The 66,771-nt window shown below is 40.2% G+C and overlaps 1 protein-coding gene across 4 annotated transcripts; it reads left to right on the top strand.

The window, feature by feature from the left end:
* Window positions 1-6,630: 6,630 nt before the first annotated feature.
* LOC143040591 (uncharacterized) lies at window positions 6,631-63,875 on the top strand. 4 transcript variants are annotated; one of them, XM_076211686.1, is made up of 13 exons: window positions 6,637-6,772; window positions 9,130-9,223; window positions 15,168-15,233; window positions 15,966-16,133; window positions 21,642-21,776; window positions 22,509-22,653; window positions 28,547-28,732; window positions 30,543-30,760; window positions 32,014-32,067; window positions 34,337-34,397; window positions 41,100-41,213; window positions 46,148-46,288; window positions 51,819-63,875. In XM_076211686.1, coding segments are annotated over exons 2-13 (1,401 nt in total). In that variant the 5' UTR covers window positions 6,637-6,772; window positions 9,130-9,221; the 3' UTR covers window positions 51,930-63,875. The 4 variants fall into 4 exon arrangements, with proteins under 4 accessions (XP_076067799.1, XP_076067800.1, XP_076067803.1 ...); XM_076211684.1 differs by lacking the exon at window positions 9,130-9,223 and having other exon boundaries at window positions 6,631-6,772; XM_076211685.1 differs by lacking the exons at window positions 9,130-9,223; window positions 32,014-32,067 and having other exon boundaries at window positions 6,631-6,772.
* Window positions 63,876-66,771: the final 2,896 nt, after the last annotated feature.

Here is a 66,771-nt window from a genome sequence, read left to right as displayed (position 1 = left end):
GCTTTCAATGGGGGATTTAGTGTTTGCCTCTACCGATAAAATCCCCACAAAGTCCTTTTTACTGTCGTGTTAACAAGGGTAACAGTTTGTGTCCTTTTTTAGTAATCTTATGACGAGCCCCTAAATCATGTCGCGTGTTCAGGGATTAACTATTTCCTCGACATTTTTTCACTGACATTTATTGATATCAAAACGGTGGTTATGTGTAATTATAATAAAAGTAATTGAATAACGTGAAAAATATAAATAATGAAAATCGCAAACTAATCCTGGTAGCAGAATATGACATGTTTGTAAATTCAAACAAATAACAACACGACAGTTTATGTTTTCGCCAACCATGTCGCTGAAACTTATGTTCCCAAATATACAATAAAGGATTTTACGTCAAAGTAAAAATAAGGTAAGAAAAAAAATTATTTCAATATAAATGTATAACCACTCTCCCCCACCTCACAAACGGAGATAAGACATATATTAATATATAATATCTACTTATTCATCTCCTTGTATATTCTTTTTCTCCATACGCCTGGTGTAGCGTGACATGACAGGAAACAGCAATGCAAGACCGGCTAGCCAGAGTACAGTTAGGAAAATACGTCCTATGACGTTGTCTGAACCTGTATTGATATCGACAGAATTCTAACCAACACTATAATTTGAAAATGCCTGTCGATGGTTGCCATGGTTACAGAAGAGACCCCATCTTTGTTGATGTATCACGGATAACTGTACGACAGTTTTTTTTCTCGCGTACTTTGTTACCAGATACTGCCAAGACCAGAAGGTGGTGGGATTTCCTGTACAGACGGAAGTCACGAATCGTGACTGTATCAAAGAAAACGGGAAGTGTTCTCACGCACACATGCACAATTACCCCATTCGTTCGTGAGAGGGTGATTCACCAGTCTTAGATCACGTGCTGGATTCGTGATCTACAACTATTACCCTCATATATGGCTCGACCTACACACACACACACACACACACACACACACACACACACACACACACACACACACACACACACACACACACACACACACACACACACACACACACACACACACACACACACACACACACACACACACACACACACACACACACACACGGCTTGGCTTGGTGGCGGATTGGTAAAGCCAGAGAACCGGGGTTCGATTCCCCGGTCGGGCGGAGATAAGTTGGGTTTGTCTCCTTTCACGTGTAGCCCCTGTTCACCTAGCAGCGAGTAGGTACGGGACGTTAGTCAAGGAGTTGTGACCTTGCTGTCCCGGTGTGTGGTGTGTGAGTGGTCTCAGACCTACCCAGAGATCGGCTAATAAGGAGCTCTGAGCTCACTGCCGTAGGGTGGTGTCTGGCTGTCTCGACAGAGACTGCAGCAGATCCGAGGTGAATACACACACACACACACACCAACTCTTGGCGCAATAGGTAGAGTTCCCGGCTGCCAATCCGGAGATCCGGTGTTCGAATTCCGCCCAGGGCTGAAATAATTTCAGTATCGCTGCGCTGTGAGTCGTTACTCCAACTCTCGTGGGCAGGGAGTTGGGGATTGTGTGTGTGTGTAAGGTCACAGCATTACCCATAGATCGGTCATACATGAGCTCTGAGCTCTCATTCGGGATGGTAATAGCTGTCGATCACGAGTCCAGTATGTGATCCAAGATGGTGAAACACACACACACACACACATACACACACACATACACATACACACACACACACACGCAACCCCTTGCCAACCAGAGTTGGAGTGCCGGTTGGCATTGCAGCGATGCTGAAATTTTCAGCCCTGGGCGGGACTGGAACTCGGATCGTTGAATTAGCGGTCGAGAGCAATACCACTGCAACATGTGTATGTGTGATTCACCATGGTCTTGGATCATGTGTTGGGCTCGTGATCGACAGGTATTTTCGAAAGACCTCTGAGCTCATATATGACCGATCTATAGGTGATGTTGGGACCTTACACGCACACACATCCCCAACTCCCCGCTCACGAGAGTTGGGGTAACGACTCGCAGCGCAGTGATACTGAAATTATTTCAGCCCTGAGCGGAATTCGAACCCGGACCACCGTAGTGGCGGCCGGAAACTCTACCGCCGCGCCATCGAGTCGTGTGTGTGTGTGTGTGTGTGTGTGTGTGTGTATTCACTTGGTCTTTGGGTCACGTGTTGGACTCGTGATCGACAGCTATTTCCCTCCTGGAAGAGAGCTCAGAGCTCGTATGACCGATCTATGGGTAATGCTATGACCTTACACTCACACATTTCAGTATCGCTGCGCAGTGATACTGAAATAGTTTCAGCCCTGGGCAGGATTCAAACCAGGTACCGCCGGTACCGCCATACTGACAGTCTGGAACTCTACCAACCGCGCTGCCGAGTGTGTGTGTGTGTGTGTGTGTGTGTGTGTGTGTGTGTGTGTGTGTGTGTGTGTGTGTGTGTGTGTGTGTGTGTGTGTGTGTGTGTGTGTGTGTGTGTGTGTGTGTGTGTGTGTGTGTGCGTGCGCGCGTGCAACCAGACAAGAAGGGGAAAAAATCACGAGTCTACTTCAACGAGAGCCCTTGCACATAGGGAAAAGGTGACATCCACTACAGTGGCAACTGAGCGTCTCCAGCCGTATGCTCCCCAGACTTCCCAGACTTCACCCCAACGCGCTTCCGTCCATCGGAAGCCTCTTCCAAGTTGTCGACTTCTTTTTCTCAGACGCTAATGACGTCATGTCGCTTGACTTCCGGCCGCCATGTTTGTGACGTCATCAGAAGGTTGCGTTCATATGGATTAAGTCGACTTGCGACAGACGAAAAAAAATCAGTAGAGATCAATAAAAGCATAAAATATTTATTTATTCCTCGAACGATGTGGGGAAGAGGAATGGGGGATCTTCTCGGCTGAATAAAATCGCCTGACGGCACTCAGAAAGACATATGTGAATATAATTTGTCCCAGATTTTGTGTGAATTGTGTTTTGAGTAATGTTTACTTTTAGTAGTGAAAGGATTGAGAGAGGGAACAGGAGAGAGAGAGAGAGAGAGAGAGAGAGAGAGAGATTTAAACATTCAATATGGCGTCAGGCGATTTTATTCAGCTTAAAAGTGGACCTTGGACTACTGGGGACCTCGGTCATTTGAGACCTCGTTCAAATGGCGGTCCACTTCCCACTCTGCTCTCATTCTGAGTAAATTATTTTGCAAATCACGCAACCCTGGTCAGAATTGGCATTACTTACACACACACACACACACACACACACACACACACACACACACACACGCACGCACGCACGCACACACACACACACACACACACACAAAGAAGGGGACAAAGAAGGGAAAGAGGAGACTTACTATCTATAGCAGTGGTTCTTAACCTTTTTTGGCAGCGACCCAAAATTTTGCACAAATCAAGCATCGTGACCCAAGCCTACATAGATATTGTCGGTTTTACATTGAAATTTCAAAACACTTCAAATAAATTTTCTGCTTTGGAGTTTTTATCTAATCATAGTCTGCTTAGAATCCTAAAACTAGGCATCATGTATCTTAATTATTACAGTATATAATTATAATATATTTGTAGTGGGAAAATGATTATTTTCTGCAAACCCTTAGCGACCCAATAAAATGGTCTGGCGACCCAAATTTGGGTCGCGACCCAGGGGTTAAGAACCACTGATCTATAGAATAATGAAAGGAATGGAAATCTTATATAAGAAAGACTTATTGAAATGGGACAATGGAAAAACGAGACACGAAAAGAAACCAAAAAAAGATAATTACAGAAAAGATATGATAAAAAACAGATTCCCACACAGAGTGATAGATACTTGGAACAAATTAGACAAAGAAACAGTGTGTGCAAACACTATTCAAGATTCTAAGAAAAAACTTGATGCTGAGAGATACAAAGACGGGTCACCACGAGCATAGCTCCCTTCCCATATAATACAACTAGGTAAATATATATATATATATATATATATATATATATATATATGTGTGTGTGTGTGTGTGTGTGTGTGTGTGTGTGTGTGTGTGTGTGTGTGTGTGTGTGTGTGTGTGTGTGTGTGTGTGTGTGTGTGTGTGAGAGAGAGAGAGAGAGAGAGAGAGATTTACCATGGTCTTGGATCACGTGTTGGGCTCATGATCGACAGCTATTACCTTCTCGAAAGAGAGCTCAAAGTTCATATATGACCGATCTATGGGTAATACTGTGACCTTACACCTTATCTTATTTATTTGTCTATGTTTATTCATTTATATATTATTTATTTATTTATTATTTATTATTTTACTTGTGTATTAATTCATTTACTTATTCATTTATTCGTTCATCTGTTCATTTATCTGCATAATTATGTCATTACCGCACGATAGACCACGCAAGTGGCACTAACGACCCAGCACGTCTCTGCCAGGCGGCACCACCGTGGCTGGAAACCGGGTCACGCCCCCCCTCCCCGGACAAAGCCCCCCCCCCTCATGCGTCACTAGAACCCGATGGACAAAACACCCCCCTCCCCCCCTTGAAGGCCAAGATCGTTTTGCTTTGTTGGTTTACAACTACCGCACGATGAAAAGAAAGTTAACAAAAAAGGAGGAAGATTGGGGGAGGAATAGAGAGAATAAGGAAAGAAAAAATTGCGATAGGGAAACAGTGAGAATAGAGAGATAGAAAGGAAGACGAAACGCAGTAAAGAAAGTAGAAGGAAAACAGAAACATGTAGGATACAAAGACAAAAATATAAATAATTAAAAGAGAGAAAGAAAGAAAGAAAAAAAAGAAAGAACATTGGTTGAGAATAAAGGCGTCCACTTCTGTTTTGTAACCAAAGTGCTGAAACATTATCATATAAATTGCTCAAGTGAACGTGCACTGTACCTTGTGAATTTGGGTTACACCCACCTTGCCCCCCCCCTACCCCCCCCATCGCCACAAACCATCCTTTTTTATTATAAAAGCGCTGGTAAAATACAGTCCATAACAACAACAATAACCTATACGGTTATTTTAATCCCACCATCTCAATTCCTTTAATCGTGTATGTCGCTAGAATATTTCATTCATCTCCGCCACGAAAATGAAGTTGTTAGTTAAGAGGCTTCTCTGTTTTTGGAACTCCTTAACTCGCCACCAACACGTGCAAAGTTTTACCTTGAGTACAATATATCCCGGGCCCGCCCCTAGCATGCATGGCTGCCTGGCCAGCGAGCTCAAGCGAAGAATTCGTATCCGTCTAAAAAAAAAAAGGGCGTAAAACGCTCTCCCACCGAACTGAAACTGTATCATAATGTCACTTACACACTATAATATATGTTTTGTATATAGCTATCATAGAAAAATCTACAACTTTTTAAGGTTACAATTATTTCCTGTCTGTCAGCTCCTAAAATGGTTTTCCAAATGATACATGCAGGTTTTAGTCTCTAGTGCGAGGAGGATAGATGATAAGACCAACATCCGGGTATCACCACACCTTTGGCTTTTATTTTTTCAATCGCACTACCGTAATTCTCATCTCATTGTATTACATGCAGTTAACAATTTAAGCTCCTCACCATAACTCTCAAATAAGAATATTTTTGGTGTTTCTTAAACTGGATATACCATAGCATTGCATGTACTAATCTTTAGATCTGGGAACTAAAAGCGAAGCACGCTCGTTATACACTATAAACCTATGTTTACAATACCAAATGGCATCGCACGAAAAATACATGCACGAGATATAATAATTTTACACTATAAATATATTGACAGACTCTGTGAACCAACTTAATAGGCATCTATACAAAGTTCTAATTAACTTCTCTGAGATCTCGCACTTTAGAAGACATTAAATTGTTCTATATACATTATTGTCATGTAAAGGACTGCTTCCCTGTGTTATGTTATGATAGTCTTTATCAAGATTATTTATGATATTACGGTTATTTATATTCCTACACCAGTGTTGACACTTAGGCAACTTATAAGTCATTGATGTTGTTTATAGAAATCACCTATTTTAGTCGTTTCCCATTAATTTCAGGCATTAATTTAAATCATGAATGTATTTCTTATGATTGACGCTTTGAAATAATGACATAATTACACTATAGAAGCCTATTCCAACTATCCAGTAGAGCGCAGCTTCCTCACCAAACTTTGGACTAAACAAGATAGTAAAGAAATCGGTATTCGGACAGGTGCACGTACACGTAAAGAGAGGTCTTAGGCTGTGTGCAAATATATCATGAATTATTTCTTTATGATTACTTTAATACACTGTACATCACTTGTACTTAATATTTCGAACATGATTAATGATGCTGAAATCCTCTCTTCTTGAAGTCTAACTAAATTAGTAAATCAAGTTCAAAAACCATCTTCAAGTAAGCTGGAACTAGACGGATTGTCAAACAGCCATAGCAAGGAATTCACGGAAACGCAGAAATGGTAACAGTAAAGTAAGGTCATTTCATGTAATAAATTTATCCTTCTTTTTCATTCGGAATCTTTAGAATGTATTGATTATTGATAACTGGAACTATTCTTTTGTATATTTATTTGGCAACTACTGAGAAATAAGCCAGAAGAAATAAAAACTAAAATGTCGTTTGGCAACTGAGGCCCATTCTCCCGTCAGTATTTGTTTTGGTCCAGCAAAGGCGAGGCGAGGAACAAGAACAAGCAGGTTAAAAATGGTAACATTAACGGAAGATATGGTTATTGCACGGTCCAAAGGTTCGGACCTGCATAATATACGGAAGTTAAACTGCTGGTACGTATAAAATAGATTATTATTTAGTAGTTGCAGTTCACTGAACATATCTTTTTAGCGCAGGTGCAAAAGACCCTTTTTCACCTTTGACCTCACTAATATACCACTTACGAAGGTTGTTGACGCATTTCATGTATTGTTTCTGAAGTGCTATTTTATTTAGAAAACCGTAATAATTACATGTAATGGCTGCGATACGTAGTTTCATAAATAATGAAGAATCATGTATTGACTATTTCTGTCACTGAATGAAATATTTATTCGTTGAACTTGAAAATGTAATGAATACGTCAGATGATTGCAACAGCACATACTTCGATTTCATACCGTTTACTATGATGTACATATGCATTTGTTAAAAATACTTTAATTCTTCCTCAAAGGTTGAAGGAGCTCCACCCCTTTACTAATCTTGGCATCCTTCCATCAATTTCTTGCCATATGATATATTTTATTTATTTTGTATGGATTATTGATACTAATTGTGCAATTTATATAAAGAATAAGATCACAATAAGATAAAATGTTATTTTGATGCCTCAGGGGTGATTATATATTATACAGGGTTTGCAGAGAAATAATTTTACTGGAAGCTAGGAGGGTTGTATGTTGTGAATGGGGTAATTTCTTTAATTGTAGAGTGAACTGACACTACTTATTATATAGACAAACAAATATTTCACTGTGTATATAAATGAAAATGTTAATGTTTGTCATTAGTATGAGACTGGTGTTAATTGTATTAATTATCAAACACTATCAATTGAACTATCGAAACAGAATGCTTAAATGGCTTAATTAAAATGAGAGAAATGTATATGACATATTTTGATATTGATTTCAATAGTTGTTTTGTACCAGAACATGTGAGTTGTCAATAGGTAATGAAAAATGGAAACTAGATATTTTCCTAAACATCTTACCTAAATCATCATTGGGCAAACAGCATTATATTAAACTAACAGGATTTCTGTATGTAGTAGTGTGTGGTATTTATGTTGTGCAATACTAGTAAATTCTTAAAACTTATGTGATTACTTAAATTAGTAATAATAAAGATTGACATTGTCATAGTGATGATCCTACCAATTGGACATCGGAAGTAATCCTCTTCCCACCAACTGTCTTCAGAATCTGTCAACAACCTCACATGTATAGGTGCAGCCCTGAGAGGCTGACACTCAGTCTCTAGAGTCTAGACTATATCCAGGCTTTGTGTCAACTTTTACTTCTTTTTTTTTTTTTTTTTTCTTTCTCCATACAAGAACTTATATCTAACTTCTTTTCTCTTCCTCCTTCCGGTTCTGGTGCATGGCTAAAGGCCATAAACCTTATAAATCAATGAATCGGTCTTCCTCCTTCCCTACCATAGCTTCCTCCCCTTCCTCCTCTGATTTATTTTACACATTATTTTCTTCACATATTTCTTCTCATTTTACTCCTGCTTCTCTTCTTCATCCTCATCCTCCTCCTCTGTCACATGTTCCTCCAACAAAAACAAGTCAAGGATATTTTCCCATTTAGTTATATGGGAAGGCCATTGCTATACTCCATTGAAGGAGTGATTGTGCCAACAGCACTGTATGGGGCAGAAACATGGAACATAAGAGAGGAAGAGAGAAGGAGTTGGAATGTGTTTGAGATGAGGTGTCCGTGAAGTATGATGGGGGTTACTAGGCTAGATAGAGTGAGAAATGAGGTGAGGAGAAGAACGGGGGTGGAAAGGGAGTTGGGAGATAGGGTTGATGAAAGAATATTAGGATGGTTTGGACACATGGAAAGAATGAGTGAAGAAAGACTAGTAAAAGAGGTATGGAAGGCAGATGTGGAGGGAGTGAACATGCGGGGACGTCCTAGGATGAAATGGATGGATGGGGTGAAGGGGGCTTTGGGGAAGAGGGGAATGTCTGTTGAGGAAGGACAGGAGAGGACAGAAGACAGGAGTGAATGGAGAATGGTTGTATATGGATGATGATGTGATGCATGAGGTGGAATGGGGGGTGAAGTAGTATGTGTGAGCAAGATTTGACGCAGCCTGAAGGGATTTCTCCCCGTCTTCTCCTTTTATGCATGGGGGGACGGAGAGGGGGGGTTGCCAATTTAATGAAGCAGCCTTGCTGTGGATGTGCTGTGTCTTGCGACACTGCTTCTGACCCAGGGCAGTGGACAAGGTGCAGGGATGACCCGTCATCCAGGAGGTGCTAAGATAAGAGAGAGGGTGGAGGAGTGTGGAGTGTATTCAGGGATGGAATGGATGGGAATGATTTTATGCCTTTTCCTTTTTGGCTACCTCCCTTGTAAGGGGGAAAGTGCCTTGGTATATGTATGTATTGCTATACTTTTTTAATTTCTTCCAGTCACAGTTCTGTCTTGCCCCATCTTTTACATCATAAGAATCCCAGCTAGTGAAGTACAATTGGAGTACAACATAACTCCAGCACTCGGTAGAATGTAAAAGATGTATTTTATAGTATTAATGCTCTTTGATTTAAAAATTATTTTTCCAAAGGTTCATTTATTATTAATATTAACATTGTCATAACTTTCTATAAATACTTGAGGCTCAAGATAAGGTTGGGATTTGAAACCTCATTTCAGAGGGAAGAAATAGTAAAGGTTTTTTGAATGCTTTCTCACAATTTATCTATTTTCCATCAATGACCTGTCAAAGCTGTGTTTATTACATTTCCGAATATAATCCAGAAATTATCCATAGGGTCAACCCTCTTGTATTGGGTCGGTTTGGACACATGGAAAGAATGAGTGAAGAAAGATTAGCAAAAGAGGAGTGGAAGGCAGAGGTGGATGGAATGAACTTGAGAGGATGACCAAGATGAGATGGATGGATTGGGTGAAAGGGGTTTTGAGGAAGAGGAGAATGACTTTTGAATCAAGGAAGGGAGAAGGTAAAGATAGGGTTGAGTGAAGAATGGTTGTGTATAGATGATACTTTGATGCAGCGTGAAGAGATTTCCCCCGTTTTCTCTATTTTCCGCATGAGGGGACGGGGGTCACTGATTAAGTGAAGTGGCCTTACTGTGGATATACAGTACTGTGTCTTGCTGGATTGCTTATGACCTGGGCAGTGAGCAGGAGACATGGACGACCCTTCATCCACAAGGAGCTAAGATGGGAAGATAACAAGGGTTGTGGATGGGAGTGGGTGCATGCCTTTGACTTGGCTACCTCCCGTATAAGGGGGAAGGGAGCCCTTGGTATATAGATAGATAAACCCAGTCGCATCCATCAGGAGGTGCAGCTACGCGGTTGCCGACACTCGTTTTCCAGAATGAGCTCAAAATCTCTCCAACTTCAGCTGTATTTCTTAAACCCTTAGACCCATGGAGAGCTGACAACTGGCAAGTGCTTTGTTGCTTTGTCCTGCTGCTTTCACCCAGTGACATAGAAATAGTCCCACACCAAGACAACATTGAGGAAAATCCATGATAACAATTATTGACAAGGGCAGTATGAAATGCAAAGGTGAGCTTTTTGAGTTTATTCCTTTGTTTTGAATCTGAGTCCTTCTTCAGAGAGATTACAACTGCATAACCAATCTCTTCTGTAATCTCTCTGAAGAAGTGCAGCCCAAAATGTCAAGGAGTAAACACGAAAAGTTCACTACTGTGTTTTGTTCTACTCCTACCAATACAGACAAGTAAATTTCTTCCTTTAGAGATCTGTGGGAGGATGTGAGTACTGATGCCAGTCACTCTAGTGCAGTAGGACCTTCATTTAATGAAACTCAATGCAACAGTTATTATCAAGTCTTCCATAATTTCCCATGTGAGTAAATTTATTAAGTGTGTGTGGATATATATACACATACACACACACAAGGGTAAATAAAAAAGTTCATGGAATTTTTACAATAAATGTATTTAACTGAAGTGAGCAAATACAAAGCACTTGTTTTTCAACATATTACCATCCTGCATATACACTTCTTAGGACAATGTTTTCACCTTTTTAAGCCATCTCTGAAGAACTTGGCTGTCCTCTTTAAAGCATTTTTAGCTTCTTCCAAGTTTTCAAAGCAGGCTTTGGAAAGAGGAAGAACTCTTATGGGGCAATATCTGGACAGTAAGGTGGTTATGGTAACACTTCCCATCGAATCTCTTGTATCACATCCTTCGCAGCTCTCGCATAACATGCTGGTGCATTGTCATAGTAAAAGAGGATTCGACCATACACATTTCCTCGCTGTTTTTTAACCAGTGCAGCCCTCAATTTCTGTAAAACTCCTGCATAGTAAGGTCCATTAACAGTTCTTTTTCTGTCAAGGAAGTCTATAAGTATCACTTCTTCTGAATCTCAGAACATGGTGGCCATCATTTTCTGAACTGAACTTTCAGATTTGAACTTGATTGGTCCAGATGATCCAAGTGGAACCCATTGTTTGGACTGCAGTTTAGTTTCAGGATCCTACTGGTAGATCCAGGTCTCGTTGCTTGTAATGATTTGACTTGTAAAGAGCTCTTCATCAGCCTCAATTTTGCTCAGAATCGCCATTGAAGTATCAGTTTGAAGAATAAGCTGGTTTGGGTGCAACATTTTTGAGACCCATCATGCAGAAAACTTAGTGAGTCCTAGATAATCAAGCAAAATTGAATTTGCTGAACCATATGATATTTCCAGGGACAAAGTGATTTGATTAAATATTGGTCTACTATCCTTTTCAATTGGATTTCTAACAGCATCAATCATTTTATAATTTTTTGATGTTCGTAGTCTCTCTGTTCAAAGATAGTCTTCCAGGTCTTCCCTGCCTTCTCGGAATTGCTGAATCCACTTGTAGCTAGTTGTTTTCTTTGGAGCATCATCACCATAAAGTCTCTGTAAAGCCTCGATAATCTGCATTCCCTTCCATTCATGTTTCACCAAGAATATGTTCACTCTTCTCTCAAAATTGCCCATTTTCATGGTTCAAGAAAGCAATTTTGTTTAATAGAATCTTCACTCTGTAGTAGTCACTGCATAACAAATTACAAGTAACTGACAGCGAGCTAAGGCTTCAGTGATGTGTACCACTACTTGGGTTCGAGCAGTGGCCATATTCTGTGAACTTTTTGATCTCCCCTCATATATATCTTGTGATATCTTCTGATTTGTATTTAGTGTATTGGAAGTACGACTGATGTGGTGTAAGCAAAATCAGCAACTTCATATGCTTCATAGTCCTTCCTCCCTCCCCCCTAGTCCTTAGAAAACATGATGAAAATCTTAGTCCTCATCACTATCTTTTCAGTATATTATGATATAAATGAGGACCAAGAACTGGAGTGAGAAGTCATGACATGATAAACTGTGATAGTGTTTATGCATACCATTGTGTATATGATGAAAGGTTTTCATATAGATAATGGCAAACATTCAACTGAATTTATGTAGAATAAGGAAGTGGTTTTAAAATGGCAGTGCTGTGCATATGTTTAAGAAATTATATTTAGAATAACTGATGCAAAACAACATGTGTACATGTTGGCATGTACGAATATCTTCAACAGTGATACCACAATAAATCTAGATTTTCTCTTGTAAGTAAATTGATCATTTTCAAGCCTATTTTAGGATTTGTCTCTTATATATTTGTTTAGATGATTATCATGTGGAATTGATAGCAAAGATTTGACAGATGAGCTATGAAAATATTGTAAAATATATTTATTTCATCCTCCCTAAATAGGGTTCCCTGTTCCAACCTTATCTAAACTTTGATTATGCCTAAGAAAAAGTATTGTATCATTTATTATATTGTAATTAATCTTAAGAAATAACAATGAGGCCATGAGAAATAGATCTGGGGATGAATACAAGAAGACTGTAAGAGGGAAGTGATTGTGCACACATCACTGTATGGGGCAGAGAACTGGAAGGATTAAGAAGTATGGTAGAGGTAACAAGGTTGGACATACTGAGAAACCTGGAGGTGAGGCGGAGAGCAGGGTTGAAAGGAGCCGACAAATAGGGTCGATCAAAGACTACTTGGAACGATTTGGGTATATGGAAAAAATGAGTGAAGGAAAACCAACAAAAAGAATGGAAGGCAGAGTTGAATAGAGGGAACTTGAGCACAAGACAAAGAATGAGATGGATGGTATGAAGGGCATTGAATACTAAAGGAATGTGAAGCAGGGAAGGGAGAGGACAAAAAATTTATGTAAGAGGAGAGTGGATGGCAACATATGAGGAAATTACAAGGCATGAAAGTGTTTCTTCTTGTCTACTCTTGTTTGTTTCATGAGGGGAAGAAAATCACCATGTAATTAAATGGTAAGCGTGAACCAGTTCCAGCTATCAGGGCCTGCTGTGGATGGGTTTTTCTTGCTGCAATGCTTCTGACCTAATAAGTGAGCAGGGGACAGGGATGACTCCTCGTGTATGAGGAGCTAAGATGGAAGGGACACTAGAAGAGTGTTTAGATGGGTGAAGGGTGGGTGTATGCTTTGACTCGACTACCCATCCCTTGTAAGGGTAAGAAGGTCTTTTGGTATTTGTACTTGTGTAAGTGTATGAGCAGCAATACTATATATATATATATATATATTTATCAATCCATGTTTGCCTCAAACTTTATTGTTCGTTTCATCATTTCCAAGTATGTGTGTTGCTATTAACCATTTGCAGCTGTCTTCAGTGTGTACCATACAGCATGTACTGATATTAGATTACATTTGCCATTTTTGACACCATTTTTTTTTTTTTTTTTTTTTTTTTTTTTTTTTTTTATGCATTTATTTTTTTGTCAAGGTTTGTAAGTTTTATATTATCTTTTAATGTTATTCTCATTTGCAGTATAGTTCCATCAGCACACGTGTTTATGTTGCTGGTCAATCAGTTTGTTTATATAATAATCTACAATGAGTGTGATGGGTACTGGCATTGATCCTTGTGTGATTCCTAAAGTAATTTTTCACCACTTTGATGATTGTTCTTTTGTTGTTTTTATCTTAATTTCTTCCAAGAAATCCAAGTGTTTACCTCCAGCTCTTTCATAACACTGAGTTTCTGTTTTGAATAAATTACATGGCTACCCCCCCCCCCCCCCGTGTAAGGTGGAAAAAGCCTTTGGTTTATGTATGTACCTGGTAATCAGTTATTGCATTGATTTTTACTAAGTGGTAAAGCTGCAGCTACTCAGTGGTCCATTGGTCCTCGGAACCTCCCACAGATCTCTCTGGGAAGAAACTTAGGACTGCTTTCTCTGTTGTATCAGTGTGGAACTATTTTTATGTCATCGGCTCAGAGTGGTAGGGAGAGGAGAGGAATTGTCAGATGTCAGCTCTTCATGTGTGAATAAATGTAAGATGATGATGATATGGTTTAATGTCCCAAACTCCTCCGTATCGGAAGGCTAGGATGGTGCCCCTTTACAGAGGACTTTGTAGCTTGGAATTTAATGAACTATGCCCTTGGTTCAACTTTGCCGATGGTGGGGTTCGAATCGCCATCCCCTCAACCATCGGCGCAAGTAACAACACCCTAACTCGGGCCTAATCCAGAGACGGAGTACCAGCTCCTCAGGGCTGCACCTTCAGATGAAAGTAAGGGGGTTGACGGGTTTTAAAAATGGGCAGCTTCACTGCCCTTGTAACAGGACCACCACATGCCATGTTATTGGTCCCTTCCATTTTAACCTCTTCCATACAAGTCAAATAATCTTGTATTAGACTGCCTGATGTATGATGATGCATCACAATATGCGCATTATGAAATATAAAGTTACAGCTGTTATTCTTGTTCTCTTTAACCCAGAATATTTATACATACATATACTGAAGGCTTTTTCCCCCTTACACGGGAGGTAGCCAAAAAGAAAAAGGCATAGAAACCACTCCCACCCATTCCATTCCCTACATATTCCACTCCCCTCCACCCTCCTCCCTCCCTCTTATCTTGGCACCTCCTGGATGACGGGTCAGCCCTGCATACTGTCCACTGCCCTGGGTCCAAAGCAGTGTCGCAAGACACAGCACATCTACAGCAAGGCCGCTTCATAAATTCGGCGACCCTCCCTCTCCGTCCCCTCATGCAGAAAAGGAGAAGACTGGGAGAAATCCCTTTGGGCTGCGTCAAATTTTTTCTCGTACATACTTCCTCACCTCCCATCCCCCACCCACTCCCCCTCATGCATCACAGCATCATCCATACACAACCCTTCTCCATTCACCCATCTTCTGTCCTCTCCCGTCCTTCCTCCAGAATATTTGTAACCATAGAAAACACAAACCTATTCACAGAATACAGGGGCCACTCAGCTATGCCAACAAAATAAAAATAATCAGGATGCCAATGCTGACATTCTTGTATACCCTCTCACACCTCATGAAGCCTATGTAGGTGTCATTATATTGTAAGGGTTAAAAGTCTCGTAACATCACACTTTCCTTTGCAGGGGCAGTGAACTTGCAGATGTGTCAGTAGTTCGGAAGTTACCCAACGTGGAAGTTTTGTCATTAAGGTAAGGATGGTGACTTTTTCAGGTGTAAATAGTAATCTGTCTTGCTCTAGTATTCACCTGCAGGAGACCTGTGGATCTCATGCAGCCAGCCGCAACCACTAGCTCCGTCCTTAAGTGATTTCATGAAAAGATTTTATGTTGCTGTGTGGAAGGGATGAGTGTAGGGCAGTATAGAATAAGGTGCCTTGTGTCTTCTCTCTGATGGTTACATCTGGGTCAATTTTGATAATGACAGATAATTTGAAATGTTTTCTCATGACGCACAACATGGCCTACCAAGTACAACATATACACTCCACAATAGACTGCCAAATTTTGTACTTCATATTTCTACAGAAATCAACCCAGCAGAGAAATTGTTTCAAAGAAATCATTTGGGTCACCACCCAGCACTAAAACAATAATAACACTGAATTAGCCTGACATCACACACCAGTTACCCAAGATGCAAACACCACACAGAAGACACAGAACACCTTGTTCTACACTGCCCAATGCTTATTCCTTCCAGACAGAAACCCAAAACCTCTTCAAGTGCCAGAACTGAACTAGTAGCTGTGACCAGTTTTCTGAAAGCTATAGGTCTTCTACAAGAGAGAATCTAGGCAACAGATTGGTTTTATTGATTGATATGTTTGTCCAAAACTGGTATTATCATATTCCAAAAACAGAAATTAACCAGTACAATTGTCCATTCAACCCATGAAATACTAACATAATATTCCATTTCAGTGTGAACCGAATTGCAACACTGGCAGACTTCCAGGCCTGCCACAACCTCCAGGAATTATACATTCGTAAGAACAACATTACTGACATCAATGAGGTTCTGTACTTGCGTGAGTTACCCAAGTTGCGCAGTCTCTGGCTTGCTGACAACCCATGTGCTGAGTTTGAACAGTAAGTATCTGCCTTTTTTTTATATGATCAAATTACAAAAGAATGAAAATTGGATATCTTTGGAGGATGGTGTCAGGATTGAGAGTAAAAGTAGATCAAGGATTTTGTGGGTAGATGGTCTCAATGAAACTGAGAGTTTGTGGTCAGGAAGTTGAACACAAATGTGTATATGTGACAGAGTTAGAGTAAAGCAACCTGTACCAAAAGAGGGGCACATTGGAAATGAACTGGTAGTATTGCTGGGACAGTGGTAATGTACAATCTTCATGTGGAGTAAAGAGAAAGAATAAAAGTTGTGAAGATGTTCCTGTCCCATACTTAACCATCTTGCTTTGAAAGTAATAGCAGTGTGAGTTAAGAAAGAAGTTATAATAATAGTAATGATAAAAATAATAAGGTTAAGTGACACAAAAACGAGCAGGACACATTGAAGGGATCGCATGGTTGCAAAAGAGATGCGAAAGAAGGATGCAAGAGTACATATTTACATTAAGCTCCTTCCTATTGGTCTCCCTCCTACTACTTCAGCTACCACTCAGTCCCTAAAATCTTAGCGAGTATGTTATATCATTGACTGTGTTATATATAGGTGGAGCAATGGAGAAGGATGTGTTCTGTTTCATCCGTGTGTTGACATTAGGTGGTGTTGGGGGTGAGGTTTATTTTCTCCTTATTTTCTTTTAGTGTTGGGTGGTGTGATAGTAGGCATACTAATAAGACTCATTAGTGTTGTACAATGTTTCATCTAGATTTATATCATAAGGTTTGTAGCTGGGTACTTATGTGTATACTTTTTATTTTCTTCATTGTTTCTGTAACACTTACAAGGATGAACAGTGATGAATGTGGTGGCAAGGTAGAGAGCAAGGATGGAAAGAGAGCAGTCTGATAGGGTGCACAATTCTGTGTGAAAGCCCTTGACTCTTCTTGCCCTTATCATTGCATCACCCAAACACAACAAAAAAAAACTATATCACCAGCATGTTACCTGAACATCTATAACTTGTACCATACAATACATCCATACAAAAAATACATTCTGATCACAAATGAGCTCCATCTTACAAGTAAGGTAGCCCCCATAGAAAAATCCCTCCCAAGATAGACAAGAACCACAAAAGCATGGCTGTGTTCAGGTCACCATCCAGCACTAAGACCATACAAACACATAATAGGCCTGGCCACAAAAACAAACTGCCCCAGATGCAACCATCTTGCAGAAGACACTGATCACCTCATTTTACACTGCTCCACCTTAGCCATACCCTAACAATTCAATATTTCTTCCTTGAGTAACTTATGGTACAATCCAGTGGCTGTTGCCAGTGACCTTGGAGCAGCTGTGAGTTTCCTGCAAAAGAAACCTGGATCAATGGATTCATTGATCATGACATTCACATAAACTTGTATAAGGGGGTATATAAGGATGAAAAGGAGGTTGTACTGTATTATGAGTGCTGGTACTGTTGTAAGGATTGATTTTTTTATGTAATAAGGGGGAAAAAGCCTTGGTATATGTATGTATGTAATAAAGTTTTGTATATTAGGTTTTGAGACCTTAAAATATACATACATACATACATACATATACCAAGGCTTTTTCCCCCTTACAAGGGAGGTAGCCAAAAAGGAAAAGGCATAAAATCATTTTCACCCATTCCATCCCTGAATACACTCCACACCCCTCCACCCTCCCTCTTATCTTAGCACCTCTTGGATGACGGATCATCCCTGCACCTTGTCCACTGCCCTGGGTCAGAAGCAGTGTCATAAGACACAGCACATCCACAGCAAGGCCGCTTCATTAAATCGGCGATCCCCCCCTCTCTGTCCCCCCATTGCATGAAAGGAGAAGATCAGGAGAAATCCCTTCGGGCTGCGTCAACTTTTGCTCACACATACTACCTCACCCCCCATCCCCCCGCCCATTCCACCTCATGCAATCACAACATCATCCATATACAACCATTCTCCATTCACCCCTGTCTTCTGTCCTCTCCCGTCCTTCCTCAACACACATTCCCCTCTTCCCCAAAGCCCCCTTCACCCCATCCATCCACCTCATCCTAGGACGTCCCCTTATGTTCACTCCCTCCACATCTGCCTTCCATACCTCTTTTACTAGTCTTTCTTCACTCATTCTTTCCATGTGTCCAAACCATCCTAATACTCTTTCATCAACCCTATCTCCCAACTCCCTTTCCACCCCTGTTCTCCTCCTCACCTCCTCATTTCTCACTCTATCTAGCCTAGTAACCCCCATCATACTTCTCAGACACCTCATCTCAAACACATTCCAACTCCTTCTCTCTTCCTCTCTTATGTTCCATGTTTCTGCCCCATACAGTGCTGTTGGCACAATCACTCCTTCATACAGTCTCCTCTTAGCATCCATTCCCAAATGTCTATTCCTCATCACACTCTTTAATCCACCAAGGGATGTACTCGCTTCTCTCAACCTACATTCTACCTCCACTTTCACTCCACCTTTTCTTGCCACATTTGCACCCAAGTATCTAAAACTATCCACTTCCTCCAGTTGCTCTCCCTTAATGCTCACTTCCAGTCTACTGTCACTTTCACCCCTTGTACATCTCATCACCTTACTTTTACCCACATTTATCTTTAGCTTTTTTCTATCACATACTCTCCCAAACTCTGCCACCAACTTCCTCAATCCCTCCTCCGATCCTGCCACAAGCGCAGTGTCGTCCGCAAACAACAGCTGGCTCACCTCCCACTTTTCTCCATTATCTTTAACCATCTCCAATCCCTGACCCACTACCCTTGCATTTACCTCTCGCACCACCCCGTCCATGTATAAGTTGAACAGCCAGGGCGACATAACGCATCCTTGATGAAGTCCTACCTTTACCTCGAACCACTCACTCTCTCCCTTTCTAATCCTGACACAAGCTCTACTATCATAAAAACTCTTGACAGCTCCTAGAAGCTTTCCTCCTATCCCGTATATCTGCATAACCTCCCACAGTGCCTTTCTGTCTACCCTATCATAAGCCTTTTCCAGATCCATAAAAGCCCAAAAAACATCCTTCCCCTTTCCTATAGCTTTCTCACATATCTGTCTTACCACAAAGATCTGATCTACACAACCTCTACCTGTCCTAAATCCACACTGTTCCTCACCAATTACTCCTGTTCCTCTCCTAATCCTCTCAATCAAGATCCTCCCATAAGCCTTCCCAACTACACTTAACATGCTAATCCCTCTGAAACTACTACATTCACACTTGTCCCCTTTTCCCTTGTAAAGAGGAACTACACAGGCACTCCTCCAGTCCTCCGGCACTCTACCCTCTCTCCAGCAAACATTAAATAACTTCACCAGCCAGTCCACCATCACTGTACCTCCCTTTTTCAGACATTCTGCATGGCATCCATCCAGACCAGGTGCCTTACCTGCTTTCATCATCTTAACAACTGCCTTCACCTCATCCTTCCTTATTTCTCCTCCATTCTCCTCACTCATCACTCTCATTTTCTTCGCATTTCCCACTGCAGCTATCTTTCCCTCCCTATCCTCCTTCACATTTAGCAACTCCCTAAAATATTCTGCCCATCTTCCCCTTACTGCCTTCTCTTCCATTATCATCTCTCCATCTGCACCTTTTACCTTTTCTTCTACTTGATTCACCTCCTCTTCCTCTCTTAATTTCTTTCCAAAACATCTTTTTATTACTTTCAAAATTTTCTGTCAAACTCTTACCCATTTCACATCTGCTCTCTTCTTTGCCTCCTTTACCTTTTGCTTTACTTCTCTTTTCTTTTCTTTGTACCTCTCATATGACTCCCTCGTCCTATTTTGTAACCAATCTGTGAAAGCTCGCTTCTTCTCTTCTACAACCTTCTTTGTTTCCTCATCCCACCATTCACTACCCTTTCTTCTATTTCCTCCTGTCCTTCTTGTTCCACACACCATCCTTGCACACTTTATGACTCCCTCCTTGAACCATCCCCATTCCTCCTCCACACCTAGCTCTACTCTATCCTTTACTCCCTCCCACTCCTCCTTCAGCTTCTTTTTGTACTCCTCCTCCTTTTCCTTTTCATTCAAAGAGTTCACTCTAAGAACCTCCCTACCTTTTGTCCCTTTCCTCTTTCTCCATCTATCCTCCACTCTCAACTTACCTTCCACCAAAAAATGATCTGATATTCCCCCACCCTCTCCCCTTAGCACATGTACATCCTTAACTCTTCCTATCATAATCCTATTTACCACTACATAATCCATTAGCGCTCTATCTACCACCCTTCCCTCCACCACCCTCTCTCATGTGTACTTATGCTTGACTTTCTTCCGAAACACTGTATTTGCTATCATCAACTCTCTTTCTAGACACATTTCCACCATCAACTCTCCACTACGATTCTTTCCTGGAACTCCACATTTCCCAACCACTCCATCGATTGGACCATTTCCTACCCTAGCATTAAGGTCTCCCAGTACTATTACATTGACATTTCTTCCTAAATCCTCTATGCACTCATTTAAATCTATCCAAAAGGCCTCCCTTTCTTCTACACTCTTCTCACTGCCAGGCCCATATGCACTTACAAAGACCCACATCTCCTTTCCCAGTTTCACCTTCATCCACATTATCCTTGAGGAAGCCTCCTTCCACTCCACTACACGTTTACCTATCTCTTCACTTACTAGAATAGCCACCCCTTCCCTCCCTCGCCCTCTCTTCACTCCTGATAACCTCCCACTTACACTCCCAAACTTACACTCACCCTTCCCTTTCAACTTAGTTTCACTCAAAGCCAACACATCCATCTTTCTTCTCACAAACATACTACCTATCTCTTCCCTTTTACTCTCATCTGTACCACATCCACGCACATTAAAAGACCCAAACCTTAGGGTGCTGGTCCGAAAACTCCCAGACCCTCTTATGCCTTTACTTTTTCGTTTAGGAATGTCCCCTGTGGGGCTACAAGGAGAAGGATGCCTAGTCCCAATCCCCGTCATATTTGGCATTCAGCTACCAGCCCCATGGCCTGCACCTCCTCCGTCCAGTGACAAGCAAAAACCAGACTGGTCAGACTGCAGTAATGCCACCACCCAGCATTGAAACGGTATCAATGCAGAATAGGCCCGGCTATGGTCATAGAGTCAAATTACTCTAGATGCATTCACCACACGGAAAACACAGAGCACTTTATTCTACACTTCCCTACTATTACCTTACTCAGATAATAATAGTGTATCTTCCTTGAATGATTTGTTGGCCAATGTGAAGGCTATTGCCAGTTGCCTGGGAGCTATGGGATTTCCTTAAAAGAAACTAAGGATAGGATATTAACTGATTGATTAGCTAAGATGGGAGGGAGGGTGGAGGGGAGTGGATTGTATTTAGGGATGGAATGGGTGGGAATGATTTTATGCCTTTTTCTTTTTGGCTACCTCCCTTGTAAGGGGGAAAAAGCCTTGGTATATGTATGTATGATTAGCATTTAGACAGCATGAGATTTCTTGCTTTACAGGTATCGCTATACAGTGTTACGTGCTCTACCACACCTTCAGAAGCTTGATAATGTCGCCATTGAGCCAGAAGAGGTACAAAGGGCAATGGTGTGTGGAATGGCTCTTCCGTTCTCAAACTCTCCGTCAAAGTTCAGGTATGTTGTTTTTAGTACCTTAAGGTTATGATATTCCATTCTCTTTGTAAAACACTATGAGATCCATAATTGCCTAGCCTTGCTTAAAAACTTTTTAGTAACTGCCGAGAGTTATTTATTTTATTTTAATTTATTTATTTATTTACTTGTTTATTTTTTAGATAGGCATAACTCTTTATTAGGAAAAAGAGATTTACCACAGTTAGATAAATTTTTCAACTGGATGGGAGTTTCTCAACTGAGTGGTATTGCCTGACACTAGATAAAATGAGTGACTAAAGTTATAAGGTGCAATGAAAGGATTAATCAAAATAGGCTCAAGATAGTTTATGATCCTTCTCTTGCAGAGGATATTTCCCTCAGCTGAATAAAATTGCTACAGTAGATAGAGTAAACGACACTGCTTCTGACCCAGGGCAGTGGACAAGGTGCAGGGATGACCCGTCATCTAGGAGGTGCTAAGATGGGAGGGAGGGTGGAGGGGTGTGGAGTGTTTTCAGGGATGGAATGGGTGGGGATGATTTTATGCCTTTTCCTTTTTGGCTACCTCCCTAGTGAGGGGGGAAAAGCCTTGGTATATGTATGTATGTATGTTTTTTTTTTTTTTTTTTTTTTAAGATGCATCAAAAAGATAAAAAAATTAAATTAGATAAATGACTGGCACTTGTTCAGTTTTACTTTTGTCTTGTACACCTCCAAAGCAGCTCTTATGCAAGTCGTTCCTTCTCGCAGAGAAGAGACGGAGATGCCAAGGTCCAACAGTGCAGGTGACTCCCTCCGTAGTTCAGGGGGCGGCAGCAGTATCTCGGACTCCACTCCCTCCTCTCCTGAAAGAAGATATTCTCATACTACATCCCCACTCCGTTTGAGCCACCAGGTTTGTTTGTACCCAGTTTCTAATTTTTCCTCAGTTTTATGCCATGCATGAATGCACATAGGTTTATATTTGCTTAGTCTGTGTTAGATAGAAATGAGTGGATCTTTGCATGGATCGGTGTAGCACTGGAGGGATGTGTATACACATTTTCTTTTGGTTTTTATGCTCATTTGTGTTTGCACATGTTTAAGCTGGAGGATGTTTTTAAAAGTTCAGGTTTACATATATGTAGACATTATAGAGACTACTGCATGTGTATAAACACAGGAGGCTACCTGATTTAAGTGTGATAATATTCACATTAATCACCTAATCATACGAGCACTGAGTAGATATGAAAGTGTTCGGTGATGGTCATCTGATGGTAGTGATCCTGTGAGATGGACATCAGAGAAAATTATCTCTCAGCCACCCATTTTTAAAATCCATCAACATATTCCAACTTTTATCTGGAAGTGCAACCCAGTGGGGGCTGTCTTTCTCCAAAATCAGGCCTAAATTTAACTGTTTTTCCTAATACCTTTTGTCATGGAAACAGGTCCACATAAGTACAGTCTAGGTTTCCATTCAATAAAACCTGGAGCAACAGTTATTATTGATAGTAATCCCTTGAACACAAGAGCTTGACTAAATCTGAATCGAGTCGTGTGGTATTTGTCAGATGAGATACAGAGAGCATTGAAAGTGATGAAAGCTGGTAAGGTATCTGGGACTGTTGGGTGTCACATGGATTGTCTGAATTGATAAGTTTCCTCAAGTTTCATTAAATGAAAAACGCGTAACCCCACAGTGGCTGGCATCAGTCCTCAGGCCCTCCCAAGGATCTTTCTGGGAAGAAACTTTGGGGTGATGGCTGTGTTGTCTTAGTATGGGACTATTTCTTTGTCACCAACTTAAAGTGGTAGGATGAGGGAAGCGGTTGCCAATTATTAATTTCCATATGTGAAAAATTGTCTGACAAAGGGAGAAATTGTTATAATGGATTGGCTAGTGAGGTTATTTAATATGTGCCTGAGGGAGAGGAATATGCTGGAGGAGTGCTTGTATAATTCCACGTTGCAAGAGAAAGTGGATAAATGTGAATGTAGTACTTTTAAAGGGACCAGTCTTTTGGTTGTAGTTAGAAAGACATGGGAAGGTGTTGAGAGGATTAGCAAGGAAACAGAGTAATTAGGGAAGAAGTGTGAAAGGAAAGGTAGATGATCTGTGGATTAAATTTTTGTAGCAAGATAGACGGGGATAATGCTTTATCCAAAAGGAGCTATGGGTGGGGGGATGAGGGGTGGGGTAGTATGTGTGAGAAAAATTTGATACAGCCTGAAGGGATTTCTCCTCATCTTCTCCTTTTCTGCGGGGGGGGGGGGCAGAGAGGGGGGGTCACAGATTTAATGAAGCGGCCTTGCTGTGGATATGCTGTATCTTGCAACACTGCCTCTGACCCAGGGCAGTGGACAAGGTGGAGGACCCGTCATCCAGGAGGTGCCAAGATAAGAGGGAGAGTGGAGTGTGTTTAGGGATGAAATGGGTGGGAATGGTTTTTATGCCTTTTTCTTTTTGGCTACCTCCCTTGTAAGGGGGAAAAAGCCCTGGTATATGTATGTAAAAGGAGCTAAGATGAGAGGGAAATGAGGGTGATGGATGGAAGTGAAATGGGTAGGAGTGGATGCATGCCTTTGACCTTGCTACCTCCTTCCTGATAAGGGGGAAAAGCCCTTGGTATATAGAGGAGTCAGGAAAAGAGGGAGGGAGGGGTGGTGAATGGGAGTGGAGTATGTGGGGATGGAATGGGTGGGAGTAGATTTGTGCCTTTGACTTTGGCTACCTCCCTTGTAAGGGGGAAAAAGCTGTTGGTATATGTATGTATATAGATAGCAAGATAGATATCCAGGAAGTTTCTGTCGAATGTTAGAGGTCTTTTGGTCTGTAATGGATCAGGAAAAGGCTTTTGACAGAATCGAGAGGAAGGAATAGTGGGAGGTGCTGCAGATGTATGGGATTGGGGGAAAGTTGTTAAGGGCAGTCAGAAGTCTTTATATATGTAGAGTTTGTGTTAGGGTTGGAAACGGTGTGTGGTTTGGAGTGAAGGTGCAGCTGCACCGGGGATGTGTAATGTCACCATGGTTTTTCATTCTGCACCTAAAAACATAAGAAAGAAGGAGACTGCAATAGACCTTAAGGCCTACACTAGGCAGCTCCGTAAGAGGAAGATAGGGTGATGGGCAGTTATTGAGATTGTAGAAAAGTGGGAAATGAGCCAGTTGTTGTTTGCAGATGATACTGTGCTTTTAGCTGGGTCAGAGGAGGGACTGGGGTGACTAGTGGTGGAGTTTTGTGACGGTGTGTAGAAGAAAGTGGAAAGTAAATGTAGGTAGAAGGTGATGAGCTGTGCAAGGGGAGAGGGTGGCAGTGAGTTGAAGGTAAATTGTACCGAAGAGAGGTTAGAGAAAGTGAAGAGTATTTAGTCATATGTAGCAGGGAATGGAGGAGTTGGAGTGGAGTTTAACCATAAAGGCAGAGCATGCTGGCAGGAGACCTTTTGGTCCATAACTAGGTCAGATGCAAAAATATATATATATAGATAAAATAACTACAGAGAAAGGAAAAGAATTTCTTAGAAGAATGAAAAGTTTCATAAGAAATAGGTATCTAGGGGAAACATTTAAGAAGAACAATAGTGCTTACAAGGATGAATAGAGCAAGAAATGAGGAGTTGAGACAGATAATCAGGGTGGAAAGAGAGCTGGCAGATAGTGTTGATCTGAGAATACTGGGATGGTATAGGCCAGTGGTCCCTAACCTTTTGTAGATTGAGGGCTACATCTGTTATTATAAACACAGTGGAGGGACCTTCCCCCAGAGGGAAGTGTGTGTGTGTGTGTGTGTGTGTGTATATATATATATATATATATATATATATATATATATATATATATATATATATATAAATTCTTTTTGGCTACCTCCCTTGTAAGGGGGGAAAAAGCCTTTGGTATATGTATGTATATAGAAATGTTAAAATGAAGGATGTTTCACAGTTTTCTGGTTGACCCTTGCGGGCGCATAATAGGGTACCAAGGGCACCATGGCGCCCGCAAGCTACACTGGTATAGACATATGGTAAGAATGAGTGTGGAAGGCAGAGTTGGGTGGAGCAAACTAGAGGAAAGACTGAGAATGGGATGGATAGAAGGGGTGAAGGAAACTAGGTAAAAGGGAATGTCTATTGAACAGGGAAGGAAAAGGGTTAAGAGATACATGTGAGTGGAGAGTGCTTCTGACTTGATAATAGATTGATGGGGCCCAGAAGGGATTTTTCTTTGTCGTCTGCATGAGGGGACGGAGAGGGGTGGTCGCTGATTTAATGAAGCGGCCTTGCTGTGGATATGCTGTGTCTTGCAACACTACCTCTGACCCAGGGCAGTGGACAAGATGCAGGGATGACCTGTCATCCAGGAGGTGCCAAGATAAGAGGGAGGGTGGAGGGGAGTAGAGTGTATTCAGGGATGGAATGGGTGGGAATGATTTTATGCCTTTTTCTTTTTAGCTACCTCCCTTGTAAGGGGGAAAAGCCTTTGGTATATGTATGTCTCAGTTGTTGTTGTTGTTGTTGTTGTTGTTGTTGTTGTCGTTCCCTAGAATGTCTGTTCGAGCAGTCCCATCTCCCCAAGGAATGCCACTGCTGAAACTGGGTTTTCCCACAAATCCTTTATAGAGTGTATGTTGTGTTGTTTGCATGCATGATTGTGTATAATGCAGTCTTCCATTATGTGTTGTATAGTATGGGGTGAAGTGTTACATCCTGGGCAGCTGTTCACAATGCGGTCATCCAGCCTCTTCTGGTAGCTTAGAAGTGCTGGGTGGTGGCCGCACCGCAGTCTGGCCAGGTGGACTCTGTCCTTTTGTGGGAGAGAGGATTCAGAAGGGTGGATATCAGGGGGTCTGGCAAGCAGCAGTGTGTTGTCTTTCAGTGTGTTAATGGAGCGGTGAGCGATATGATTATGAATATGTTTCCGGAGGCTGGTATTTGGTGGTTGTGGAGGAAGAGAAGAGAGTATCTGTGCATGATAAAGGTCTTTGGGTGTTGTTTTAATGTTTCTTGGTGTGTGTGGGTGTTCTGCTATGTAGTGTAGCGGGTGTGATGTGTTTGTGGTGGCTGTGGCAAGTGTTTGTGTGCCTCTCATGTCGAGGTGGTCCTCGACTTTGAGGATTTTCGTTTCATGGTGTAAATGGTCTGTAGGTGTTGTATTTGTGCAGCCTGTAATTGTTTTTAGGGCTTTGTTTTGTATGATTTGAAGGGTGTTGTGGTGTGTCTCACTGAGATTAGGAGCCCATGCAGGACTCGCATAATTCATCACTGAGCGTATGCATTGTTTGTATATTGTTATATTAGTTTCTTTGTTTTGTCCAAATGTTGTTCCAGTGATTGACTTAAGTGCGTTAAGTCTAGGTGTGCATTTGTTTTTTATGTTTGTGATGTGTTGTTTGAAAGACATGGATGTATTGTTGTATGTCTCAGTTGTACTCATTAGTGGATGAGGGGAGGGCCATTATCTAAAGAAGCAATAATCAGATTAGGCTGGCAGGCTCTGCTGTGTTTTGTTGCATCACTTCTGGAAAATGGCAAGAATTGGCATTTCATACACAAGGAGCTATGATGAAAGGGAGGACAAATGGGTGTGGGATGGTTGAAGGTGGGTGCATACCTTGACTGGCCACCTCCCTTATAAGGGGAAAATTGCATTTTAGTGTGTGTATGTGTGTCCTTGTAGTGATGGGTTAATTGAGTTAGCCTTGAGCATGAGGTGTTTTTTTTTTTAAGGGTGGGGGTGGGCAAATACTAAGGTTCCATCAGTCAGGAAAAAGGCATACCAGTGCATAACACTATATTGAAACCAAATTAGCCAGTTTCATACAGGGTCCTCTCATAGTTATTTCTAGAAAGGAACTTATGACTATTATTTGTGTTAGTGTGGGTCTGTTTCCATGTTACTGACTAGCAGGAGGAGGGGAACATTTTCCAGTTGCAAGCTATCCTTGTATGAAAAAGAAAACCGGGAAAAGTAGTCAGTTGATAAGAGGACGTCTGGGGCCTGGTCCTGAAACCCACTTCCAGTTGTATCTCCTGATGGAAGTGAGTGTGTTGATGGGTTTTGAACCAAAGAGGCTGAGAGATGAACTTCTCTGATGTCTGTTTCACAGGATTGCTATGGGCAGGTACCCATCGTTAATCTCTTCCGCCAGCATGCTGTTCACTAATCTGACCAAACATATCCTCGTTTAATTGGGGGGAAAAGATCCAGACGGAACACTGTTGGTGGCTGTAGACAATAAAGTGGCACAGTCCCAAGACACCTACTGTCCTGAACATAGAAACTAATGTCCACAAGTGGACTGTTTCTAACTCCTACAGGGTTGTCAGGGTTGTGGGTTTCCAATGGAAGCTCAGGAGAGCAACTAATGGATGGACATGGGTCGGCCTTTCCGCCTTGTGTTGGGTCGCCATTCAGAACTATTGTAATTCAATATTGTTTTGGCTTCAGACACAAGCATATGCCCCCAGATGCTCACATATCACTGAAGACACAGTGCTAAGTCATTCTTCACTGCCGTCACGTACATTCAGTACAGAGAAGAGGATAATATTTTTCCGAGGGATCAGTGGGAGAGCACGAGGAATTGGACGGCTACCTTCAGCTAGTGGCCAGAATAATTATGGTTCTCTTCCACCCTTTGGTAAAGGATGGTGAAATTAAGAACAAGCTTGCACAGTCTATAGAGGCTCATTAGTGTGTGTGTGTCACCCAAAGTGTTAATTCCATGTGGGAGGACTTGGTCGTAGTACCAGAGCAAAGAACGTTTACAATGCACACATAAAGGTCTGTGTACTTAACAGGATATGTCTGAATACTCTCGATCTTCTAATGATGGGTATGTGTACGAGGATGAACGACCAATAAGCCAGCAGCAGCAGAGGCGAAACTCCAGCTCGCAGCAGAATCGTCAACAAGTGCAGCAGCAACCAGAATCGGACTACAACGACAGACGAATCTCGCAGACATCAGCGTACTCCAACTCACAGGTTTGTCAACAGTTCTTTCTCTTTTTCTCTTTTCCTCTCTCCTTTATTTTATCTCTTTCTCTTTTCTCTCACCCTTTTCTCCCTCTCTCACCCTTTTCTCTCTTCTCTTTTCTTTCTCTTCTCTTTCTCTCCCCCTCCCTGCCTCTTTCCATCTTTCCCTCCCTCCCTCTCTCCCTTCCTCTCTCCCTCTCTCTTGCTCTCTTCCTTCCCCTCTTCTCTTATATGATTCCTATCCAATGGGAATTATAATTGAGTGTTTTGGATCTTAATTTTTTTCTACAGTGGTGTTCTTCTCAAGACCCCTATTCATTATTATTATTATTATTATTATTATTATTATTATTATTATTATTATATATTTTATTTTTTCCATTTTTTTTTTTTTTCTTTCCTTTTTCTTTCTTTCTCCTTAGTATGACAAAACCATTTTTGCTTTGATCAGTCAGTCTGTTGTACTGCGAGTTTTACAGACTGGAGACCTGCAGCCCCACGGTAGCTGGCTGTGGCCCATAGGCCTTCTTACAGATCTCTTGGAAGAAACCTGGGACTAATGTTTGCAGTGTATTAATGCTAAAAGTAGATGGAGGGCTCACCATTTGTCAGCAGTTCTTGTGTTTAAAGGTGGAAGAAATAGAGAAAAGTAACTAGAGATCTTGGGCCTAGTCTGAAGACGAAGTGTCAGCACTTTGGGGCTGCACCTCTAATGAAAGTATGAAAGTTGAGAGAGTTTGAAGATGGGAGGCAGGAAGAAGACTTTGATGTCCTCCTCATAGGACCACCACATGCATGTCATTATACTTCTTCCATTATCTGGTGACTCGTAGGATGTGGCCGGCAAAACCAGCAGCATTGCCACATCTAAACCTTCTCCAAAGAAAACGGGGGAGAGACAGTTTTCTTTATATTTGCATGTGTGACCAGTATAATTAAAGTGACTGATAAAGGATGAGTGACCCGTGCACCTGTGACTCAGCGACCCAACCCTCCCAGCCCCATGGAAATTCCTAGGTTGGGAGCCGGGGCAACGTCACCTGACCTGAAATGCCACATCATTTAAAGTCTCTTCTTTTCTTTACATATATAATAATTACTCATATCACCTACCATTTAATGAAAAAATCAATATACATTTAGAATATTCCACATTAACATACTCAGTGTAGTGGATAGCTTCTGGTATATGCTGAATGTTTTGATTCAGTATGTGACAACACGGCAGACAACACCTTGTAGGTCACGAGATAATGGAAATAGTATAGTCTTCCAATTTCTGCTTAGAGATAGACTACCATCACAGCATGGGTTGTTTGTTAACTATACCTGCTCACCATATTTGAGTGAAGTGTGTTTTTGTGTAGGCTTCACATTTCCCAAGGGAACAAGATCACAACCACTGCAGGGTCTTTGCAATGGCCTCGCCATTTGAGAAAAACCGTCATGGACATACTCGCTTCATTTTTGTTATGAAGTTTTGGAAATCCCTGACGTTGACATGTTGAGCATTGGTGCATACTTTTAAGTTTTAACAAATGGATTTTAATGTGTAACTAGTGGGTGTGCTTTGATTCAGCCACCCCCCTTTATAAGGGAAAGGACATTTGGTATGTATGGATACAAATGGATATGGCATTATTCACCGTATTGGATGATTATACTGAGGTGAAACAAGACTAGATGTGTTATGATTCTAAAACCGGAAGTGTTTTATTTGGGCAGACCTCGACATTGCTACTTTGGTGAAGGAATGGTATACTTTCAACTTTGCCAAAGAAATAGATTGATATGTGGTGCACATTAATACACATTACAGAGCCCCTCTCGTCGTGTTAGCCGAGTATCCCAGGCAGAACAACAACAGCAACAGCAGCAGCAACAACAGCAGCAGCAGCAGCAGCAGCAGCAGCAGCAGCAGCAACATCATCATCATCACAATAGCTATGATGGGGACTACACAAGTCGCAGCTACAACAACCGTGACTATGAGTACGATAGTCGCAATGCCAACTACCTGGACGATGTGCAATCCAGGTATCCACCATCTGTCGGCTCTCATCCACTCTCCACCACCTCACCCTCATCCACCTCCAACATATCCTCTCCTTCCAACATGGCTTCACCTATCACCACATCTCCCACGAACAGTAAAGCTACTACTAACACCTTGGTAACTGCGGACACTAACGAAAACAACAACTGCCCATTGCAGTGAGTAGACGTGAACTAATAAGGACTGTGCATGGAAGGGTTGCTCTGGTCCTAGTGTATTGCATGAATTAAATTTTGATCCGATTTCTCACTACTGCAGGCTACTCCCCTGTGAATTCAGGAGAAATTTCAGTTCTTAAAACCCTTAAACTTTGGATTTTGTGCCATTACCTTTCTGTGTACAATCAGTTTACAAAGTTTTCCCATAGGAATTGGCAGAACAAAATGCAAATTATATTGTAGTCTTGCCTAATTAGTAAGAATCAAAGATTGAGATCATAAAGTTACTGGGAAACTTTCTTCACATGTCAGTGGGGGTTACTGAATACTGAAAGAAAGGAAGATTTAAAAAAAAAAAAAATCTTGTATCGACACATATTGTTCCATAGCCATTGGACTTGTAGTTTTTTCTTTCTAAATTGATGGGAACCAATGATGGCTTGTAGCGGTATGAAATTGGGATACTGCAGGCATAATACAGTATAAACAAGCACAATAATTCAGGGAGCTACAGCCATTGTATCTGCAGAGAATGTAGCGTGGGGAATGTTGTGTCGGTGTGGCATTGTTGGATATGCTTGAAACCCCCTCCATTCCATACCACCATGAGTTACCATGGATGGTGACACCCGAAATTATCTTTCTCCTCAGTGCAGAGATTAAAGTTAGCACTAGGATGTTAATAGAATTGTGTCTTTGCTGTAAGAAAATAGAATATCAAGCTGTATATTTAGGAAGAAATGTAAAAACAATTATTGACTTCTAAAGGAAATTGTCATTTTGAACCAAGGTTTAAGGGTAGGAAAACATGGTTTGTGCATGTTTGATCTACCATTCAGTGCAAAATTCTTCGTCTTTTTGTCCTTCCCCTACCTTGTATCCTTTCAACTTAAGTTTCTCGCATCTAATTTGCATTTTAGAAGGTTATGTCCATAAAGATAAGATATTTTAAGAGCATGTTTGTTGTGATGAGTTATAAGATATGGCCATTTAGATGGACTAATCCAGTCTGTTTGATGCTGCTTGTCTTCTGCTTTCATGACTGTCTTGTAATATGGCTCATATCGGCCTTCCAGTCACAGTTTTCTTCATTGCTTTCTGCCCGGAAGTGGACTAAGAAAGAAGTTGAGGTATGAACTACCTAAATGCTAATCAGATTGTAACTTCTTCACTTAATATTAATTTCACTGCTCATTGTTTACTGCACTCTTAACCTTATGGTTCTTTCATTTAAAACAAATGTAGGCAGTCAGTTTTGCTACATTTCCACTGACAAGAACACCGATGTGCTGTCCTTCATTTCATGTCATACCTCATTGAAAATCACAGTAGGTTGTGGTGTTTGCTTATTATGTTTTGTTTAAAGGAGGGAAACCCTTATTTGCTCACTGTAGAATTAAGATTAAATGAGTATTGCCTGTTGTAGAGCACATTTTCACTTTATGTTGAGTAAAGGAAGTTTCAAGCTTGGGGTTGCATGTGGCAGTGAATGGAGAAGTGGATGTGGAGATTTATAGAGTAAAGGAAGTGAGTAAATGTCTTGATGAAATGATACGAGAAATTGGTGTGTAGTGATATATGCAAAGAGAAAGTTGTATAAAGGGGTAATAGTACCATTGTTACTGTGTGCCTTGCAATATGAGAGAATGAAAGAGACTGAATGTGAGATGAAATGTGGTAGGCATTACAAGGATAAATTGAGAAATCTAGAGGTTAGGGAAGGGGCCTTTGTCCGTATACATATTGAGAATGAAGAAATATTAACAAGAAGGGTCTGGAAGGCAGAGGTGGATGGGGTGCACTTGAAGTAAAGATCAAGAATGGGATGATGGGGGGGCTTGAGTATAAGTAGAATGCCTGAAGAGCAGTGAAGTGAGAGGGTAAGATACAGGTGCGAGTGGAGTGTTGTTGTAAATGAATGATACATTGACACAGCCCAAAGGGTTTCTTATCTGCTGTGTATTCTTGAGGAGATCAGAGGGGACGGAGTCACCAGGTAATGAAGTGACTATTAGGCCCTGGTGTTCAAAGCCTGATTTGCTGCATTGCTTCTCACTCAAGCTGGGCAAGGGGACAGGAATGACCATTCTAAAGGAACTAAAATAGAAGAGATAACAAGTGGGTGTGGGGTAGATCAAAGGAAGGTGCATGCCTTGGCTGGGCACCCCTTTACAAGGTGAAAAGCTCTTCTGGTGTGTGTAATGAATTAATTACTGCCCCGAGTTTTACTAAGTGGAAAACAAGCACCCCCACAGTGACTGGCAACAATTCTCTGAACCTCCCACAGATCTCTATGGGAAGAATCTTTGGAATGTTGAGTATGTTGTACAAGTGTGGGTCTGTTTCTATGTCACTGGCTGAAAATGATAGGGAGAAGAGAGTGCTATCATATAGTCCCCTATATAACTGACTCGGTGGTGCGGTTGATAGAGTCCCTGACTGTCACTACAGTGGTCCAGGTTTGAATTCTGCCCAGGGCTGAAATAATTTCAGCATCGCTGTGTTTCGAGTCGTAACTCCAACTCTTGTGGGAGGGGAGTTAGGGATGTGTGTGCGTGTAAGGTCATAGCATTATCCATAGATGGGTCATATGAGCTCTGAGCTCTCTTGCGGGAGGGAAATAGCTGTCGATCATGAGTCCAGCACATGATCTAAAGGCCAAGGTGAATACTAGCTCACTCCAGACAACCTCATAAATGTTATTTTTGAGTGAACTAAGGACAAGTGGCTATGGTTGGTTTTCTTTGGGCTGTAGGTCTTCAGTAAGAGAGAGCTAGGGCAATGGAATGATTGATTGATATTTGCACAAGTTAACAGTAAAAAGTTTCATCTTTGATTTATGAGCTAAACTAGTGGTCATAGCCACCTGAGGACTATAGGTTTCCTGCAGAAGGTCTCCACAGCCTGAAAAGGACATAAGTATCATGAGACTGTGAGCATTTCGTAGGTTTTGAGCATGTTTGTGTATCAGTAATGTATCTTTGGATTATTTGCTTTTAAAAGAAAATGAGAAATTAACCATTCGGTTTTGTTTTTCATACATATGTGCGAGATGCTATTTTTCTTGGAGTGTTTTCAAACCAGTTTGTTGAGAATGTATCTTATAAGTTGACATGTATGTGTTAAAAACAAAATTAGCATGTTGGTGTTTATATTATTTAGCTTGTCACTGTTACTTGGTCGATTTGTTTATAGATTGGAAACAAAAGAAAATTTAGATTTTTATTATGGAGGTGTTCTAATTAATTTGATCATATGAATGACCCAAAATAATGTATTTCACAGTTTTATTTTAGTTCTTTTTAAATGTACCAAGTGCTTCATTCAGAATAGCCAATGCATCCAGAAACAGTTTAATGATGGAACGTGTTTTTCTGATGGTTCATATTGATCCCTCAGCCGACGCAGCAGTCAGGCATCTTCGTCAAGAGAGCAGTATCGTGAACAGCCGCACCACCGTGTAAGTATGGGGTAGTGTTTGGTGTCGGAGCTCGGGCAACACTGACAATCCACTCGAAGAAGGATGCATGTTTCCTGTGGACAACATTTAAACAATTATATTTTCAATCTTGTGCTTAGCTAGCATGGAATGTGCTGATGACGGATGGGCATAAGCAAAGCTGTATTGCATGAAGGGATCTGCTTATAAAATATTCTTGGTGTACTTATTATGTATATTTTTTCTAATTAATTTATTCTCTTTTGTGTGATTCTTTTTTTCCATTATGTCCAGTTCTGACAGTTGTTATTTGCATGAAGGGTGTGGCTAATCATTTATACAATCTGTTGTTTTTTTATGTACGGAGTATTCAGATTGTTTGGCTTGTGTCATGGAGAATCCATTATTAGAAATTTATAGTCTTTATATGTACTAAATGCATGGTAGCTTCATGTAAAATAAACTGTATATTTATGAACTCCATGTGGAGGATGAAATTAAGTAAGGTATATGTATTTGCATTGCATTTGGGGCCCTACATTAATGGTGGTTTTATACTCAATGTATGATACTTGAACATATTTCTCTCAAATTTGGTCAATTGAATGGTTATTTTGTGGTTGCATTTTAGTGAATTATAAACAAGGTGTTGTCTTGTAGCTACTACGGAAATATAATCTAAATATCATATTTCTTTGCTTGGGAGATGGTTATTGTAGGTCTGTGCATGTGCAATCCGAAGACTATCAATGCATGCAAAAAATTCTGATTCTTCAGATGATGAATACTGAAAAATAGCTCATGATCCTACCACATGATGGTAGCCCAGGTATCAACATTTCCTCGTTTACAGTTGCTAGGTAGGCAGGCATACCAATCTTTGTGTGATGTTATTGATATGGTTTTTGTTGTGTGTACACAGAAGTTTAGTTTTTCCTTGTTAAAAGGTAATGGGTTTTATTTCTTTGTTTGCAGAGATTTTTGTATTTGATTTCTTTTAACTTGTTCATTTGTTGAAAACAATATACTTGCTGGTGAATACTCAAAGTTTCAAATATGTGCAAACAACTGTTTTTAAAATAGTTTGCATAAAAGTTTGTGCTCACACATGCAGCTATTTTACTTTCTGACATAATGGGATGGTTTGGACAACACGGAAAGAATAAGTGAAGAAAGATTAGTAAAAGAGGTGTGGAAGGCAGGGGTGGAGGGAATGAGCATGAGGGGGTGGCCAAGGATGAGATGGATGGATGGGGTAAAAGGGGTATTGGGAAATAGGGGAATGGCTGTTGAGGAAGAGAGAAGACAGAAGATAGGGGTGAGTGGAAAATGGTTGTGTATGGATGATGCTGTGATGTATGGAGGTGGGTGGATGGGGAATGGAGGGATGAGGGAGTATGTGTGAATGATATTTTGATGCCTGAAGGGATTTCTCCCCATCTTCTCTCTTTCTACACGAGGAGACAGAGGGGAAGGTCGCTGATTAAATGAAGTGGCCTTGCTGTGGATGTGCTGTCTTGCTGCATTGCTTTTGACCCAGGGTAGTGGGCAAGGTGCAGGGATGACCCGTCATCCAGGAAGAACCAAGAAAAGAGGGAGGGAGGAGTGGAATATGTAGGGATGAAATGGGTGGGAGTTGATTTATGCCCTTGACTTTGGCTACCTCCCTTGTAAGGGGGAACTAAGCCCTGGGTATATGTATGTATATACATATACCAAGACACGTCATCCAGGAGGTGCCAAGATAAGAGGGAGGGTGGAGGGGAGTGGAATGTATTAGGGATGGAATGAGTGGGAATGGTTTTTATGCCTTTTTCTTTTTGGCTACCTCCCTTGTAAGGGGGAAAAAGCCTTTGGTATATGTATGTGTATATATATATATATATATATATATATATATATATATATATATATATATATATATATATGTCTTTTGAAGATGAAGGGTGAAAGAAATAAGATTTGTTACATAAAGGGGTAGTGTGAGAAATATGAAGGTGATGCAGAAAGCACAAACGAGAAGGAGCAGTGAGGGTATATCAGAGAGTACTGAGATTGTTTACCTGCATGAAGTAAATACATGAAGAACAGAAAAGAGAATGTGGGAAGCTAAAGTAGATGGAACAAGCTTGAGATGGACGGATGTGGGAGGAAGAGGGTTTTAGATGCATGTGGGAAGTCTGCCGAGCAGGAAAGTGAATGCAAAAGGTAAGAGTGAATGGAAAAAGATTGTAAATGGACAAAGGGATGGCTTGACCCAAAGGGATATTCCCATTATGTGATGAAGTGGTGAGGACAAACTAGCTCTGGGTGTTAGGTCTTACCATGGAAGAAGTGTACTTTGCTGCATTCCCTTTGACCTGAGCACAGTGGGAAAGGGCAGGCACAACCATTTATTGCCAAGGTAGGGTTGATTGAATGGGTTTTAATTGTATATGATATGGTTATATTCTTTGACTTTGCCAACTCCTTTATAAAGGGTAAAGAGCTTTTGGGATATATAGCATAAGAAAACAACTCATGAAACAAAGGCACTTTCCTCCTTATGAATGGGATGGCCAGCCAAGGCATACAGCCACCTTTCGCCCGTCCAGCACTTGTATGCTTGGGGCAGAAGTAATGCAGCAAGGCACAACACCAGGATCAGAGAGCTGAGGCTGGTTTACTCCCACCATTTTATTACATGGTGACCTTGCCTCCTTATCTGCTCAAGAATCATACATATACCAAAGGCTTTTTCCCCTACATGATGGGTAGCCAAAAAGAAAAAGGCATAGAAACCACTCCCACCCATTCCATTTCCTATATATTCCACCCCTCCTCCCTCCCTCTTATCTTGGCACCTCCTGGATGACAGGTCATCCTTGCATCCTGTCCACTGCCCTGGGTCAGAAGCAGTGTCGCAAGACACAGCACATCCACAGCAAGGCCGCTTCATAAATTCGGCGACCCCCCTCCCCCCTCCATCCCCTCATGCAGACATGAGAAGACGGGGAGAAATCCCTTCGGGCTGCGTCAAATTTTTTCTCGTACCTACTTCCTCACCCCCCAACCCCCACCCACTCCCCCTCATGCATCACAGCATCATCTATACACAACCCCTCTCCATTCACCCCTATCTTCTGTCCTCTCCCGTCCTTCCTCCACAGAGCAGATAAAAAGAATTCTTTTTGGGCTGTGTCAGTTTATCCATTAATAACTCTCTACTCATGCCTATAATCTTGCCCTTTCCCTTACCTACTTGACAGACATTTGCCTTTTACCCAAGGCTCCCTTCACCCCATCTATGCATCCCATTCTTGGTCTTCCCCTGAAGTTCACTCCATCCGCCTCTGCTTTCCACACGTTTTGTTAGTCCTTCACTGGTTCTCTCCATTACCCCAAAATGTCCCAGTACTCTTTATTCAGCCTTACCCACCAGCTCTTTTTGCTTCCCCATTCTCTTCCTTACCTACTCATTCCCCACTCTCTGCCTTACCTACTCATTCCCCACTCTCTGCCTTACCTACTCATTCCCCACTCTCTGCCTTACCTACACATTCCCCACTCTCTGCCTTACCTACTCATTCCCCACTCTCTGCCTTACCTACTCATTCCCCACTCTCTGCCTTACCTACTCATTCCCCACTCTCTGCCTTACCTACTCATTCCCCACTCTCTGCCTTACCTACTCATTCCCCACTCTCTGCCTTACCTACTCATTCCCCACTCTCTGCCTTACCTACTCATTCCCCACTCTCTGCCTTACCTACTCATTCCCCACTCTCTGCCTTACCTACTCATTCTCCACTCTCTGCCTTACCTACTCATTCTCCACTCTCTGCCTTACCTACTCATTCCCCACTCTCTGCCTTACCTACTCATTCCCCACTCTCTGCCTTACCTACTCATTCCCCACTCTGCCTTACCTACTCATTCCCCACTCTCTGCCTTACCTACTCATTCCCCACTCTCTGCCTTGCCTACTCATTCCCCACTATCTGCCTTACCTACTCATTCCCCACTCTCTGCCTTACCTACTCATTCCCCACTCTCTGCCTTACCTACTCATTCCCCACTCTACCCATCCTTGTAACCTCCACCATGGATGGGGTGGTATGGGAGGTGAATGTGAGGGTGATGGGCAGGGTATCGGAGATTGTTAGAGAGAGTGGAGAGAAGTAAGAGATGAGCCAGTCGTTGTTTGCAGATGACATTGCACTTGTGGTAGGGTCTGAGAAGAGTCTGAGGCAGTTAGTGACAGAGTTTGGGGAGGTGTGTGATAGTAGGAAGTTGAAAGTAGATGTGGGTAAAAGTAAGGTGATGAAGTGTACATACATATATATACCAAAGGCTTTTTCCCCCTTACACGGGGGGTAGCCAAAAAGAAAAAGGCATAGAAACCACTCCCACCCATTCCATTTCCTATATATGCCACTCCCCTCCACCCTCCCTCTTATCTTGGCACCTCCTGGATGACGGGTCATCCCTGCATCCTGTCCATTCCCCTGGGTCATATGATGAAGTGTACAAGGGGAAAAGGTGGTAGCAAGTTGGAAGTCTTAGAAGCTGGATTAAGTGGAGAGTTTTAAAGTATTGGGGGTTGCATGTGGCAGGAAAAGGAAGAGTGGAAGTGGAGGTAATCTGTAGAGTGAGAGAAGCTAGTAAATGTCTTGGGAGATTGGAAAGTTTCATGAGAAATAGACATCTAGAGATGGATGCAAAGAGAAGATTATATGAAGGGGTGATTGTGCCTACAACACTGTATGGGGTTAAGACTTGAAATTCAAGAGAAGCAGAAAAAAGAAGTTTAAATGTATTTGAGATGAAGTGTTTGAGAAGTATGGTTGGGGCCACAAGGTTGGATAGAGTGGGAAATGAGAAGAAGAGTGGGGATGGAAGAGGAGCTGGAAGATAGTGCTGAGGTTATTATAATGAATTGGGCAAATAGAAAGAAAGAGCAAAGTGAGATGAACAAAAAGAGTTTGGAAAGCAAAGATGGCTTGAGCAAGCTTTGGGACAATGAAAAATTAGATGGAGGGGGTGAAAGGGACTTTGAGCAAGAGGGGAATGTCTGTTGAGCAGGAAAGGGAGAAGGTAAGGGACAGGTTTGAGTAAAGAATGGTTGTGTATGTAGGGTACTGGGTGATTGTTGCAACTTTAGTAGAATGCTGTTGTAGTTTTTTTGTTGTTACTTTTTGTGGTCTGTGTTTCTGATTTTGTGATGTTAGGGATTGGTAGGTCTTTGAGTTCTTGCATAGAAATTCTGATTGTACCTGTTTAATTGCATCCAATTATAGCTTGTCTTTACTTAAAAGTACTTCTGTAACTGATGTCTTGTCCAGAACTGTGGTTGCATATATTTTTAGGTCTAAGAATTACAATGTGAGAGTTGGCTTGCTTGCTACGTTGCTTCTGACCGAGGCCGTGGATGAAGGGAAGGGATGGGTCTTCATCCACCAGGAGCTGCAAGATTTTTAGAAGGGAAGCAAATGGGTGTGGAATAGGTGGGTGGTAGGTGCACGTCTTAGCTAGCTACCTCCCATTTGAGGGAAAGGTCTTTGTTTATGAATAGAATTATTTTTGTAGCAAAACACAACACCCAGGCAGTAGGTGGGAGACCAGGATGGACCCTCATTCACAAGGAGCCAAGAGTTTTTTTTTTTTTTTTTTTTTTTTTAAGGGAAAAGAGTGGGTGGAGGTTGGCTACCTCCCTTGTGAGGGGGAAGAGGACTTTTGGTATACAAATGAATTTTTTTTTATATGATAAATTTATTGTATCATAAATATTCATTGAAGAAGTGTATAAATGACAGCATCACACGAGATGCACTGTAGTCATTTAACCCTTAACATGCAGTGACTCCGACATCAACATCATGAGGCGCAAGTGGGTGTACAAGAATGCTAGTGTCGGATGCTTCTGGATTATATTTATTTTGTAGTTGTAGCTAAGTGACCCCCATATTCTGTGAACAGACTTGATCACGTTTACTGTGGTTACATTGAGGGTGAAAGAGAACAAGTATTGCGGCTATAACTTTATATATTATGATGTACATATTGTGATGCATCATCAAATCATCATACATTAGGCAGCACACAAGTATTTGACTTGTATTGAAGAAGTTAAGGAAAGCCATTTGTATGTTGTCATTGTAAATGTCAATATGATGAAATTATTGGAGTACCAGTGCTTTTGTATGCCCAAGAAACATTCAGTGATGTATATATTTGTGCCCATATGTCTTCATACAGATTAAAAGTTTTCATGGTGAAATTTTCATGTTGTGCAGGTGGTGCACTTGTATGTGCATATTCATCTTCAGTGCTAGGAATACTTAGTTAACATTGTCTAGTATATATGTATATATATATATATACATATATATATATATATATATATATATATATATATATATATATATATATATACATACAAGTGTAATGTATGTATATATATGTGTGTGTATATATTAAACTCTTCTGTTGGGCAAGGGTTCGAATCCCAGCAGAAGAGTTTAATTCCATTTATATATATATATATATATATATATATATATATATATATATATATATTTATATATATATATATATATATATATATATATATATATATATATACACACATATACTGTATGTGTAAATAAGTTGAATTTTGAGGCTAGAAATGTGATCCAGACTCTTCATTAATGAAATAGATTTTGAAACTTTTCTGTCTAATTCTTTTCTTCACACCTGCAGTACAGTGTGGAAGACCGGAGCTACAGCGAGAGCAATGGTTACTCGCAAGTTCCGTCTTCTGAAGTTCGCCATTCTCCCGTAGGAAATGACTACCGTTCACCAACCAATCATGAGGTATGTGTATTAACATACACCAGAGTGAATTGTTGTAAACCTCAAGAACATTTTCGTGCAAACAAGGTGATCCTACCATTTTTCATGAGATTGCTTTATAGGAATTTATTGGTAAGCAGAGAGAAGACATGTATCCCATTCTATAATGGAATTTCTGGGGCTGACCTGTGAACACCCTAAGCATTTCATTCATCATTTTTTATCCAGTTATTATTCCTCAAATGCAGTGACAAACTTAGTTTTGTTGTCACATTCCTGGTTGTTTTATTCAGCAGATGTATAGAGGTTGGAGGGGGGAATTGAGTGGGTTTTGTTTATGATGAATGGGTTCTGGACTTCAAGAGAGAGACCTTGCACAGTGGATTGATTGATTGATTGATGGGAGATGAGGGGGAAGTATTTTGACCCTATCACCTCTTAATAGAGGTTCTTAAGTAGATGTGTGTGTGCGTACGACTCGTGGCACAGTTGGTAGAGTTCCCAGCTGCCACTACGGTGGTCTGGGTTCAAATCCCGCCAAGGGCTGAAATAATTTCAGTATCTGTGCTGCGGGTTGTTACTCCAACTCTCATGGGTGGGGAGTTGGGTGTGTGTGTGTATATAAGGTCACAGCATTACCCATAGAACGGTCACATATGAGCTCTGAGCTCTCTTCCAGGAGGGTAATAGTTGTTGATCATGAGTCCTGCACATGATCCAAGACCATGGTGAATCACACAACACTATCAAAAATGTCATATGAAGAAAGATTGTCAAAACTAGAACTACAGACTCTGGAACAAAGAAGAGAAAGAGGTGACTTGTTGACCATCTACAGAATTATGGGAGGTGTAGAAGTCCTTGATAAAGATGACTTACAAAGTTGGGATAAGAGAAACAGAAGAGGACATGGAAAGAAACTCAAAAAGGACAGTTATAGAAGAGACCTGAAAAAATGGCTTTCCCCCACAGAGTGGTGGATGTATGGAACATACTAGATGAAACAATAGTGTGTGCAGAAACAGTACAAGAATTTAAGGGCAAATTAGATATGGTGAGATACAGAGACGGGACACCATGAGCATAGCTCCCCTTCCTGTAAGATACAGCTAGGTAACTACACTAAAACTAATATCCAGACAAGGTCTTTACCAATTGAAGAAAATTTGAATTGAAAATAACCCACCAGTCTGTCACATTCTTAGGGTAAAATAATCTTTGCTGAAGAAAAACTGTCGGCATATGTGACTGGTTGTTTTGGTATATTCAGTTATTTCCTGATCATTTTTTGATGCTTGGCATCATATCAAGGGCTCAAACATGTATGCCTGGATGGATAATGAATGAACTCCACTGTCTAACTCCTTTTCTTTAGATTCAGTTAAATTCTGTGACATTTTTATAAAGAAACAGCGAACGGGCATGCGATAATCATTTCTAAGGTGCTATTATCTAGATACAATGTTCAACTATTATGACGTTCTGCCAGTGTATGGTGAATGGCTGCACATCTCGGGGATCTTTGGAAATCTGCTCTTATAAACATATTTTAATCAAAATATGACTGTTATGGTGGTGCAGTTGACCGGGATAGTTTACAAAACCATTTCTAAAAGGGAATGGGTTGTTTAGAAAAATTTCATCCATTGCATTCTGACCTTTTACATATACCAAAGGCTTTTTCCCCCTTACAAAGGAGGTAGCCAAAAAACAAAGGCACAAAATTCACTCCCACTCATTCCATCCCCACACACTCCACTCCCATTCACCACCCCTCCCTCCCTCTTATCTTGGCTCCTCCTGGATGACAGGTCATTCCTGCATCTCGCCCACTGCCCTGGGTCAGGAGCAGTATTGCAAGACATAGCACATCTACAGCAAGGCCACTTCATTAAATCGGCAACCCCCCTTCTCCATCCCCTCATGCAGAAAAAGAGAAGACTGGGAGAAATCCCTTCGGGCTGCATCAAATTATTTTTCACATATACTCCCTCGTTCCCCATCCCCCACTAACTCCCTTTCATGCATCACAGCATCGTACATATACAACCATTCTCCATTCATCCCTATCTTTTGTCTTCTGTTCTTCCTCAATAGACATTCCCCTCTTTCCCAATGCCCCTTTTACCCCATCCATCCATCTCATCCTTGGTCACCCCCTCATGTTCACTCCTACCTCTGCCTTCCACACCTCTTTTCCTAATATTTCTTCACTCATTCTTTCCATATGTCCAAACCATCCCAATACTCTTTCATCAAGCCTATCTACCAACTCCCTTTCCACCCCTGTTCTCCTCCTCACCTCATTTCTCATTCTATCCAGCCTAGCCCCTATCCAAGTTTCTGCCCCATACAGTGCTGTTGGCACAATCACTCCTTCACACAATCTCCTCTTAGCATCCATTCCCAAAAGTCTATTTCTCATTACACTTACATAAGAAATTGCAAACAAATAAAACATTCAAATTAGAAATTTAAATAAGATATTTATTTATGATAAATTTCCTCTTTTCTTAACTCCAAGGAGCCAAGATATGAAGGAAACAAATGGTGGAGGGGAAGCATACCTTGGTTGGCTACCCCCCTTATAAGGAGGAAAAAACCCTTTATATATAGATAAATTACAGTGAGAGAGGAAAAAAAAATCATTATGTAAAATTAACATACATACACCAAAAGCTTTTTCTCCTTACAAGGGATGTAGCCATAGTCCTTTGTAAGGTTGACATAATTTTATTAATATATATTGTCCTCGGCAAAATTTTTTAATGCTTTTATACAAGTTACTGTATGATTTCATATATGCAGGTAACTTTTCATTAATGTGTATTCTATTTGTGCAAATTCATAGTTATATGGCATAAGAATTGGGGTACGATATATTTATTGTGTTCATATTTTTCCAATAAGGGGTCTTGTGTTACCCTACGCTATTGTCAAGTCTCATATGCATTATTTTGTATACAGTAAGTAGTTTTATTGAATAAATTATTTGTAGAAATTGTTTGGTTATCATTATTGCATGATTTATATTGTTTTATGGTTACATGTTTGAAGAAATATTTTTTCTTTGTTAGGACCCCCTAAAAGATTAGAATTTGGCTGGATTTCTAAACTTGTACCCCCCCCCCCCCCAATTTCCATGATATCTTATGGAAGAATTATATTCTTTTTTGTGCAAATTATAATTATGTGGCGTCTTTCCAAACCTAACCCTCATATAAAAGGAAGGTTACCTGTATTGGGACCATTGATGGTTGCTTGCTTGTGAAGGTCTTGCAAGATGGACAGTGGAGGTGCCCGTTTCCGAAACCCATCAACCTTCTCACGTTTGGGCATTGCTTCTAACTCGGGCAGATAATGGGGAAAACCCTTCATCCAAAAGAAATTAAGATGCATACATATATACATATACCAACATCTTTTTCCCCCTTACAAGGGAGGTAGCCAAAAAACAAAGGCATAAATTCCACTCCCACCCATTCCATCCCCACATACTCCACTCTCATCCACCCTCTACCCTTTGTCCCTCTTATCTTGGCTCCTCCTGGATGATGGGTCATCCCTGCATCTCACCCACTGCCCTGGGTCAGGAGCAATGTAGCAAGACAAAAGAAGCTAAGATGAAAAAGAAACAAGTGACTGAAAGAAGTGGATGGATAAGCCGTGTCTGGCTACCTTCCATATTAGGGAAAGAAGCTCATTGGTATAAAGACAGACAGAATATTAGCTTTTGAGCTATTGTAGGAGTTGATGCATCTGTATGGAAAGTTGTATTTCTTGACTTGAATCCTTATAATTAAGCAATGGGAGTAAAGCAGCTCTAGGTGTTGGGCTGTGGAGGTGCTGTGTCATGTTACAATGACATAGACTCAGCTGTATGGGTGGGAGAATGAGGATATCCCTCCATTTATGAGATGGTATGATGGGAGAATAAAGAAATGGGTTTTGGTCAGATGTAGGATGAGTGTATGTTTAGACTTGGCTCCTTATAAGGGGGGAAGCCTTTTGTTGTGTATGTAATATTCACTTGACTGCCAAATTTCCAATAGTTTCTAGCCTGTTCCTACATTCTTAGAGTACATATTTAACCAATTCATCATGGTTAATTAGTTAATGGGTGTACGCTTCCATGCAAAAGTTCTCGTGAAATTAGAAAAGGGGGTTAAACCAAGAATTAACAATATTGCTAGGGAAAGGGAGTGGGTGGGGGATGGGAGGTGAGGGAGTACGTGGAAAAAATAATTTGACACAGCCAGAAAGGATTTTTCCCTGTCTTCTCCATTTCTGCCTGAGGGGATGGAGGGGGGAGGGGGGCACTGATTTAATGAAGCGGCCTTACTGTGGATGTGCTGTGTTTTGCGACACTGCTTGAGACCCAGGGCAGTGGGCGAGATGCAGGGATGACCCATCATTCAGGAGGAGACAAGATAAGAGGGAGGGAAGGGGGTGAATAGGAGTGGAGTATGTGGGGATGGAATGGGTGGGTGGATTTTATGCTTTTTTCTACCTCCCTTGTAATGGGGAAAAAGTCTGGTATATGTTTATGCTAGGGGAGAATGTGTTGTAGTTTTCATGTGGCTTGAGCAGGAAGGAATGGAAAGGATGTGTGTGAGTGAGTCCCTAGCCACTTCACACTGTGTTCATAAGTGTAAAAATGAAGGATCAGTACACGGAAACTGATCATGCACAGAAACCTTTCTTGAATATGTGTTTAGGTTCACTGACCCAGTAAATAGTGGAGTGCATAATGAACCGGTAGTTATTTTGTCCCTTCTTTATATACTTTTTCCCGCCCCCTTATCTTAAATTTGAGGCTTGATTGCCTCGTGGATACTAAACTTTTGCACTAATAAAAAGTATTATTTTTACTATGTAATCATGATATGAACAATGTTCACGCTAATGTGATGAAAAAAAGCTATATTTGCTGACTAATTTTTCTGGTGCTGCAGTCGGATATGGTCGGGCTAGTGCAGCAGCATTACAATAGCACATATCGCCGTGTTGAACAACAAATGGAATCTGCTGCACACTATGCAGCAGTGGAGAGACCATCACCAACCAAGCCCTACCCTGTCAGACCCAAAACTAGGGTAATTAAATGATTGTATGCTTTGTCATAGTTTGGGACTGTGTTAGAGATTTGAAAGTTTGAGCATCGTAGATTAGATCTTAATCAGATGTCAAAATTTAATGTTTCAATCAGTGCTCATACTATGTCATACAAAAGAACCCATGAGACGTTTAGTCATTATGGTCACTTCTGTGTTTCATTTTCAAGAAGCAGTCCTGTTTTTGCTTTTCATATCATGGTTTGCATGTCTGTATTTTCTTTAATCTCCAGCCACAGTGCAGAAAAGTGATAACCCTCATAATTTTTTTTTTATCCCATTTTCAAAACCCCTAGTCCTTTCTCCTTAATCCTATCAAAAATCTGTGCTTATCAGCATGATACATAATTTCCTGTGTTTCATTTAGAATTATTAGAGTAACTTTATGTATATATGGTATGGTTTCATTGTAAAACTAATAGCCTTGTCTTACTGCAGAACACCATAATTTTTTAAAGAAAAATCTTTACATATTATTTTTCTATTTGATAAGATAAGAGCTACGAATGTTTATGAATGGAAATATTTTTAGGATGCATCTAATCTGCCAATTTATATAATGCTTTATAAGTTGTCTTTCACCTTCTTTTAATTCTTAATTTGCTGGTTTATTGACTTACACAAATTTCTTTTATCTAACCAGTATTGTGCTTGGAGACAGGAAGGCTTGATTTAAAGCTGTGTACTCTGAACTATTTAGATAGTGGTAACTACCTCAGTACCAACCAGAGGTCCCTCAAGGCTGAATGTGTGCGTGTGTAATACACACACACACACACACACGACTCAGTGGTGTGGTTGGTAGAGAGCTGGACTGGGAAGTACGATGGTGCTCGCAGTACCTGGTTCGAATCCTGCCCAGGGCCGAAATTATTTCGGTATCGCTGTGCTTCGGGTCGTTACTCTGACTCTCGTGGGCGGGGAGTTGGGGGTGTGTGTGTGTGAAAGGTCATAGCATTACCCATAGATCGGACATACGAGCTCTGAGCTCTCTTCCGGGAGGGAAATAGCTGTCGATCACAAGTCCAACACGTGATCCAAAGACCAAGATGAATACACACACACACACACACACACACACACACACACACACACACACATTCATACATATAAATATTAGAAGTATCAAGGGATGGATGCATAAAAGACTATATGAAGGGATGATTGTACCTATAACACTTAATTGGTCAGAGACTTGGAATACTTAATTGGTCAGAGACTTGGAATGTAAGGGAGGCAGAAAGGATAAATTTAGATTTATTTGATATCAACTGCTTGAACAGTATGTTGAGGGTTACAAGGATGGATAGAGTGAGAAATGAGGAAGTGATGAGAGTGGGAGTGGAAAGGGACATGACAGATAGGGTTGATGAAAGATTCCTGGGATGGTTTGGGCTTACAGAAAGAATGAGTGAAGAAAAACTAACAAAAAGAGCGGAAAGCAGAGGTACAGTGAACTTCAGGAGAAGAATGAGGTGAAATGGGCCTCAGTTAAGAGTAATGCCTGTGGAGCAGGGAAGAGAGCAGGGAGAACCTAAGTATGAGTGGTTCCTCTGTCTTCTCTATGTACTCATGAGGGGATAGGGAGGTTCTCCATGTCAGTGAATCAGTAGGGGTAAACCAGCTTCAGCTTGTCCCTTACAGTGGCTGCGAAAAGTTTGGGCGCAAAATTATAGGCGCCCCAACTTTCCCCTAAACTCAAAACATGCGAAAAATACAACTTTCCACCCAAACTTTTCGCTATTTTTCAATGCTAGCGTTTGTACCCGTATTTAGCCGAGACAATACACACTATTTGGCAACTCTGTTTAGGCGCACTCGATGTCACATGGAGTCACTTTCTAAACATCTCTCACGGAGAGTAGTCTTTTTTTTGCGGTGGTCTCTTTTTTTGTGCCTTGATATCTCCGTAATGGGAAGTGGTAAAGAGCTGGAAAGAGACACAGTTGTTACAATCATAACCCTCTATAAGGAGGGTTATAAGTGTAAAGATATTGCTACTCGTGTGGGAATTGGAGTGCATCAAGTGCAAAAGTGGACCAAGAAATTTCGAGACGAAGGAAGTGACATTCGTACTCCAAAGCATCGCTCTGGTCGGCCAAGGAAGATATCAAATCGTACTTCTACGGTTCTAACTGCCTCCTAATAACCGTAGGAGGCAGTTAGAACCGTAGAAGTACGATTTGATATCTTCCTTGGCTGACCAGAGCGATGCTTTGGAGTACGAATGATGTCACTTCCTTCGTCTCGAAATTTCTTGGTCCACTTTTGCACTTGATGCACTCCAATTCCCACACGAGTAGCAATATCTTTACACTTATAACCCTCCTTATAGAGGGTTATGATTGTAACAACTGTGTCTCTTTCCAGCTCTTTACCACTTCCCATTACGGAGATATCAAGGCACAAAAACAGAGACCACCGCAAAAAAAAGACTACTCTCCGTGAGAGATGTTTAGAAAGTGACTCCATGTGACATCGAGTGCGCCTAAACAGAGTTGCCAAATAGTGTGTATTGTCTCGGCTAAATATGGGTACAAATGCTAGCATTGAAAAATAGCGAAAAGTTTGGGTGGAAAGTTGTATTTTTGCATGTTTTGAGTTTAGGGGAAAGTTGGGGCGCCTATAATTTTGCGCCCAAACTTTTCGCGGCTTCTGTATATGGATATACTGTATTGTTCCATTGCTTCTGACTGAGGCAGTGTGTGGGGAGTATGGATGGTCCTTCATCCTTAAAGAGTTAAGATAAAAGGGAAACAAATGGGTGTGGAATGGTTGGGGCTGGCTATCTCCCTTATAGAGGGATGGAAGACTTTTGATATATAGGTACATACATACACATATACATGCATTCCAAAAACCCTTTCCTCCATTACAAAGGTGACAACTGATTCAGAGCTGTCCTACACCTTAAAAACAAAACAAAACAAAAAAACATTCATAGTCCCTTCCATCTTAACTCCACCAGAAAATTGGCCCTCTTGTCTGCTCTGCACCAATTTCCAAGCAAGAAGCTTGCCAGTCATTTCCTGTCATTGCCATGGATATTTGTCTCTGGTTCTTCCTGATAACATGTTTCTAGGAAGTTCATCAAATGCCTTGCATATGTCCATTGCTACCACAACCACTCTCTGGCAGTGCTTTCTTTCTTAATCTCCTCAGCACTTATTTGGTGTTTGTGGGCAATATACTGTAGGAGCATTCCTTTTTGAACCCATCCTGGTTTAGGGAGTAGGGTAGATCAGTTTTAATTCCCTTTGCTTGGACATAGTGGACAGCAGTAAGACAAGTCTGTAGTTTATGGGTCCTCAAGGGATTTATTTGGGCACTGTAAGGGTTCTTGTTCAGATTGTTGGAATCCAGGAGTGGATGAAAGCTTAGACCCTCGTTGCATTTGGATCAAGAAGTTTTATATGGATGTTTGAGATCTCCTCTAGGCCTTTGGCATGGAAGGTTTTCAATTTCTTTATTGTTCCTTTCATGTCTTTGTTGAAGAAAGTTGGGGGAGGCATTCTTGTCCAGCCTGACTTGTGTCTTATGTTCTTTCTCTGAATTAGGAGAGGGTCAGAGGGAGTAATTTAGGAAGAGCAGTGTAGGTTTAGGAAATGATGAATAGAATTTTTCTTCTTCTCTCTCCCTCTTCCCTCCATTCAGTGAGACCAATATGTGAAAAGTTTTTTGGCAAAAGATGTATATTATTCTCTTTATTCCTCAAGGGATGCATGACAGAGACCTATATATGGGGCGTGTTACAGATTTATGGGATAGGCAGAAGTCTGCTCGGGCAGTCAAAAGTTTTTACATGGGTACTAGAGCTTGTGGGTTGAGGATGAAGGGAGCGAACGGTTGGAAGTGAAGTTGGAGCTGTACAAGGGTTGTGTAATGTTACCATGATTGTTCAATGTGTATATAGATAGGGTGGCATGGAAGGAAAATGCAAGAGTGTTAGGCAGGGGTTTGGAACTATAGATGAGAGTGGAAGGAAGTGGGAGTGAGCCAGTTGTTGTTTGCAGATGACACTGCTTTTGTAGCTGGGTTGGAGGAGAGATTGGAAAAGTTGGTGGTAGAGTTTGAGGGAGTATGTGAGAGGAGAAGGGTGAAAGTAATTGTGGGTAGAAATATGGTGATGAGATATATAAAGGGAGATGGTAGTGAGTTGAAGGTAACTTTTAAAAGGTGAGAGACAGAGTTTGAGAGAAGGGTGAAAGTGATTGTGGACAAAAATATGGTGATGAGATTCATAAAGGGAGAGGATGGCATTGGGTTGGAGGTAACCTAAAAGGTGGGAGGTTGGGAAGAAGTGGAGATCTTTGAGCATTTAGGATCACATTTAGGAGTTGGGGTGAATTATAGCATAAGGGAAGCAAGTACATATCTGGGGTAATGAGAAGTGTCGTGAGAAATAGGTATTTGGGGGTGACTACAGAAAAAAAAAGTGTGGTTGTGTCCATGGCACTGTATGTTGCAGAAGTTTGGAATTTGAAGAAGGTAGAAAGGAGAAGCATAAATGTGTTTGAGATGAAATGTTCAAGACATATGATAGGAGTTATAGGGAAGTCACAAATGTGGAGATGAGGCAGAGAGCAGGGGTGGAAAGAGAGCAGCAGGTAGGGTTCATCAAAGAATACTGGAATGATTAGAGCAACTGGAAAGTGTAAGTGCGGAGTATCAGAATAGTGTGGAAGGTAGATGAAGTAAACTTAAAAAGACAGAGAATGAGGTAGATGGATTAGGTTAAAGAGGCATTGGGTGCAAGAAGAATGCCTGTTGAGTAGGGAAGGGAGAGGACAAGAGATAGGTATGAGTGGAGAGTGGTTGTAAATGGACGAGGAAGATGTGGTTGAAATGGAATCTTTCTTGTCTGATTGGTAAATTCTTGAGTGGATGAGGTGGGGAGGGTTGCTGTGTAATGAAGAGATGGAGGTGGACCAGCTGTGGCTGCTGGGCCCTACTGTGGCTGTGCTGTGTCTTGCTGCATTGCCTTCTGATCCAAGCAGTGGGTGAGGGAGAAGGATGACCCTTCACCCATGAGGATTGGTGTGGGATGGGTGAAAGGTGGGTATATGTTTTGACTTGACCCTTGTAAGAGGAAAGGGCATTGGAATATGTATGTGTATCATCATAGTACATGCACACCAAAAATCCTCTTCCCTCTTATGAGGGTGGTAGCCGAGTCAAAACATGCACCCACTCCACACCCACTCGAAACCCATTCACTACCCCTCCCTCCCATTGTAACACTCAACGGAATAAAGGCATTGCAATGAGACACATCTCGCCAAGGGCATTAAATGTCAGGAACAATCCATTCCTTTCCCTTTCCCTTCATCATCCTCTAGCATGGTTCTTGTAAAATCATGAGTCCACTGTAGAGGTAGTTGCTTTATGAATGTTACCAAGGTAGTTGTACTTTGTTTATCAAATTAATTTTTATTTTTATTTTCAGTTTCTATTTATGTGCCAAATATGCATTACCTTTTGATTATAGTTCTTCTGTTCATTATATTTTCAGAATGCAAATGTTTTGTCAGCCATTTTGTGTCTGATCAAGGAACTAGACTACTCTAGCCTAGAGGTGGTGGAGGTGGCTGTCCGTTGTCGCATGGGTGAGGTTGAAGAATGAACACATGGTTCAACTGCAGAAATGAGGAGCTGAAATTCAAGTCCCATTATAGTCTGAAAGAATTCTCAAAGGTTACCTGATGTAGGAAGAGGAAAGAACAACTTTTTTTTATAATTATGAAGTGCATGCTTGTGGTATGATCTACTTACAGCTGGTTTAGATGATACTTGCTGTTAATATGATGGATTTATATATGTTGTAAAAATGCCTACTGGAGATATGCCATCTTTCAATTGGCATGATGGAGATGTGACATATATGCAGTGGGTATGAGGGTATCTACTGTAGATATGATGCATATCTGTAGTAGGTGTATACAGTACCTGCTGAAGGTAGGAGAAATGTCTTCTAGGTTTAAAAGTACTTATTGTAAAAGGATATGTACGACTCTTGTATGGATTACTGGTATTGATATAAACGTTAATCATATTTGGAATACCATGTTCCTTACAAGAAATACCATACAACTAATAGGAGAAAGTAAATCCCAAATAAGTGAATATGAATTACTGCTATGCCCTATGAAAATGTGATAGGTTTTGTGTTTTTCCTTTTTTTCTTAACTTACTAGAAATAATATAGTAATATTTAATCAGTGTACAATGTGTGATAACATTTAATTTAGGATTATGCACAGTATCACCAAGAATTTTGCCACTAATGTAAATGGTTGTACCAATGCTTAGAGACCATTATTTTCTCTCATGATATGCAGACCAGTGTACACAGTCTATTGTAATGTTTCACAACAGCATATACTGCTGAAATGAATCAGGACTGTGATTGATATTCAATCCAGTGCTGCATTAACCTCACATAAGATCATAGTAGCATGGTAACAAGAAACTAATTGTAAGTTAGCTTTGATAGCAAATGTTGAAAGGGGATTAGCTATCCTTGATATTATTTTTCTTCCTATATAAGAGTTTTTTTCAGACTTTGGTAGTGGTTACAGCATGGCTTATAACCCAGATCCATATGTACTTAGGGATGAGGAAGAATTTATGTAAACACACAGTTTGGATAGCCAATGATTCTCAAACTTGTAATTTCAAAGGGGCTATTACAGGCATATATACACACTTTATACTAACGTGTACTACAGGCAAGTTTTATTGCTTTATACACCTATACATATCTTCATACACATGCATACATGAACAAAAAGATACACATGAATACACACACACACGTATGTGCACACACACACACAATATGCACACTTTTGAAGCTAGGTATGATAAATTGGAAAGCAAGAGCTAGGACTCTGCAAGTGTTTCTGTTTTCCTGTGTAATACAAATATGTAATTAGATAAATACACTATGCACACTTAGCACACATTACATGCACATTTTACATATATTACACACACAAACGTACATCATACACATGCACACACGCACATACACTACATGACTTGCATGGCGCAGTGGTAGCATCTGCAGCCACCACTACGGCGGTCTGGGTTCTAATCCTGCCCAGGGCCGAAATAATTTCAGTATCGCTGCTCTGCAAGTCATTACACCAACTCTCGTGGGCGGGGAGTTGGGTGTGTGTGCATGTGCAAGGTCACAGCATTACCCATAGATCAGTCATATATGAGCTCTGAGCTCTCTTCCAGGAAGGAAATAGCTGTTGATCATGAGTCCAACACGTGATCCAAGACCATGGTGAATCACACACTCTTTCGATAAGTTTTGAGGAAACCCCTAGCTTTGTTTATGCAATAGGGAGCTATGTTTATCAAGTGACCAAAATGATAAAATAGAGTAATTTCACTTAGTGATCAGTACACAAAATGGAAATTGATGGAGAAGAAAGACAAATATATAGTGAACTAACGAAGAGAAGATTGAATGTAAGCAGAGCGGAATCGCCATTTGGTGTCGTACCAAAAAAGAATTGCATCATAGAAATGCCGAAAATGAATCAAAGTTTAGATAACACTGCATTTTCAGAGTTTGTAAAAGAAAGTGGAATACTAGGTAAAGGTTTAGAATGGGAGAGAGAATCAAGGTATAGAAATATCGTAACAAATCAGGAGATTACATAATAAATTAAATTATAGATCTGAAAGCTGAATACAGGGCAATGTATAAAGAAATGAACCAGATAAAACATCAGAATGATGAAACCAACGGAGAGCTTAATGATAAAAAAAAAAGAATTAAACATGGTCAAAAGTGAGAATGAAAATGAAGATACGAAAAAAAATGAGGCTTTGAAAAGGGAAGGAAAAGAACAAATGCAAGCAGTGACCATGAAAGTGGGAGAAACAATAAAAGAGACAAATCTCCAGGAAGTAAAAAATCAATGGAAAGTGGAACAAAAAATAAAATTACTTTAAAAGAAATAGTACAGTAACAAGTGGAAGAGAATGCAGAAGAAACTGTTAATAAAGTAATTAAGGAGAAAGAGAATTGGGTCAGACACACAATGGATAAAAAAGTGCATAGTAGTTTATGATATTAAAGAAAAACATAATGTAGGTAGATACCTAAGAGAAAAGGAGGAGAAAGAAATTGCAAAAAAAATTCTGAAAAAGATACAAGAGGGGCAAGAAATAGACAAAGAAACAGAGGAAGTGCATAGAATGGGACTATACTCTAAAGAAAAAAATAGACCACTAAAAATTAAACTAAGATCTCAAATGATAGCAGAAGTACTATCTAAAATAGCAAAGTTGGCAAAAGCAAAAATTATAAAAATGTATGGATAAAGAAAGAAATGAGTGATGAGGAAAAAGAGAAGGAAAAGATGCTGAGAGATACAAAGATGGGTTGCTGTGAGCAACTAGGTAAATACACACACCTTAACCTGTAAACTTGGTGGTTGCAAATTTGGTCCCTTCCCAAATTTGCCAGTTGTCACCCTACTGTCTTGAGTAAGGAGTTGTGTGTGAGATTCACTATGGTCTGGAATCATGTGTTGGACTCGTGATCAACAGTTATTTCCCTCCCAGAAAAGAACTCGGAGCTTATATATGACTGATCTATGGGTAATGCTGTGACCTTATACGCACACACACACACACACCCAACTGCCTGCCCACGACAGTTGGAGTAATGACTTGCAGTGCAGTGATACTGAAATTATTTCAGCCTTGGGCGGGATTTGCACTTGGACCACTGTAGCAGCAGTTGTGAATGCTACCACTGTGCTGTCGAGTCATGCACAGGTGTGTGTGTGTATATGATATGATGCCATTCTGTAGTGGCACTTCGTGTGTGTGTCACAGTGAGAGGGAGAGAGCATGTTGCACACACAGTTGAACTAGTTCTTTCTTACCACGAAAACTTTATTTTCATCTCATTTCGTATGGTGCAGTTTTCCGGGAAATACTTGTGTGTGCAGTTGCATGTGCATACATATATATGTACATACATTTACTTCTTTTGCTTCTCTTGTGAAGTGATTACATGTAATACAGTAACTTCATCCCATTTCGAACACACAAGAAAACTTGTATACAAGTTACATTTACAAAAATGTGTATGCAATTAGTGTCAGTTTCTTTAGGTTAGTGTATGCCAACTTGGTATCTCCCTGGTAAGGATTTAAGAAATAAGAAAGCTAGAAAAAGCCATTTTCATGTTGGATACTCGGTTATGATTTAAGGTCCTGTTTGAAGTTGTGTATGTATATATGAGAGTGTGACGCACTTGTACGTGTGTCATGAGCTTCAGTGTTTTATTTTCATTTTATTTAGACAGATGAAAAGTGTAGAATTACAATTTGTGAATCTAAAGCTATTAGGTGCAGAAAAATAACTACATCAGATTTTAAACTTTTTGAAATCAATGTCTAATTGCAATAGTATTAAGAAAGGAAAAAAGCTTTTGAGAACATTGACTAGAGCTACTAGAGGCAAAAATAACTGAATTTAATGAAGTTCTAGATGCTAACGAGTAATAATGATTTAGCCTTTTAAATGTCATATTGTACTTCATAGGTTTTTCTTCTGGATAATACCAAATGATTGTATTCAGCTGAGGAAGGTGACTGGTCTTAGGAGAATCTTGATCATTTAAGACCCTAATTGGAACAGCGGCATTACTTCAGCTGAACAAGTTCATTTTGTTCTAATCTAGATCAAAATCTGTAAAATTTGATGTGGAATTTAAAGGCTCACTGCCAGAGTATTCTGATATAGTGTAGATTGCTGGTTTGCATGCCTTTGCTTCCTAGTTAAGGCAACAAAAGTTGAAGTAGCCAGCCATAACATCAGTCTTGGTCAAGTAGGCTGTGTTGAAACTACAGTGTTGATATACAGTTAAAAGCTTTATACAGAAGCGTTGACTTATGAAGAGACCTTAACTCCACAAAGGGCTTGGATGTATGTCATTCCTTTGATCCATTTTTTAGGTCGGGAAATGTGATGGATTTTTTCAGCTATATTAAGGAGTTCGTGAATTTATATGGATGTGCACTTAATGAGCACATGATAAAGGGATCAGTGGGTTGGTGATCAGATATTCATATGAATTAGGTAGACATTTTGGCACCATTTATGTGAAAGTTGTTTGTGCATGTTCAGTTTATCATAGATATATATTTCACTACCCTTTTGGCTGTTGCTGTTGAAAAGTTTACCCCCTTCTCTGGCACGAAAATGCAGTCCTTTTGCCACAACAGAGCAAAACTTCATGCCTTCATCTTTTTGTTCCTTTCACTATTTTAAACCATGGAAGCAAGATTGCAGAGTGGTGCTAGTTTTAAGATGTTACTGGAATGCTATAAGTAATTGATTTATGACAGTTCTGAGTGTAGTAATGTAGTGGATAATCATTGTGTAGGAGGTAATGGTGAAGGTGTTATGAAAAAGTGGAACAAGTGAAGCAGGAATATCTCCAAACCTCGTATCATTATTTTATTCAGCAAGTATAGATATACAGAAAATTATTGTTATTGTGCTGAACAGCATGACACAAACAGTGATGGCAGAGTTGAAGCACACAGGCCATTATAGTGTTTAATGTTGTTTCTCCAGTATCGGGGTTCTTAGTAACGGTAGTTTTCTTTCGAAATTATGAGTAAAGTTGTACATAATTTTGCCAGGAAAGTGTTGAAAATGAATGCCAAATATTTGCTACTGAATATCATCTACATATGTTTTACTAGCCTACATGTGTCAATAGATTGGGTTTTTTGGTAATGAACAAATATTTGATAATGCTGTGAAAATATTAAGATGATTATGTTGTTTACGCAGCATGGTGATTGCATACATGTACATATACCAAGGCTTTTTTCCCCTTACAAGGGAGGTAGCCAAAAAGAAAAAGGCATAAAACTATTCCCACCCATTTCATTCCTAAATTGATTGCACTTCCTGTAAATTGCCCATTTTCTAAAAGAATTAGTATGTATAATTTTAAAACTTAGAGAAAGAAATTTCATACCCTATCCAAGTCCTACCAGATGATAACTGTGTCTCATTCACGGATTGCAATGTCATGGAGGATGCACTAGGATGGTTGGTTTCATTGGGGATTGGTGCATAAGTTCTACACCAATTTATCAAAGGTAATTTCCCCTTTATATGGGAGATGGGCAAATAGCAGAACACCCAGTTCATACATACATACCATCAGGTCTTTTATCCCATCCTATACCCATCCCACATCTATATAATACCCATTAATTAATTATTGTTTTTCCCATCTTAGCACCTCATGGATGAAGGGCCTTTGTCTAACCCACCACATAGCACAGGTCAAAGAGTGTGCAAAGAAACGCAACACTTCCACAGCAGAACACAACTGTCAGAGATGGTTTGCCCCCCCCCCCCAATTCATTATATGACAATTACCCTACTCATTCACTTGAAATAATTTATAAAGCACACAAGAACTACTTCTTTATGAGCCATGTCATTTCATCATCCATTTACAATCATCAATCACCCTGGTCTTTTGACCTCTCTCTTCCTTTCTTAACTGGCATTCCTCTTGCATCATTCACCTAGTTAATAAGTAAAACTCGCTTACACTCCTCCCATCTCAGCCCAAAGGGAAGGTCTTGTTAGCTGCATAAGGAGAGGTTGGGGTTGGGTATTGCCATATAATAAAGCAGTGGGGTTAAACCAACTCTCTTTTGGGTCCTGATCTGGAAATACTGTGTCTTGCTGCATTGCCTTTGACCCAGCAATATGCCAAGGGCAAGGATGTCTGTCTTACCCATCAGGTGGCAAGATAGGTGGGGCAACATTGTGTATTGGATGTGAGATGGGTGAAGAGAGGGTACATGTGTGTTTGTATTTATGTTGTATTAATAATATGGAACATGCATGTTGTATTAATAATATGGAACATGCATTTATGTTGTATTAATAATATGGAACATAAGAGAGGAAGAGAGAGGAGTTTGAATGTGTTTGAGATGAGGTGTCTGAGAAGTATGATAGGGGTTACTAGGCTGGATAGAGTGAGAAATGAGGAGGTGAGGAGGAGAACAGGGGTGGAAAGGGAGTTGGGAGATAGAGTTGATGAAAGAGTATTAGGATGGTTTGGACACATGGAAAGAATGAGTGAAGAAAGACCTGTAAAAGAGGTATGGAAGACAGATGTGTAGGGAGTGAACATGAGGGGGCGTCCTAGGATGAGGAAGGACAGGAGAGGACAGAAGACGGGTGAATGGAGAATGGTTGTATATGGATGATGCTGTGATACATGAGGTGGAATGGAGGGGGAGTGAGGAGGTATGTGTGAGAAAAATTTGACACAGCCCGAAGGGATTTCTCCCCGTCTTCTCCTTTTATGCATGGGGGGACGGAGAGGGGGGTCGCCGATTTAATGAAGCGGCCTTGCTGTGGATGTGCTGTGTCTTGCGACACTGCCTCTGACCCAGGGCAGTGGACAAGGTGCAGGGATGACCCGTCATCCAGGAGGTGCTAAGATAAGAGGGAGGGTGGAGGGGAATGGAGTGTATTTAGGGATGGAATGGGTGGGAATGGTTTTATGCCTTTTTCTTTTTGGCTACCTCCCTTGTATGAGGGAAAAAACCTTGATATATGTATGTATGTAATAATACGACCATAAGAGAAAATAGATGTTTGCAAGTAGTAATATTCTAATGATACATTGTGGTTCAAGTATTTGGCATGAAGTTCTTGGCATTTTATTTTCATATTAAACATTTTACCAGCCACCTTATAAAGTGTTGCTATTGGAGAATAGAGATGAAACCATTCAATTTTGTCACAAAACTAGAAATCACTTTGGATAGGAAAATTTTTGCTCTGTGGGGAATAGTTCGTAAGGAATTTTAATGAACATGGCAGAGGTAAAAATGTTGGTACTTTTAGTGACATTGCATACTTGCACCACTCCAGTTTGTTTACTGTGCCAGCAGCCAGATATTGAATACTCCCTGGGTTTCCCAGAAACGGTAAGTTGATCCTGTTGTACCAATCCTGCCCAATAGAGGCTGAAGCTGAAGTGAGCTTCATGCCAAATATTTTAGGCTTTATGCTGAAGCACATTCAGCCACAGATTTTAAAATTATATAAGAGCTCTGCTCTTATGATGAAAGCTTTAATCTACGAGTTTTTGAGCTTTTTTTTCTTTTATCCCCCCCAATTGTTTCATGGATAAACAGATCTGTCTAGCTCGTATAAGTGCAGAAGCCAAATGCTTTAAACTTGGTGAATTGGCTCATTCAGAAACTCGGAACTTTTTCTGATCTTGCTCATTATTTTACCTCCCAGCCTGGTGTGCTCACAGTTTACTCAGTTTAATTTGTTACAGTTACTTATGGTAGCTGTAAGCTGCTCACATCAATGCCACTGTTGTTTATGTTCTCAGAATACGTTGGGTCACTTTGCTGTTATTTGCAGTAGTGTATGATACAGATTTCAGTCTATATGCAATCTGAATGTTGGGTCACTTTGCTGTTATTTGCAGTAGTGTATGATACAGATTTCAGTCTATTTGCAATCTGAACTACTTGTTTTTCCATTTGGTGTTTAGCACCAACAAGAAGAAAGTTGGTTATTTTTGCATCATGGAGTTGAAGGAGCTTGTGGTTAAGCTTACAGTAGGTTGAAGAGGATTAAAGTCATGTGGTGACCACCAAGGTCTTCCGTGATTCTTTAGTGAAAATGTTACGGATAGAAAACAGTTTGCACATTGTAATGGCACCAACGTGTTTGCTGTGGCTAATTAGCATGGGTAGACAGTGAGTTGTTGTTGCATTCTCCTTTCTCTCAACCTTTCCTATACTCCTCGCATACTTTTGGTAACCCATTTGACGTCCACAAGATACATAAGAGGGCTACCCAACACCAGCACTACTGTAAACTACCTTACACATTAATTTACTGCAAATTATATACTTTCATGCATTATGATACACTCAACTTTCATTACCAACACATGTCTTGTCATTACAAACATTATTTGAAAGCCCACCTCACTTCACCCCAACCTTTCTGGAAACCAGTTCCCATAACCACTTTTGACCATTGTACTCCATTCTGTATGAGTGTATATTAATAATAGTTGACCCAAGTTCACTAAATGGAAAGTTGCAACTGCTCAGTGGTTGGCAACAGTTTTTGGGACCTACACTAGAATTCTCTGGGAACAAACACGGGATGTTTGTCTGTTGTGTTAGTGTGGGACTGTTTCTGTCACTGGCTTGTGATAGTTGGAGGGAAGAAGTCACTGGCTTGCAGAAGGAAGGGAGTAGATGCCAGTTTTCACCTCTGTTTATGTAAAAAGGTTGAGGAAATATAGTCTGATTTGACGGAGATGTTGGACCCGGCACAGAAACTGAAGCTTGGTTCCTTTGGACTGCAACTCCTGAAGGTGATATTGACATGTTTTGAAGAGGGGGTGGATGATTCTCTCTCATGTCCACCCCACAGGACCACCACTTTCAGGTACCCTTTGTTGGTCTTTGTACGAGTGTAATAAATGTAAATTAGATTTTGGTAGAGATTTTACAATAAAGCAAAGGCTTTGTATTTTTTTTTTTTTTTTTTTTTTTCAAATTTATCGTAGTTTTCATTGTTGACTATATAAGAAAAGATTCAATATGCTGTTTGAATTTGCATAGAAATCTATATATACATAGGTCTTTTGTACACAATTTTATTCAGTGGAACACCTATCTGGGAGGTTGGTTAATTGTGTAGGCAAGTGCATTGTACAGATTGTTACAAACAAGGCAAAGGTGATTTGTGAGGCCAGTGAGAAAATTGTTGAGTATAAAATTGCCATAATTTGAGAAAATGTTCTTCCAAAGATATGCATTACTTGAAAATAGGAATTTTGAAGGGAAGTTAGATTAGTACAGTAGGTGGAGATGCAAGGATTGCTTTAGAAAAGAGGATAATTATTTGATTAAATTGAGGAGTGTGTTTAACAAGTACATGTAGAATGAAAGATGACTGACATCTTGCAGCTGCATCCGCACCTTTTAAGTACTTTTTAGTGGCTTACCCTTGCTGTAGGGTCCAGTCTATAGTCTGCTTCTTCCATATTTTTGACTGTATGTAGTGATGTATAACCCAAGATTCTCATTTTTGTTCGTCCCTCCCCATGTATTTTCATGTACATTATTGTTAAGAGGTGATGCAGTGTTTTAAGTTGTTTTATTTTTTCATCTTCCCTCCTCCCCTAATATATATATTTGTAATTCTCTCTCTCTCTCTCTCTCTCTCTCTTTTCCCAACTTGTTTACTAATAGAAGAAATTGCTTTTGTAAAGGATCTTTATTTGTCGCAAATTTCAAAAGGCCAGCTTCGTACCATGTTTTGATCATCACTAAGGTTGTAAGTTGTCTGAATAAGCAAATTATTATTGTTCTCTTCTGTACATGAATCACATTACAACATTCATTTCATGATTTGCTGATTAAATGCCTCAAGTGAATTCAGAAGCAGTCACATTATTAAAGGTTGCTATTTACAGTTTCAAATATTAGGTATAGTGATATTTTCAAGGTTACCGCCTCATAAATAGAACAAACTTCAGTTCATTATCATATAAAATTCAGTACTTCTGGGTATAGAAATGCATGGTTCTATTATTACTTGACATAGTAAAATGGGGCTTCTAAAGTTTCTCTTCCAAGACTTACACTGTCCAAGAACTTCCGAACAATTTTATTATTGCAATACCCATACTATTTGTATTGCAAAAGTGCGTAGAAATCAAGTATTTGATGAAATAAGCATATGGCTGCTTTATAAGTAGTCTTAACAGTATAGATTGAACTTGTCTTCTGGAATATCATTTTACCTTGAACGGAAATTCAGCAGGTTTGTTGAACAATGCAGTGTTGAACTTCTATGAAATGAATTCCTTTGTTCGTTAAAATTTGTCCTATATTGATTGTAATTTTACAGCACTACCTGAGAAGTAAATTACTTATGCTGATGTATATTGAAAATGTCATTGTAGTATTTACTCACAGCCACTGGACTTGTACTCAACAGATGTATAGACTTCATGAATCCTCCTACAGGCAGCTTGACATAGCGTTGATAGCCCCACCCCACCATACAGTATAGAATTCAACAGACCCCAGTCCACTTGTACAAGTTCTTGATTTACAATATTGTATTCATGTAATTCTTGCCCCTCAGTGTTATAGGGATCACCAGGTACTAAAAACAACTTTCATTTGGTCTTATCCTGATATTGAAAGAAATGTTAGAAGCATATTCTTTGCAGATAAGTTTTCTATGGTCCTATTGTACCAATTAATAGAATAAGATGGTAGTTGGATGTTGATAATGGTCGCATGTAGACGTTATCAAGATTGGTCATTAAAGACCACCCAACTGCCATACACCTTTTGGCATGAATTTAAGAGCACATTTTTCTTTTATCAACAGACAGACATTGACAGTAATTAATTATTGTAAAAGGAAAGCTGTGATGTGCACAGGGAGTTTGATCTTAGGCCAGCATCAGTGACAGTAAAAAGTAATGGTAGATTTTGTCATAGGAAAAGTCAAGGCTGCTATAGGAAGAATGCTGTGAACAAATCACTGTAGGAATTGTTTATTTTTCACACTTAACATGGTTTTCACATTGCCCTTATTTGTGTCAGTGTTCAGTGCTTTGTTTTATATAGTTTAAGATGAATGTTTGGATCAGAATGTTTTTGTACAGTGTAAAGATAGTATGTTTGGTATTTCATGTATAAGACGGCAGTTTTGGCATTAAGGCAAGTGACCCATTTATTGTAAAAGCGAACTTGACAAACTTGTGTAAGAACTGACAAACCTACAGTAGACCTGAAATGTGTACCAGACTTCAGGATCACCAAGTAGGGGAAAGAAGAGACTGACTTTGGACAAAATCTTTTACTCTGAAGCTTTAATTTTACTTAACCTCATAATACTGGGGGAAAAAAAGCCAAGAATATTAACCAGTAGGTGGTGATAATAGTTAGTGTCTCAGTGCTCCTTGGTCAAGCAACAAGTTCATTGGAAGAAACTGTATTATATTGGTCTAGTGATGATTATTCACAACTATATAGATGGAGTGGAAATAGTGGGACATTAATTTCCTTAGCAGTGTTGGAGATAAGTGACAATAGTGATATATATATATATTTTTTTCTTTCTTTATCCTGTGATACCTGGCATGCCCATGGTGCAATAATTTCCAATAAACAGAAAGATTTAGTCAATGATAAAACTGTCTTCAGGAAGGCATATTAATAAAAATGTGTACTGTAAGAAAATGCCGTCCTGATTATATAGGTAATGCATACCAAAGCTTGTCTTCGGATTCTTTGGAAAGAGAAGTCCCACTTAAGATTCATTTTTATGTAAACATTAACAGAAATGGTACAAAGCGGGTCATCGATGAAATTAGTACCATTGAAATAAAAATCCTCGCTAAATTGCATTTAAAAGTTGACCTGCATTGCTCGCAATCACCTGTACCCAAACTGACTCTCAGTGAATAAAAGTAACAAATTAATTTTTTGTTTTATTTGTCCTCTTACTTTGGGCGGTGGGCAGGGTGCAGGGATGACCCGTCATCCAGGAGGTGCTCAGATGAGAGGAAGGGTGGGAGGGGTGTGGAGTGTATTTAGGGATGAAATGGGTGGGAATGTTTTTATGCCTTTCCCTTTTTGGCTACCTCCCTTGGAAGGGGGAAAAAGCCTTGGTATATGTATGTATGTATGTCCTCTTACTTTGGCATAAAGTACAGATATCACACCCTTGATATTTTCTAGTTGCTTCACTTCCTTTTCAAAACTGGAAACTGATCTTCACTCGTAAAAGAATGTTGATAAACTCTCCATGTGTGCCATCTTCAGTCAAATTGTGCATTTTATCCTTCACATACTTGTAAACTAGTACTACTACATCAATACTAGTAAATTACTACTAATACACTAGAATGAAGAAATGATTACAAAAAATATTGGTCACACTGATAAGGCCTAGACTAGAATATGCGGCGACACTGTGGTCACCCAGTACCAAAAATAATATAAAGAAAATAGAAAGAATCCAGAGAGCAGCAAACTTGTCATATGAGGAGAGATTGGCTAAACTGGTCTTACTGACTCCGGAGCAAGAGAGAGAGGACCTATTCCATCTACGGAATCATGAAAGGCACAGAAATACTCGATAGAGAGGACTTGTTACACTGGGACAGGAGAAGCACAAGAGGACATGGAAAGAAAATAGAAAAACAGCTACAGAAGAAATCTGAAAAAAAAGAATAGTTTTCCACAGAGTGGACACTTGGAACAAACTGGACAATGAAATAGTGCGCACAAAAACCATTGATGAGTTTAAGACCAAACTAGACACTGCGAGATACAAAGGCACACCACGAGCTTAGCTCCCCTTCCCGCAAAATACTAGGTAAATACTAGTACATTTGTGCACTAGTACTATAACAATAGTACTACTACACCAGTGAATTAAGTATTAATACACATGTGCACTTCTACTAGAACACTAATGCACTGGTACTATTAAAATAGTGCACTAGTGGATTAGTATTAGTACACATGTGCACATGTACTGGTACACTATTGCACTTGTACTAACACACTAGTGCACTACTAGTACACTTGAACACTAGTATACTACTGGTAAAAAACACTAGTGCACTACTACTAGTATACTTTAACATTAGAACACTAGTGGATTGGTACTAGTGCACTTGTACTAATATGCTAGTGCAGTGGTACCAGTAAAATAGTGCACTAGGACAAGAACACTAGTACTGGTACACTAGTGAATTAGTACTAGTACACGTGTATTTATGATAATACACTAGTACACTGCTACTAGTACAAAACACTTGCACTAGTTCTAGTACACTACAACACTAGTGGACTAGTACTAGAACATGCACTGGTACTAGTAAAACATTTCACTAGTACAAAAACACTAGTACACTACAACTATAATACTATTACTAGTACACAACTGGATTAGTGCAGGTACACGTGCACTTGTAATAGTGCACTGGTACCAATAAACAAGTGCATTCGTTCACTAGTACAAAAACACGTGCACTACTATTAGTACACTAGTGGATTAGTACTAGTACACGTGCACTTGTTCTAGTACACTATTACACTTGTACTAAAACACTAGCGCAGTGTTACTAGTAACATAGTGCACAAGTACAAAAACACTAGTACTAGAACACTGGACTAGTATTAGGACATGTGCACTGGTACTAGTAAGATATTTCATTAGTACAAAAACACTAGTAATACTTCACTATAACACTATTACTAGTACACAACTGGATTAGTACAAGTACACATGTGTACTTCTAATAATACACTAATGCAATGGTACTAATAAACTAGTGCATTTGTGCACTAGTACAAAAACACGTACACTAATAATATACACTAGTGGATTTGTACTAGTACACTGGTGCAGTGGTACTAGTAAAATAGTACACTGGTACAAAAACACTAGTACACTTTAACACTAGTGGATTATTACTAGTGCAATTTCTCTAGTACATTAGTGCACTGGTACTAATAAAATAGTATACTGGTACAAAAACAATAGTGCACTACTAGTACACTTTAACGCTAGTACACTAGTGGATTAGTACTAGTGCACTTGTACTAATAAACTAGTGCACTGGTGCTACTAAATAGTGCACTAGTACAAAAACACTGCACTAGCACACTAGTACTAGTGCACTAGTGGATAAGTATTAGTACACGTGTACTTGTAATAGTGCATTAGTACATATGTGCACTAGTACAAGTACACTATAACACTAGTACTAGTACACATGTGTACTTGTCATAGTACACTAGTGCACTGATACTAGTAACACGGTGCACTAGTACGCTATAACACTAGTACTAATACACTATAACACTAGTACTAGTACACTAGTGGATAAGTATTAGTACACATGTGCACTTGTAATAGTGCATTTGTACATATGTGCACTAGTACAAGTACACTAACACTAGTACTAGTACAGGTGTACTTGTCATAGTACACTAGTGCACTGATACTAGTAAAACAGTGCACTAGTACTAGTACGCTATAACACTAGTACTAATACACTATAACACTAGTACTAGAACACAAGTACTAACACGTGCACTGGTACTAGTAAGATAGTGCGCTAGTGCAAAACACTAGTGCACTAGTACAAGTACAGTATAACACTATTACTACTACAACTATAATACTATTACTAGTACACAATTGGATTAGTACAGGTACACATGCGCACTTGTAATAGTACACGAGTGCACTGGTATTAATAAACTAGTACATTTGTGCACTAGCACAAAACACTAGTGCACTACTATTAGTACACTAGTGGATTAGTACTAGTACTTATGTGCACTTGTAATAGTACACTA

Source organism: Oratosquilla oratoria, chromosome 29 (assembly GCF_046742065.1).
Source record: "Oratosquilla oratoria isolate Oo_2021 chromosome 29, ASM4674206v1, whole genome shotgun sequence".
NCBI classification, from domain to species: domain Eukaryota; kingdom Metazoa; phylum Arthropoda; class Malacostraca; order Stomatopoda; family Squillidae; genus Oratosquilla; species Oratosquilla oratoria.
Note: the sequence above shows the minus strand (reverse complement) of the source record. Positions and strands in the feature narration are given on the sequence as shown.

Excerpts from the sequence above, each read along its gene's own strand:
- LOC143040591 (XM_076211684.1), top strand. The coding sequence starts at position 6,693 with ATGGTAACATTAACGGAAGATATGGTTATTGCACGGTCCAAAGGTTCG. Across the intron at positions 32,068-34,336 it reads GGACTAAGAAAGAAGTTGAG|CCGACGCAGCAGTCAGGCAT; the intron begins GTATGAACTACC and ends TTGATCCCTCAG. Across the intron at positions 46,289-51,818 it reads CTGTCAGACCCAAAACTAGG|AATGCAAATGTTTTGTCAGC; the intron begins GTAATTAAATGA and ends TTATATTTTCAG.